Raw genomic sequence first — 72,089 nt, forward strand, 5'->3', positions numbered from 1 at the left:
GGTAATTAACAAAGTCTGCATACCAAGGCGCTTCCTGATGAGTGGTGGTGAACAGCTGCTCGTCTGGAAAAGTTTCCAATATTTCCTCAACCTCAACTACATTTTCAGCTCCCTCAAGTCGTGATAGATGATCAGCGACTTGATTCTCAGTGCCCTTACGGTCACGAATCTCAAGATCGAACTCTTGCAATAGCAACACCCAACGAATCAGGCATGGCTTAGATTCTTTCTTTTCTATTAAGTACCTGAGAGCTGCATGGTCAGTATATACAATTACCTTGGACCCTATCAGGTAGGATCAGAACTTGTCAAACGCGAACACTACAACCAACATCTCCTTTTCAGTCACAGTATAGTTCAACTGGGCCTCACTCAGCGTTCTACTAGCATAGTAGATTGGGTGCATCAGTTTGTCTTTCCGCTGGCCCAGCACTGCTCCCACTGCATAGTCACTGGCATCACACATTAGTTCGAACGGTTGCTCCCAGTTGGGGGCAACAATGATGGGTGCTGTGACTAGTCTCTTTTTCAACTCCTCAAATGCTACCCTGCAATCATTAGAAAACAAAAACGGGTGATCTTTTTCTAACAACTTACAGAGGGGGTTGGCGATTTTGGAGAAGTCTTTTATGAACCTCCGGTAAAAACCGACATGTCCAAGGAAGCTTCTAATGGTTTTGACTGAAGTTGGTGGAGGCAGCTTTGCTATTACATCAACTTTCGCGCGATCCACCTCTATTCCCTTGCTTGACACCCGGTTCCCCAAGACTATGCCTTCTTGTACCACGAAATGGCACTTCTCCCAGTTCAGAACCAAGTTAGTCTCGATGCACCGTTTCAGCACACGCGTTAGATTTATCAGGCACTCATCAAATGAATTCCCCACCACTGAGAAGTCATCCATGAACACCTCCATTATGTCCTCAACCATGTCAATGAATATGGCCATCATGCACTATTGGAATATGGCAAGTGCGTTGCATAGGCCAAAGGGCATCCGTCTAAAGGCATAAATGCCATACGGGCATGTGAAGGAGGTCTTCTCTCTGTCCTCCAGTGCAATGGAGATCTGATTGTACCCTGAGTACCCATCCAGAAAATAGAAGTGTGACCTCCCTGCCAATCTGTCCAACATCTGATCAATGAAGGGAAGTGGGAAGTGGTCTTTCCGAGTGGCTAGATTCAACTTTCGATAGTCTATACAAATTCTCCAGCCTGTGACAGTTCTTGTTGAGATCAATTCATTGTTTTCATTTGTCACAACCGTCATGCCACCCTTTTTAGGAACACATTGCACTGGGCTCACCCAGCTGCTGTCAGAGATTGGGAAAATAATTCCCGCATCCAACCACTTTATCACCTCCTTCTTCACCACTTCCTTCATGTTGGGGTTTGTGCCCCTCTTCTAATGTTCCCTGGAAGGTTTGTGCCCCTCTTCCAGCAGAATCTTGTGCATGCAGTAGGCGAGGCTGATCCCCCTGATGTCTGCCATGGTCCACCCTATGGCAGTTTTGCACTCCTTTAGTACCTGTAAAAGTTTTTGAACTTATACATCTAACAAACTAGATGAGATAATAACAGGTAATGTGGAGTCAGGTCCCAGAAATTCATACCTGAGGTGGGCTGGCAATGGCTTTAACTCCAGCTTTGGTGGTTTCTCAATGGATTGCTTAGCTGGAGGAGTTTCTCTCTTTTCTAAGTGCAAGGGCTCAAACTCTAGATTTCTCTCCCAGAACCCTCTACCTTCCAATGCTAACACCCATTCCGCCAAATCCTCACCATTCACTTCATCTAAGTTCATCAAACATGCAGCAAGGGGGTCCTCAATTGTCAACACCTCATCATCAAACTCTACAATTACATCCACGGCATCAATAAGAGAGCAATTGGCGAACTCGCTTGGTCGCCTCATAGACTTCTGTACATTGAACGTTATCTCCTCATCATTGAGTCTCATTTTGAGCTCCCCAGTCTCACAGTCAATCAGATCTCTCCACGTGGCCAAAAATGGTCTTCCTAAGATTATAGGAATCTCTTCATCCACTTTGCAATCCAAGATCACAAAATCTGTAGGGAACACAAATTTCCCCACCTGAATAAGCATATCATCAAGGATACCGAATGGACGCTTCACAGTCCTGTCGTCCAGCTGCAGCAACATGGAGGTGGGTCTAGCTCTCCCAATGCCCAACCTCTTATAGATAGCCAGGGGCATAAGATTAATGCTGGCCCCTAAATCACAGAGCGCCTTAGCAAAGGCGAAATTCCCAATAGTGCATGGAATTGTAAAGCTACCTGGATCAGACAGCTTTTCAGCAATAGGTCTCGTCACCACTGCACTACAGGTCTGAGTAAGTGTAACCGTAGCCAAGTCTTGAAAATCAAATTTCCGGGACATCAAGTCCTTCATCATTTTTGCGTACCCAGGCATCTCCTTTTAACGCTTCAATCAGTGGAATATTTACCTGGATTTATTTGAGCATTTCAAAGAACATTTTATACTGCTCCTCCTTTTGATGCTTGGCCAGCCTCTGTGGAAAGAGTGCAAGAGGTCTCTTCTTCCCAATCACTTGGGACTTCTCTTTATCAGATTCTATTTCAACTACTGGCTTTTCAACTGGCTCAGCTACTTTCTCGGTCTCCTGCTGAATGTTCTTTTCTTCCTGAGAAGGCTGGACTGTCATTTCTGTCAGTATCGTAGACTCATCCAACTCAATGGGCACTGTAATGAATGTCTCGGCCTGTATATTTTCTTGAGCTCTCTCTTGTTCTACATCTAGATCCCTGCCATTACAGAGACTCACCGCCATCAGCTGCTTTGGGCCCTGATCTTTTGGATTAATCTGGGTTTCTGCAGGTAATATCCCCTGAGGACGATTGTTCGGAGACATTGAAATTGGCCCAATTGCACTTCAATATTTTTGATTGTTGCGTCATGTGCATCTACTCTTTCATTTATTTTTGCATTGGACCCAATAACCTGCAACATCATTGCTTCAAGTCTCGTGAACCCATCTTTTTGCCTTCCATCATGCTGTTGTTGAGGTGGGGGATACCCTTGCTGCTGATTGTTGTACCCGTATGGCCTTGGATAAGGTGCCATATTGTTGGGAGGTCTCATACCTCCCATGTTTCCAGTGTTGTACTGTGGCTGAGGTGGTCTGTGTGGCTGCTGAGTTTGCTGACCCCAGTTCTGATTGCCCTGTCTCTGGCCTCCATAGTTTGACACATAGTTCATGTCTTCAGGGTGCTGCTGATGATGATCATGTTCTGCATTCCAAGGATTACCAACTGGATGACTAATGCACAATGTACACAAGCCCCCATTGGTAGTATCTATAATGTGCACTTGCTGTTTCTGCCCTGATTCCTCCACCTTTTTGGTGAGTATGCTCATCTGTGTCAAAAGGGTCGCCACATTTTCAGCCATGGAATTTGATGGGTCAAAAGATACTGAGTGTACCACTGGAGTGATAAGTGCATTCCTCGTCGTCCACCCCAAATTCTGAGCCATTTTGTCAAGCAGACTTTGACCTTCTCTCCAAGTTTTGCTAAAAAATGCCCCACCAGCTGAGGCATCTACAATGTTCTTCATGCTATTTGACAATCCCATGTAAAACCGTTGTCCCAACATCTGATCTGGAATACCATGGTGTGGACATATAACCAACATTCCTTTAAACCGGCTCCATGTCTCATGCAGTGTCTCCATTGGTTTCTGTTTAAAGCTCTCGATCTCATCAATTTGTTGAGCTGTTTTATTGGGCGGGTAGAACTTGATGTGAAATTGCTTGACTAACTCATCCCAAGTTTCTATAGAGTTTATGGGGAGTGAGTTTAGCCAGACCTGAGCAGCTCCTGTCACCGAGAATGGAAATAATAACAGCTTGATTGCTTCCGGAGTTACGTTAGGTTGCCTTTGAGTTTTGCAAATCGATAGGAAGTTCTTCAAGTGTTGCTGAGGATCTTCGGCTGGTGTCCCAGAAAATAGTCCCTTGTTTTGCAGCAAGTGCAACATGTTGTTCGTGATCTGGAACGATTCAGCTTGTATCGCGGGCACAACAATAGCAGTGGCCAGATTGTCAGCTGTGGGTTGTGCCCAGTCATATAGTGCAGCCTTAGGCATAAGAGTGCCATATCTCTGACATTTCCGTTGACGTTGTCTACATCACCCATGTCAATTTCGAGTTTGTGTGTTTGATGAGGTTGTTGAAGTCTTTTGTTGGCACGGTTCGATACCCGGAATATTTTCTCGGGGTCTGAGAGTCCTTTAAGTAGTTCTCCAGTCCTCGTAGAGTTTCTAGGCATACACTTGTGCAACCACATCAACAACCGTCAAAAAATTTCAATCAAAAATTTGGTGTAGAGAAAACTGACTACACTAAGAATTTTTGTATTTCTATCAATGGTAATTGATAATTCCGTTAGTTCCCCGGCAACGGCGCCAAAATTTGATCACGCCCAACTATGCCTTATAAAAAGGACAATGCGGACGTTGCAAATATAACCTGAGTATTCTGCCCAGAGTCGAATCCACAGAGAATTAACCTATCAATCACTATCTTTAGACCTACTAAACTCTTGAGAACCAATTTCCCCAAACGTTTGAATCACAGTAGATGGTGTCTTCAATAACTAAAATTGCAAGTAAATAAACAGTTGTAAACTAAGGATGCTAAGGTTGTAAACAATAATGAGAAAACGCTAAGGTAATGACTTCCCCTATTGATGGAATCCCTTCTGTTTATGCTTCATACAAATTGACCAACACCTCTCTATCAACCATGAACGCTCATCTTACCGTAAATCTCTCCCGAGTAATCACAGTAATATACTCAATGCACTCTCCCGAGATACACTAGCTAGCTCTAATTAACACGGTTCACTTTAGATTGCACTCAAGGCTTCGTTATCCCTAATCCCGCCTTTAAACCCGCAGTTAAGATCCCTCTTATACTTTGGGAGTGGTGTTGTTCAATAATAACCTAAATATGCATTCTCTCCCGAGTTATGCACACTAAATAGGCACAGCTAATTGAGGATCCTGTCAATTAACTACAACATACACAAAGTTGAACAAATAAAGATTGAGACTAGCAATTTGTATTCACATAAACAAGAAGTTCATCCCCAAATAGGTTCCATCAAAACCTTAGACAAAGGATTTAGCTACTCATAACTATGGGTAAATAAACTAAAACAATATTCATCATAAAACTTGCAAGAAAAATAAAGAGAAGAAGAAACCAAGATGTTTTGGGTGATCTCTCACACTTGTTATTCTTGCCAAAATACTCTCTAAAAACAATACATGCCTCTCTTGGGCGGAGCCTAGTGTTTAAAATAGGGTTTTGGGCTAAAACTCCCGTGTTTTGCACTTTAGTCCCTGAAGTTCTCCGCCTCCGTCGCGGTTCTGCCGCGGCCAAACATGCTCTCTGATTCTCACTTTGTCTGCAGCCATATTCTACTGCGGTTCTGCCGCGGTCGCGGTGGAACCGCGACAGTCCTCTTTCAGTTCTGACTTGAGTTGTTTCGTGTGGTTTACTGGACGGAATTTTACGATCGCCCTCTTTTTCTCCATATTTGATCCCAAAAGTACTTCATAGCCTTCTCTGGTCATATAAAACCTGCAAAGCATGAAAAACACTACTAAGAGCATTTTGTTATCACTTTTATCATCCAAACTATACAAGAAGGTGCTTATTTAGGGCCTAATTATAGTTAAATTCACCTATTATCAAATACAACAATAAAAAGTGCCTAAAATCAGGGCAGTCCAGCTGTACGCACATGTATTCACATGTATTCGCGTCATGTATTCATGAATACAACAGTAAAAAGCGCCTAAAATCAGGCAGTCCAGCTATACGTGCATGTATTCGCGCCATGTATTCATGAATACATCAGTAAAAAGCACCTAAAATCAGGGCAGTACAGCTATACGCGCATGTATTCACATGTATTCGCGTCATCTATTCATAAGTAACGACAATCACTTTAAAAATAGGTATGTCCAGCTGTCTATGAGAGAGGAAAAACATAAATAGCGTATTTCATGTCTCAATGGTAGTATATACCATAAATATTTATTTTGCTAAAAAATATAAAAGGTTGCTATAGAAAATAATATTTAAAATGATTTTGGTTTATAATAAATAGGGTGTATACCTTTGCTATATGAGGTAAAATTTCCAGTGTAATTTTATCTCAGTAAGCCCAGTCCCATTCTGTGTCTTTATGATGCCATTTATTAAGAAAACCCAAGAATATGGTGCAAAGTGTAAAGATAAACATAGGAGTATTGATGACAGCCCCAAGAGTAAAGAAGGTCATAGATAAATAGCTTACTTATAAATCCCAAATTGAAAGGCAACTAAAAAATCGCAGATGCCAAATACGTTTATAAATCTTATGCCAAATGCCCCTAATAAATAGTAAATATCAAATGACAGTTACAAAAATTGTCAAACGCAACTTATAATCGTAAAAGCTAATGCGAGCGACTTATGAATCGCAAATACGATTATAAATCCAAATACCATATATGACTTATAAATTGCAAATGTGACCTATATATTGCGTATGCTAAATGCGACTTATAAATTGTAAATGCTAAATGCGACTTATAAATTGTAAATGCTAAATGCCATTATAAATCGCGCATATGCTAGTTCTAAATCGCAAATGCCAATGCGACTCTTCCCGGTATCATTTTTGACTAACTAGTCTTACAATACGGGCATTACACGTGTACCCATTTCAAGGAATACAACAACAACAACAACAATAACAATCCAGTAAAATTCCACAAGTGGGGTCTGGGGAAGGTAGAGTGTACGCAGACCTTACCCCTACCCCAAGGAATACAAATTTTTAAAAATACATAAATTGTTATAAAATAATAAAAGAAGAAGAAGAGTATTGCAGAGAAAAGTAGAGAGAGAATTCTTGTTGATTTTGGGATATAGAATCTCTCTATTTATAGAGGTAAAGTGACTTAGCCACCAAGTAAGAAACCTTAAAATCTCTCTAAAATATAGATATTCACCTAAAATATAATTCTTTTTATAACACTCTCCCTTGAATGTCTATTCAACAGATAATGTGCCTCATTAAAACCTTAACTAGAATAAAACCTAATGGAAAAAAATTCTAGAGAAGGAAAAAGAGTACACATGTTTAGAAGTACGCCTTGTGGTTGCCTCATTAAAAACCTTGCAAGGAAAACCCAGTGGGACAAAATTTTGTAAGGAAAAAAGAGTACAACGCATATTAGCTCCCCCTGATGAGAGCATCAATTCACATCCTTAAGCCTTCACATTCCAATCATGTGCATCATTTTCAAAAGATCGTTGGTAGAGATTTGATAAATAAATAGCCATATTAACTTGAATGAATATGTTACACCTTGAAATCATCATTTTTGAGAGATATGCAATGTCTTCATAAAATGTCGTCGAATGGCCTTTTCAATATCCCCATAGAGATTCTCGCTATCATATTATCATGCTTATAGCTATAGCAAGATACATATGTGCACAAATTGCACTTAGGATGTGGTACTTCAAAATCAAGAATTGTATATGCTTTAAGCGATTTGAATCCTTCAGTGATTGTCATATAAGTTAAGCCATATAAGCCATTTAAATAGGCTTTAGATGCCTATCAAGTTTTCATGCCATGTTAGACAAATAAGATATCGGAAACTGATTGCACATACCATTGACTTTATACTTTCGAGTGTTTGAACTGCAGGCCCAAAACTATATGTCTTTCATAAGAAACCAATTCTACTTGAATTGTTTCTCTTCCGTTTGGCTAATATTTTTGTGTCTGTATTCGACTGACTTGAGGTCCTCATCTATACTTAGCGCTATGATAGATGTCGTCAATGAACATTTTATATCGGTTCTAATATTTTTTCATAAAGACACACATAGAAATCTCTTTATTTATATTTTCAGGTACCTGAACCTTTCCTGAGATTTTATGAAGTGTTATGTCATGTGATCTTCTAGATCACTTACCTCCTTATTATGATCATTTACTCATCTTCTTTATCAAAAATTTTATTTGAAACCGATTTGTCTATACGCTTTAAGCGTACCTTAGACTTTGTCCTTCTAGGACTTATTTTAATAGGAGCATTTGCAGTGAGAATATAGTTACTTTCTTTGGGTCAGCAAATGCGTCTGACATGCTTTGCTATATATTGCAGATGAATTATTTTTTTATGATCTTCAAGTTCATATTATCTTATTCGAGGATCTATATGTAGAAATGAGAATTCATTCCACGTAACTTTTTCTCAACTGTTTATCATCTCTCCCCCTCATGTTAGAAAAATTAACTTGCTTTCTCAACTTTGGGAACCCATCTTTGTGCATTATAGTGTTAATCAAAATATACACCGCACATCAATAATAATAAGATGAAATTATTTAGTTCTTGACCCTGAACCAGTTGTGAGGGGAGAATGTAATATACTTTCGTATATAATATATATCAAACTAATATAAATAACTTTGTTCTTATAAGCAATAATTTAGCTATTAAATGGTGGCACTAAATAAATCATTTTGCTAAATTAACTGTGATGTAAACCAACTTATCAAGATAAATTGTCTTGAATAGAAAGTCTGGAAATTATGCTCGAAATTATTGAGCAAGTTACCTCGCAAATACCATGTTGTGAGTTAATAATAATCGCACATATAACCATCTCATAGATGCATCTTATGCGGTATACATAGCAGGTAAATGGGCCCATATACACCTTTGATATTTTCCAGCATTCATTTGATTCAATCCCAATTTTAGTTGGTCTATCAATTACTGAGAACAAGTAACACAAGAGAATTCATAAAAAACTTTCTAGTTCTTTAATATTTACTCATGTGAATTCTCTTTTATTTTTGCACATTATACTTAAATTGATATGGCTAAACCAATTATGTCAACTGGATAAATTATTAATATTGATAAACTTCAATTTTACACCATGACATGTGCAATTATTAGTAAACTCCAAGTTTATTATGATATAGGTTTTTATATCAATAAACTTCTAGTTTACTGTGTCATGTAATTTTATCATTTTTTATTATTTGTGTAGTACAAATCAGACAATAAAGCGGGTAGTTTTCATATACATATTACCCCGCTACAGTTGTTGAAATAATGTGATATTAAATCTTCTAATTATTTATAGTCTCAATATAACCAACTGCTTTCGTGAATACTTTAAAAATTCAATAAGTTTCTTTGAGACTTACTACAACACAATGCCTTTATTGATAATCAATTTTATTCCTCAAAATTGGCTCTTCCAGAGCTCTCAATTAATTTTGTAGTAGCATATATTCATCAATGTCTATATGGTGAATATCTCTTTTAAAGAGAAAGTTATACCATTATGGTCATGGTCAAAATTATATGCAAGATTTGTTTGTTGCATTATTGTTGTCCTTTAATAATCACATTGCCAAAATATTTTGGCGTACAATATGTACCTGACCAATGACCATTCATGCCATAATAAAGATATTATTTTTTTATTTCATCTCAAACCCCCTTCTAGAGGTAGTATCGTATATTCATTACCACTAGCACGTTCATATTCTTCCAAGAATGAATATGTATTCAAAAATTACATGTTGTCACATTCACATTATGACTGGACCATAATCAACTAGGTGTGCTTTACAAAATCTCATGTCAAATCGATGACAAACATAATTTCACAAAGTGAAGGGTAATTTTGAGAATCCTTATTGTTCTCACTACTACAATGAAGATAATTATAATTTCATCTATTGTTACGTCCACGGTAATAATTTTGTGTTCTTTCAGATTTATTACATAGTGCTACCACATTCTCTTAAGGAAATGAGTTTGAAGCAAATTCAATGGGACGGATTTTTACTTTTTATGCTTACAATCATACATGATTTTGATCATGGCAAGACATAAAAATTTTACCACCTCGGATGGTTATAATCTCTTACAAATTCTATTAGAGTTATAATCAAAATTTATTGTCTTTGCTTGCATTTAAAATCAAATTATAGAATTTCAAGAATTTAAAAGAAAAAAATAGGTAAAAATACTTACCTCAATCCAGAATTTATTACTAAAGGAAGTTCAAGTATCAATTGATAATTATTATGCTCAATATCATGTAAAAGTTAAGCCTTGTGCACATACCCCAAAGCCTGGTGACCAAAGTAGATGCCTCCACTCAATTGGTTAGAGTCTCGTGCTGATAATATGTTATAAAACAATAAAAGAAGAAGAAGAGTATTGCAGAGAAAAGTAGAGAGAGAGAATTCTTATTGATTTTGGGATGAATTACAATGAAATAGAACCCCTCTATTTATAAAAGAAAAGTGGCTTAGCCATCAAGTAAGAAACATTAAAATCTCTCTAAAATATAAACATTCACCTTAAATACAATTCTATTTATAACATAAATATTATATTTAAAGTCACAAAAGGGTAAGTTTCTAAAAATTATTGATCCTAATACTTGACCCAATCATACTTGATACGTGTATAGAATGTATAGAATAACAAATAATATAATTATCCATATTTTCCATAGAGATAGTTGACTACCAGACAAAATAACTCAAATTTACTGTGTTATACATGTTTCATTAAAAACTCCATAAGCCTTATTAATATGGAAAAATTTCATATAAGAACAGCTGAGCTCCCTACTTTTCAATTTTATAGCTCATATTTCAGTTTACAACCAATTAGTTCAAAAATAATAGGCTAATACTCGCCATTCAACTCCAATAAGTTCTCGAAATTTCTATTTAATTTTTTAAAAAAATTGCTCAAGCTTTTAAGTTAACTTTCGAACCAGCAACCGTGACTGAAATATTAGTTCAACAAATCAAATCTACTTGGGTAGTGAAAATTAAATTTTTAACAAGCTTAAATATGTGGGTTTAAATTTCAAATTTGATTTCGTGAGAATTTTGGATCTGGTACTGTTTAAACTTGTTAGAAATAGTATAAGGAGGTTGTATATAAAATTTGAAGTCATTTAATGGAGATTTAGACTGGTTTTAAACAAGAATTGCAATTAAAAATTATGGAATAAGTTCGTCTACAGACGTTTGTATAAAGGTGTATAAGATGTGTTTATACACTCATATACACTATTATACAAGATTATACAAAAAACTGTCTTCGTCTTCTTCCTTGCGTCTTTTCTGAAATTTAACTCAATTCTTGCTCAAATCTATTCCAAATCACTTCAAATTTAAATCTTGAACTCCTTTTGATATTTGCAATCAATTGGAACAACACCCAATCCAAACAACTAACGAACTAAAAAAATTATATTTTCGAAAGCAAAGCTTTGAATGGCCTTCAATGGTGAACTTCTACTTTTCAATTTTCTTACATTGCAACCAGGTGACACAGGGAGAGAAGCAGAAAATACTCGACCTCTTGAAGCATATGTAGAAGATGTGAGAAGAAGAGAGAGTGAAAGCAATGGTTGTGAGAATACATATTTAACTCCATGACTTTTAGAAGCAATAGTTGTAAGAACACTTATTTTGAATTTGCCAGTGCTTTCAAAATATGTAAAATATGGGTTAGGTATAGTAAAACTTATAAATATGGGCCATTTTTTGTAATGATGTGAATTCATGTGTATTTTCTTGTAATTCTTTCTATTAGTATCGACACAATAAATATACTTAAAAAACGATCAATCAATTAAAAACTTTCGGACCCCGACCCCTACCACATCAACTCTACATAATAAATCTTTCCAAGATTTTTATAGAAGGAATTATATCAGTTTGAGTCTTTGCAAATGTAAAAGAAAAACTCATTGGTTATTCATTAAGATCCATTTTTTCAAGGGTCAAAATCATTTTTAGCCCGTGGCCGAAATTATTTGCATTCGGTAGTCGTAAAAGTATATAAAATTTATATGTGTTATGTATATAACAACAACAACAACAACAACAACAACAACAACAACAACAACAACAACAACAACAACAACAACAACAACAACAACAACAACAACAACAACAACAATAACAACAACAACAACAGCAACAACAACAATCTAGTGAGTTCTCACAAGTGGGGTTTGGGGATGGTAGAGTATGCAGATTTTACCCCTACCCCGAAGGGTAGAGAGGCTATTTCTGAAAGACCTTCGGATCAAGAAAACGAAAAGAGACAAGAGAGACAAAATGTTAGTACCATCCACAGAACCATATGAGCAATAACAACATCATAAGAACCAGAAAATAGATGAGAAATAATAACAAAAAGCAGTGAATAAAGCCCGATACTATGAACCAGAAATGTATATATAAACAAAACAAAAATTATTCGACTATTATTTTGAAAGCGGTTATATAGTGTCATTTTAATATTAATATTATTCATATTTGATCTATTTTTAAAAAGTTAATTGTCCAACCTATTTTTTAGTGGATAACATGGATAAATATTTAAATTTTTTAAAATCCATTTTGCCACGCCCACTTGTTCTCCGTTTATCATGAGTTCTTCAAACCTTTTCCCTTTAAAGAATTATTTTTTAGTAGGTGGTTTTTATTATGTAACCGTCTTTACCCCCCAAAAAATTTGAAGTATGTAATGTAAAAGTCTAGACAACAGAGGAGAATCAGTAGAGCACAGTAGATAAAAGCATGCAGAAATCTCAACTGAAAAACTGAACCCCACAATTCAACTGAGGAAAAAGAAAAAAATATGGCGCAAATTCAGTGCCAACCAAAATTTCACAGTATTTTCAAGAAAGATGTTTCTTTGAAATGCAGAATCCTACAACCATCTAATGTACTTTACATTAACAGAAGCAACAAGAAAATTGGCAGATTGATCGTACAATGCTGTTGCAGTAGTAGTTCATCATTTCCAGTGTCATTAACAACAAGGGAAGAAGAAGTGGGATTGAAGCTTGAGGTTGGAAATGTTGGAAAACGAAGAGGAGAATATGAGGTTGACTGTTTTGTGAATGAGAATGGTTGGAAAGTGAGAAGAATGAATGAAACTAAAGAAGAGATGAGGAAAGTTGCTGCAATTCAAGCTGAAGCTTTTCATAAACCTGCTTCCTTTGATTTCTTTAAGGTTCTTTTCAAAACCCCATTATATTTCTCTTCTTGATTTTTCTTTTTCTTGATTCTCTGCTTTGTGGTACTTTTCTGTATCATTTTCTAGTTATCGGTTCTGCATTATAATTCAATGATTGGTTGGTTGCAAGAGAAACAGAAGAATATGGTTGCATTATAATTCAGAACTAGAAGAAGGGAAAGATAATAGTCGTTAAATAGTAGAAAGAGGGGGAGCCTTGGAGCAACGGTAAAGTTGTCTCCGTGTGGCTTATAGGTCATGAGGTCGAGTCGTGGAAGTAGCTATTAATGCTTGCATTAGGTCTCTGTTATTTACATCGTATTCCTTGGAGTGCAGCCCTTCACCGGACCATGCGTGAACACGGTATGTCTCGTGCACCGGGCTGTCCTTTTTTTTAAAGAAATCGTTAAACATTATGTTATTGGTCTACTATGTGAGATTATACTGGATATGTTGTTGTTATTGTTGTTTTAGTATGTTATAGGTAGTTTTGGTAATCTGAAAAATATACTATCTTGGATTTGAGCTTCATAGATGTATCATGTTTTCATTCTTAGTTTGAAACATTGAATAAATTGGATTTCTGAAATAATGGTTTTAAAATTTATAGTAATATATTTGTTGAAATTTTACAAATATTATGGTTTATACATCAGTGACATACATTTTTATATCCACATAATAAAATGAGAATTATGATTATTATGCAGGCTAAACTACTTTCAGGACTTGTTAAAAGACTAAGGAATTCACCACCAGACAGGTAAACATCAACTTTTTCTTTTCTGTTTTAATTTTCCTTTCTTTCTTTTTTTGCCTTATTTTTACGAAAATCCAAATGTATCACTATGATTGTTTGTATTTTTAGAGAAAAATGACCTCATTCTCTATGATGTTCATGTTACACGAATTCTTCATTCGTCTTGATGTCTCTATTCTTATATGCTCAACTAGGGGCGGACGTACCTTGTTGTATGCGGTGTCACGGGACACCGCTTCGTCAAACTTTTTTACCGTTCAAAAAAGAAATGATGATTTTTGAATACTTTTTGAACACGGTTGAGGAAAACAACAAAGAACTGCAAATTGAAGATTTTACATGTTTGGAAAAGAAGGGACATGAACCAAATTGGTACTTCATTCTATTATACCACTTTATTAGTATTCTCATTTGTAATATCATCACAGAGTATGTTATAAACTCTGTGATGATCATTGAATATTTCGTACTCTCCAGTTCTTATTTTTTACATGTGTGCTAGTAGGTGAGGCCTTTTCATTGCCTCAATAGGATTAGTAAGGTAAGGTTTAGCCCGGTTTGAGTTGTCTTGGTCCTATGCCTTTGGAAAAATATCCACACGGCTATGAGATTATATGCCCTCGTGAGACATTGCCGGCAACTACACCATGAATCCTCTACATGAGGCTGCCATCATAACGCAATGTGAGGCGCAGAGGAGTGATTATATAGCCAAGGCATATAGGTAACAATACCGGTGCTATTGTCCCCCTTATTTGTACTGATCCTAATTGTTGTATTTTTTGTTTTTTTTTTTTTAATTAATAAAAAAAATAGCCCTAGGCGCTTGCCTAGCGGATTGCTGGAAAAAAAAATAGTGATTTGTTCATTAGTCCACTTCTTCAAATTGTGACACCATTTATAAAATATTATGTGTACGCCGTTGTGCTCAACATGGATGTATTATTCAAAACTACAGAAAAATCAGTAGGTTCTTTACCCTCCAATTCAAGAACTCGAGAATGGATATGTGACAGTTGTTTAGATCTTAATAGGAGAAGGTGGAACCTCCTTTGTGTTGAAAGAAATGAAATTATCGCGTCTGAGTTCCTTCATATCTGATGAGTTCCAACTAGATCAATGTGATTCCTGTTTATACTAAACTGAAAATATTCGTTATGAAATTCTTGATTAAACAGGTATGCATGTTTGGTTGCGGAGCCCTCAAGTGACAGTCCTCAAGATATTGTTGGGGTCGTTAACGCTACAGTTTTAAGAGATAAAGATGTTCTTCACTACTTTCCTGGAGCTGAGGAATACCTGTACATTTCTGGGATAGCTGTATTGAACCAATTCAGGTTCAAGATTCAATACTTTCTCCTCCAATTACCAAAATGAAAGTCTTTCATACAACATTATTTTGTCACATAAGAATGGTAGTTGATTTGAGACATTAAAATGTTGCATCAATTGCAGGAGGGAGAAAGTTGCAACTGCTTTGCTTAAGGCCTGTGATGTGCTTGCAAGATTTTGGGGTTTCGATTATCTCGTCCTAAGGGCATATGAGGGTGATTTTGGTGCTCGACAATTGTATACAAATGCAGGGTACAGTGTAGTTTCAAGTGATCCTCTATGGAATTCTACGTTGATTGGTCGAAGAAGACGAGTTCTTATGGTTAAACATGAATCAACTAACATTCATTGAAACAAAGACTTTGACAGTTCCATAGCAAATTGATCATTCAAAATACCTGATGTCGCTGAGCTGAAAATTAGAATTCTGTAAAAATTTGATAGTACAGAAGCTGTTCCAATTGATCTTCAGGAAGGAGTAAGTGTTTCCTGAATCTTGTGAATATTTCCTTTTTCTTCAGAGGATTCATATATTCCTGGTTGACTCCAGTTTTGTTTTGGATTGGAGTGTAGTTGATTGATCAATTAATATGGTTGCTTCTTAGCTATTTCTTTTCTTGCAAAACTGTTAAAAATATCAGATTTGGCCAATATATATAGGTAAATTTGACTAGTTCCTCCATATATCACAAAACTTCATCATCCCAAAATATCTATTTACTTGAAAAAATTTCATTTCCACTTTTCTTGCTGAAAAATCATCAGCAAAATGTCATTTCAAGAAACTTTAACATCTTTTGTATGGTGTCGAACTATCTAATCCTCGTTCTACCATCATTAGCTTCATTCTCTCTACATCCTCTAGTAGACCAGCATTCTTATAAATCTTCATCAAAAGCTCAAAATTATGCTCATTATCTGGCTCCAACTCGAACAGATGTTGCGCAGCTATCTCTCCAATTTTAACATTGCGATGCTTGTAGCAAGCATATAACAATGCACCCCAAATGGTTGGTCCAGCTTCAAATTCCATTCCCTTCATTACAAAATCAAAAGCTTTGTCTATCAATCCTATCCTTCCATATAGATTCACCATACAGCCATAATGTTCCATCCTTGGACTAATATCATACCTCTGTTTCATAGTTCTAAACAACCTCTCCCCATCCTCTAGTTTCCCTAAATGAGCGCATGTGGACAGCAATGACACAAATGTGACACCATCCGGCGTGGCACCAAATTTCTCCATCTTCTCAAAGTACGATAGAGCTTCAGGGTGCTTAGAGTGAGCTGAAATGACCGAATTCCATGATACCACATCTCGTTCGTGCATATGTTCAAACAACCATCTCACTTGCTTCAATTTTTTTTGGTCCGCATAGAAGTCAACCAAAGAGTTAACAACAGACAATTCTTGATTATTCCCTCGACGAAGAACCCATCCATGAATTTGTTTACCGATTGAGAAAGGTAATCTGGCCACAAGTAATGCTGATATAGAGACAGAGTCAGGTACTATTCCTTCACGTATCATAAGATGAAACAAGTTGAACGCCTCACTAATGAGCTCATGCCTAATGTATCCGATGAGCATTGAATTCCAAGAAACCAAATCCTTTGTCCCAATTTGATCAAAGAGTTTCCGAGCCTTAACAATATCACCACATTTGGCGTACATATCAACAAGCGCGTTTAAAATAAACCCATTACTTTCCAACCCACGACGAATCACATGCCGATGAACTTCCTCTCCTACATGAATCAATCCAACTCCTCCACATGCCTTCAACGCACGTGGGAAAGTGTAATAATCGGGCTCCACACCCTCCTCCACCATCTGAAAATAAATTGCCAGCGCATCTTCAAACAAGCCATTCTCAGCATAGCCAGATATAATCGAATTCCAAGGAAATGCTGAGGCATTTCTCTTTGGCATTTTATCAAACAGTTCATGTGCCTTCTTGGTTTGTCCACTGCAAGCGTAAAGCCTTATCAGTTTCGATGAAATGCCAACGTTTTTACGTAAAAGTTTCTCGGGGATGAGCCGATGAACACGGATACCGTGATCAATAGCCTGTAAATTAAAGCATGTTTCTAAAAGGGAAGCCAAGATTTGTGGGTCATTAACCTCAGTGCCATTGCTTACTGTAGACTCTAATTTACTGATGACAGTTTCAAGAGCTTCAATTTTGGTTTTGGGAGGGCTTCTTTGATTGAAAATCAGCTGGGTTTGTCGTGATTTTGGAAGACTGATGTGGGTTTTTGGGTTTCCCCGAGTCTGTTTCGGATTTTGTAGTTTCCTATTTTTTGTGTTTTCGTTTGTTAAAGAGAAACTTGGGTATGTGGATATTGTACAAAGATAGGGCAATCTGAAATTAATGCTAATGGAAATGTTTTGCTGCAATGGCAGAGCCATTATCTCCATCTACAATGTCTTTCTGTTCAAGTGTAGTAATGAAGAATCTTCACCTCTATATAGTTGCTTGTAAACATCCATCTAAAACCATTTCCAGGCCAAGAAAAAAGCCCATTGTAAAAGAGTCATATGCCCTAAATGTGGATGTGAGTGAATGTATCCTAGTTTTGTGCATGCTAGTTTCTCCACCCATACGTGCACCTGTATGCCGAGTCATGTAATATACGATTTATTGAATTTGGAGTTTAGACATGGTTCCTTCTTGCTAGCTAGTTGGTGTATTTGTGGTTGTTGGTTAGATAGTATACGATTTACTATTAAATTTGGAGTTTAGACATGGTTCCTTCTTGCTAGCTATATATGTATTGTGGCACTGCATGCGTATGTCGAGTCATGTAATATACTTTCTCTGTTCCAATTTATGTAAACATATTTGACTGGGCACGGAGTATAAGAAAAAATGAAGACTTTTAGAATTTGTGGTCCTAGACGTGTCAGAAAGGGGTCCAGTGTATTTGTGGGGTTATAAAATCTTTTCAGTAAGGGTAGAATTGGAAGTTTAAGCTAAATTGTTTTCATATTTAGAAAGGGGTCATTCTTTTTGGAATAGACCAAAAAGGAAATAAGTTCACATAAATTGGAACTGAGGGAGTATGGTTTATTGAATTTAGAGTTTAGGCATGGTTCCTTCTTGCTAGCTATGTGTTTGTGGAACTGCGTGTATATGTCGAGTTATATCGTATACGATTTATTGAACTTGGTGTTTAGACATGGTTCCTCCTTGCTAGCTATATATTTGTTGTACTGCATATGAATGTCAAGTCAGGTAGTAAATGATGTATCGAATTTGGTGTTTAGACACAGTTCCTTCTTGCTAGCTATGTATTTGTGATACTTTATGTCAGTCATGTAATATAGGGTTAATTGAATTTGGAGTTTAGATATGGTTCCTTTCTTGCTAGCTATGTAGTTGTGGTAGCTAAGCTTAAGGCATTTTTTTTTTTTTTGGTAATAAGGACATATATTAAAAACTCATACTAGGAGTCATTACATAATTCATTACATACGAGAATTGTTCTACCTACCTTGTCCCTCTCCAAAATAGAAATAACAAAAGTAGGAGGAATTATTGTAGAAGATAGTGCTAGTTGTACACATGGTACTTAGTTAGTTAGCTCACTCAACCATAGTTAGTTGATAACTTAACCCAGGTAGTTAATTGTTAGTTAAAGTAAACTATAGTTAGTCATTGTATAGAAATACTTGTATCTCATGTTGTAAATGTAAGAGAGATCATTTTTCCTTTTGCAACTCTGTTATAGCTCATTTCATATGTACTCAGTTCTCTCATTTACTCGCTCAATCAATCACACATACACACTGAATATGTGTTCATCACAGAATTCAACATGGTATCAGAGCTTCTAATTGAAAGAATTTTGGAATTTTCTTCGTCAATTTTGAAAGGAAATCGAGAAATTATTCATCTTCGAAGTTCGCTGAAAACCTAATTTTGCAATTATGGTGAATTCTAGCACTGAATCTAGTTCCAGCACAATTGACCACGACCATCCTCTTTATCTACAGCCGTAAGATTCGCCGGGAGTGGTACAAACTGGAGTATTGCTCATCAAAATGGAAAATTATAGCATTTGGAGTCGCGCGACGCTGCTGGCGTTGGAATGCAAAAACAAGCTCGGATTTATTGACGGCATCGTTCGTCGAGCTAATGTTGGCAAGGATTTGGAGAAACAGTGGGATCGCTGCAATGCTTTGGTGAAATCATGGATTATGAGCAATGTAAGCAAGGATCTCCTTGGCGGTATACTCTTTCGTCCTGATGCTTATTCTGTTTGGAATGATTTAAAGGAGAAATTTGATAGGGTTAATCTCACTAGAATCTATCATCTTTATAAGGAAGTTGCTACATTTACTCAAGGTATTTCACCTGTCTCTGTTTATTACTCAAAATTGAAAGATCTTTGGGATGAAACTGATTCCATTATGCATGTGCCTTCCTGTTGTGATAAGTCCAAAGACTTTGTTACTCACTTGACAAATCAAAGGTTATTGCAATTTCTAATGGGCTTAAATGATGGATATAGTCAAGCTCGCAGTCAAATTCTAATGATGTCACCAACACCATCAGTAAACCAAGCATATGCCATGATTGTTCAGGATGAGAGTTAAAAACTAGTATCTGGTGGTAGTTATGGGTTAGGTGAACACATTGATCCCACGTCACTCTTTACTACAAAAGGAACTCAGAAACCTAGAAGGAATTTTCCTATGTTTTGTGATTATTGCAACATGAAAGAACATAACAGAGAGAATTGTTACAAGCTCATGCACTGTGAGTTTTGTAAAATGAAAAACCATCTCAAAGAAAATTGTTATAAGATAATAGGTTATCCGGTTGATTTCAAGGGGAAGAATAAAGCAAATGCAATCATAGGAGGTAATCATGCAACTGATATTGTTCTCAATCAACAACAACAAAACACTGCACAAGCTCAACATATGATTAACACTAGACAACAACAAGGAAACAGACAAGTATTAGCTCCATTTTTATTCCAAAACAGTAAAACCAAATATTAATACTGCTAAACAAGTCTCAAGTATCTGAGGCTAGTGCTAACATGGAAGGTAAAATTTTATCTGATAATTTGAATGTACTAAAATGGATAGTAGATACAGGGCCAACAAATCACATGATTAATGATGAATCTGCACTGAAAAATGGTGTGTCAGTAGGAAATTCTGGGAAGGTTCAGTTGTCTAATGGAGAATCAACAAGTATTACTCAATTGAGAGATTGTCACTTGGCAAGAGGTGACTTGATTGATAATGTGCTTTGTGTACCAGACATTAAGTTTAATATTCTCTCTATGTCTAAGCTAACAAAGGCTTTGAACTGTTGTGCCATTTTTTCCAATTTCTTTGTCTTTCAGGATCTCTTCACTAGGAGGGTGAAGGAGACTAGTAAGGAAGAAGATGGCTTATATGTCCTAAATTCAAGGAAAAGGAAACCAATTACTGAAGAACCAAAAGCAATAGCAGTTTCTGGAGAGTTGAATGCAGTTATTTGACACAAGAGCTTAGGGCATGTGCCTATGACAGTGATCAAGAAAATTAGTATTTTTAGAGATAATTCTAGTTTTACAATAAGTCATTGTGACATTTTTCCTTTAGCTATACAAACAAGAGTTCCTTTTCCAGTCAGTTGTAGTAAGACAAATGATTCTTTTCATTTGGTTCATATGGATGTTTGGGGGCCATATAAGGTGCCCATTTATAATGGAATGAGATACTTTCTAACATTGATTGATGACTTTTCTAGATGGACTTGGATTTTTATGTTACAGCTTAAGTCTGATGTAATGACTATGTTGAAAGATTTTATAATAATGGTTATGAATCAGTTTAACAAGAGGATAAAGATCTTCAGATTAGACAATGACTCAGAGTTCATTAATAGCAACTACAACACATTGTTTAAACAATATGGTATCCTACATCAGAGTTCTTGTCCATATACCCCACAGCAAAATGGGGGGGATAGAAAGGAGGCATAGACATATCCTAGAAATGGCTAGGGCTATCAGATTTCAAGGGCATTAACCTCTTAGATTCTGGAGAGACTGTGTAGAATCAGCAGTCTATATGATCAATAGAGTGCCATCATTAGTACTAGGTAATAAATCTCCTTTGAGGTGTTATACAATAGACCACCTAATTTGTCACATATGAGGGTCATTGACAGTTTATGCTATGCCACCAACTTGGTTAGGAGAGACAAGTTTGGGTCTAGAGCAATCAAGTTAGTGTTTCTAGGCTATGCTTCTACTCAGAAAGGATATAAGTTGTATGAAATGGACAACAAGTCCATTTTTGTAAGGAGAGATGTGGTTTTCAATGAAGGAGTCTTTCCTTTCCAACAGCACATGACCACTGTGACTCCAGTTTTTCCTCAGCCTTCTTCTGGATTTCCCTCCTATTAAGAACTGAGACAACATGTCCCATCTGAGCCTATAACTCCTACAGTGTTTGCACCAGCTTCTCATGTTACATCAGATATTCATGTTGCTCCTACATTGTCTACATCAACTTCTCATATTGTCTCAGAAATTCCTGTTGCATCAGAAGTTCCCTCTTCTTCTCAACCTCAAATACTTCCTTCAGAACCATTAAGAAAGTTAGGCAGACCTAGTAAAACTCCAATTTGGCTTCAAGATTATGTTCAACTAGACAAAAAAAAGAGGACTGCCAATACTTGCCTATATCCTCTCACTTATGTATTAAACTACAGGGCTCTTGCACCTACTTATTAGAGTTTTGTTGCTAAGCTCTCCACAAAATTTGAACCAAGAACTTACTCTGAAGCTGCAAAGGACCCAAGATAGGTTGATGCTATGAAAGCAGAGATACAAGCACTGGAAAACAATCATACTTGGTCCATCATGCCTCTTCCTCCTGGGAAAAAAGCCATCGGATGTAAATGGGTGTAAAAGATAAAGTATAAAGATTCAGATGATATTGAAAGGTTCAAAGCAAGGCTTGTCGCAAAGGGTTATGGTCAAAAGGGGGGAATTAACTATCAAGAAACCTTTTCACCTGTGGTGAAAATAGTGATAGTTAGAGTAGTTCTATCCTTAGCAGCAGCTCACAAGTGACAAATTTATCAGATGGATGTGTTTAATGCATTCCTACAGGGTGATTTAACTGAGGAAGTCTATATGCAATTACCTTCTGACTTCACACAGTCACATGGGGAGCAACATGTTTGTAGGCTGCTTAAGTCTCTCTATGGACTTAAGCAGGCATCTCGTCAGTGGAACATCAAATTGACCACTACTTTAGTATTTTCTGGCTTTACTCAGAGTCATCTGGATTACTCCTTACTTACAAAAAAAGGTGTTAGACAAAATGGTCATAGTTTTGATCTATGTAGATGATCTCTTGATCACAGGCAATGACTTTGAACTCATCCAGGAAACTAAAGACATTCTGCAGCATAGTTTCAAAATTAAAAATCTTGGTGAGCTAAGATATTTTCTTGGGCTGGAATTTGCTAGAAGTAAGGAGGGCATATTGATGCATCAACGAAAGTATGCTCTAGAGCTCCTCTCTGATTTGGGATTGACTAGTTCTATGCCTTTAGCTATCCCATTGGAACCTAATTTGAAACTCACTTCAGTTGTTTTTGATCAGCATGTTGGGGCAATTGGTGATCAATTGCTTACTGACCCCAGTGTATATCAATGACTGATTGGTCGTTTACTATATTTTACCATCAGTTGGCATGGCATATATTTTGCAGTCCAAACTCTTAGCCAATTTATGCATTCCCCCCAAAGCATCTCACATGGAGGTTGCTAGTCGTGTGGTTAGATACATCAATCATGCTCCTGGCTTGGGTATCCTTTTTTCTACTTCTCGTGTAGCCCAGCTACATGCATTTTGTGACGCAGACTGGGCCTCATGCCTTAACATTAGACGATCCATCACAGGGTACCTTATCATGTATGGTGATTCTCTCATATCCTGGAAGTCGAAGAAGCAGTCCACCATCTCAAGAAGCTCTGCTGAAGTAGAGTACAGGAGTATGGCATCAATTGTCGCTGAGATTACTTGGCTCATGACTTGTTCAAAGAGCTCAATGTTAAGATTCATCTGCTTGTGCCTCTTCATTATGATAGCAAATCTGCTATCCAGATTGCTGCCAACTCTGCTTTCCACGAACAGACCAACCATATTAATATCGATTGCCACTTCATTTGCGAGAAGATTCAACAAGGTTTGCTCAAGACTATCTATCTAGCCTCTGCCGAACAACCTGCTGATGTTCTTACTAAGGGTCTTCCTCGTCTGCAACATCATCACTTGCTTTCCAAGCTAGGGATGAAGAACATATTCATATAACAAAAGTAGGAGGAATTATTGTAGAAGATAGTGCTAGTTGTACACATGGTACTTAGTTAGTTAGCTCACTCAACCATAGTTAGTTGATAACTTAACCCGGGTAGTTAATTGTTAGTTAAAGTAAACCATAGTTAGTCAATTGTATAAATACTTGTATCTCATATTATAAATGTAAGAAAGATCATTTTTCCTTCTGCAACTCTGTTACAGCTCATTTCCTCTGTACCCAATTCTCTCTTCTACTCGCTTAATCAATCACACACACACACACTTAATATGTGTTCATCACTGAATTTAACAATTAGATAAGTCATTAAGCTTCCAAGAACTGGTAAGCTGCTTCCATTCTTCGCCATTGAGTCAGCCGCCTGATTAGTCTCTATGTATACGTGTTGTAGTGACGGATCCCCTGCTCTACTCAATAGGCATCTACAATCATCAATTAGACTATAGGAACAGTTCTTATTATCAATTAAATTAATGAGTTCCGTACAATCTGTCTCTATGGTAAGGGGAAGATAGTTATTCTCTATGGTTAACTTCAAGCTTAAGGCGTTGAAGTTAAGAATATATCCATGTCTAGAGGGTAGAGTTCCTTTTTATATGTTCTTTAATTATTTTTTCCTATATTGTCCATGACAGTTGTTTGAATTATTATTTTATTCAAACAGGTACTCCTATTTTATTTCACTTCTTTTTGAAGTTTTACTTTCTTTTTTTTAGAGCTCCCAAGATTACTCAAAGTCGTATTTCAAGTGGATTAATTTTTATTTGTCAATTGACTATCAGCCAGCATAGTTGCAGAGCTGTATCTCCCTGGGCAAATAAAAAGTTCAATGATTTAGCATTTTGGGCTCCATCTATTTTACTTTAATGAAGATTTAAATTCGAATCATTCAGATCAATTTTCAAATATTTCTAAAGACTCTCTATAATAGAAAATTATGACTTGTTATATTATTAAATTAGTTTTTAAATCTAAAGTATAATTGTATTCCTTGTTGTACTCAAAATATAATTTTACTATTTCAAGCAGAGGTGGACCTACCCTTTGGGTAGAGAAGTCACCGGCTTTGGTAACTTCGGAAAAAATATATGCATATATGTGTATATATCTAAAATAGCAAATATATATTTTGATTGGTACCTTAAGATTCATAGGTTAGGGAGCTGAATTGATCGGTTTGGGAATCATAACTTGACTTCAACAGTGATAATCCCGTTACTTTTAAATTTTGGATCCACCTCTGATTTAAAGCATATCAAACCTTCTTTTAAAAATAATACAATCTTTATAATTTTTTTACCAACTTACTACTCTACAAAAAAAAAAAAAAAAATAATGTCTTGACTTACTAGCTACTTCCTCCCTACCATCTTATGTGAAGTGTTTGACTTAGTATGAAATTTAAGAAATTAAAGGAATTTTTAACATATAAGCTAATCAACATAAAATATCAAAATTATTTTTAAAACAAGGGATAGTGAGACTTCTATATGTCTTTTCTTTCTTTTTACAAAAGAATTACTCTCTTCGTTCTAGTTTGTGTGAATATATTTTTATTTTTGGTCCATTTAAAAAAGAATGATCTCCTTTCAAAATTAGAAAATAATTTAATTTAAACTTCCAATTTTACCCTCATTGAAAAGCTTTTATAGCCACAAAAATACTCGTGACATATTTAATACCACAAGTTTCAAAAAAATTATAACTAACAAAAATTTTATGATTTGTTTTCGACCATAAATTTTAAAAGTGTTCACGTCTTTCTTAAATTTCATATCCCGTCAAATAGGTTCACATCAATTGGAACGGCGGGAAGAACTTTTATACCAATTAGATTCCAACAAGTTATACCATTTTTACATGTAAAATTAAGATTAAATTATTTCAAAAAAAAAAAAAGCTTTTTTTTGACAGATTAAAAATTATTTCAAATTATTTCTTCTTTATAGACTTATCTCCTTGTTGTGCACAGCAAAACTGTGAGAAACAAAGGGCGCATTCGAATGATTCCACCACTCCTGCGCACGTTAGCAAAAGGCTCCATTATCCTTATTGGTGGATCTATATCTATCTCTGCCCTCACCACTTCAATCCTTCGCCGTAAATCCTTAATTAACAAGGTAAATTATTGGGTTTTTTTTTTTTTGATAATATATTTTCTGTATTTTAGAATCCCATTTTCAGAAAATCTAAGATTTTCACATTCTTTGATTATTTTTGTGTGGCATTATATATGCAGGAAAAGTTTGGGAAGTTTTGTGGGTGTTGTAGAGGAAAGGGATTTTATATATGTAAGCTGTGCAAGGGAAACGGTGCAATAAGATGGTCTCCATTGTATGATCCTGTGTTTATAAATCCATGTGTTTGCCCTACTTGCGATGGTCACAAGTGAGTTGCTTCCTTTTCAATTTCATATAGTTAGTTAGTGTAAGCACGTGATTTTTGTCCCGGGTTAACAAAATTCCTTATCCGGATTTCTGGTTCGCACACTGTAATACAGAGTCATTCTTTTCTCGATTCGGGATTAAATTGGTGACTTGGGACACCCTAAATCTCTCAAGTGGCGACTCTGAAATAAACAAACAAATCTCGTTTCGATTGTCATTTAATTGGAAAAAACTCTTTCACCCCACGCGGGGGCGGAAAAAGGAGGTGTGACAGTTAGTTACCTCTATGAAATAAATTAATTCAAAGTTAATCTGCAAATGAGAATGTGAGCTGCAAAAGTTATAATTTTTTTGTAAAATTTTGTAGGGTGCAACGATGTCTCAATTGTTTGGGAGATGGACGGGTAGTATAGTTAGAGTAAAAGGCATCCGTTGAAATGCACTCTACCTGTTCGATATAATGACTATGCCTACATTGGTTTCCAAAGGCAGAAGCAATTTTATGTTTGGGAGGTGTCATTCTTTTAACAAAAAGTTAGTATGTATTTTTTTCGTTGCCATCATTGGCTTATGCTGTCTACATCACACCCCTTAGGGGTGAGGCCCTTCTTCGGACCCTGCGTGAATACGGAATACTTTGTGTATCAGGTTGCCTCTCTTTTTTCATCGGCCTATGTAACAAAGCTAGGGGGAATCAGCAGCGGGTCATATTCCTGAACTTGAGTGGATAAAGTAGTGCCACTCATAAATGGAGCAAAAAAAGAAGCAAGGGGAGTTGTTCTCATTTGTCTGCTGCTTAGAGGCAAGGCTTTTTATAGATCCAAATTGGGGTGTAGGATTGATGATAATTCCCTTGGAAACAATATTTTCTTCCAACTATGTTGAATATAATGTCATTGATGTTTAAATTCTACCTTTTCCTAATAAAAAAATATAGTGTTCTTGGCATTTTTAATGTTTGTATGTCTGAGCAAGAGTTGAACGTTATTCTGATGGTAATACATCATTAACAGAGAAGCACCCAGTAAAGGGTTGTGACGAGAAGAATTCACATTTTAAAGCCACAAATGGCTCTGTATCCAAGATCATTGACTGGGATAAACTTTCTTCTCTGTCCCAATGGAGGCTTTGATGACAAGTTGCTAAGTGCTCTGTTTAAAAAGCTCCAAGAAATGAGAATATTGTGTACCTATATAGTCAAGAATTTGACGAGAGGGGTTGCTCTGATGGTAAGCAACCTCCACTTCCAACCAAGAGGTTGTGAGTTCGAGTCTCCCCAAGAGCAAAGTGGGAAGTTCTTGGAGGGAAGGATACCGAGGGTCTATTTGGAAACAGCCTTCCTACTTCAGGGTAGGGGTAAGGTCTGCGTACACACTACCCTTCCCAGACCCCACTAAGTGGGATTATACTGGGTTGTTGTTGTTGTTGTTGTTGTTGTATATAGTCAAGAATTTCAAGTCTGATAAGTTTCAAACAAGTACCTTTATAATCTATCAGCAAAAGAACTTCAGCCACGACTTAGAGCCCCCATTGCTCAAAATCCCATCAAATTGTTAAATCTTCCAAGTACCACCATAATCAACATAACCTTCCATTCTCTTCATCAACAAGAATTCCCTTCCTTAAACCATAATAACATCAGGAACAAAAATGGTTGGTCCCCATGCCATTCAAACCGTTCAATCAGTTGTTGGGAATTTTTCCAACTGCCAGCCTACATACTCTTCCTGAACAGTATGGCAAATTGATGGCAGTCCCAAACTTGCCCATTATTGATTTCTATCCTGCTGATTTTGAGGTGGACATGAATGGGAAGCGCTTTTCATGACAGGGTATTGCCAAACTACCTTTCATCGATGAAACCCGGCTCCTTGCAGACAGGGGCGTATGCAGGAATTTTTGTAAGTGGTGTCGAAATTTATAGAAGAACTAGAATGTTACTTTGATTATCATACTTTTAGACAAGAAATAACCTTAGTTTATTGGTTTTGTTGAGTCTTAAGTTAAAAATGATTTTGAATTCAATTCTACCTAATCACAATTTTTAACTACAAAGGCTCTCTCAAATATTTACAAAAGAAAAATGTGCTAGTTGAGATTTGAACCTTTGACCTCTTAGAGCAAAATCAAGCACAAAACCAACACACCAAGACACAATTTATGTCAAGTGGTGTCATTTTTTATTACTTATCCGTTTCCCTACAGTATTAATACATATATTTAGTAAAATTTTCCGACGAAGTGGTGTCGCATGACACCGCTTGAGGAAGCGTGCATCCGCCCCTGCTTACAGAGGTTGCAAAAGTTGAACATACCTTGACGGAGGAAGAAGCAAGAAGAAATAGCATGATGAATAATATGCTATTTGTATCATTATCTCCCTACATTTTTTCTCTTGATGATCATTGTAAGCAGCTTACAGACCATGAACGTGTTGAGGAACAATTCCATAGTAGCATTTGCTTTAAGAAAGTCTAATATACCTTTTAGTTAATATTATTGGCATTGTTAAGCAACTAATTATCGTACACTTAGGCTCATTTCAATTCTGCTCATTTGTTTTGGCTAGTGTATGTTAAAAAAAAAATCGTTCGAATATAGAGCTTGCCTTGAGTGATACAGGTTCATTTGAACCGATAACTTTCAATATAGAGTATAGAACATATATAAAAATCTGATAAAATCTCAACAAATATAAGATTTGAATCCATAATTTTAACAGTACAATGAGTTCACGCTAAATTTTAAAAGTCGAACCCATTAAATTGAAATCCTGGATTCGCCGTAAAATTGCACGGGGCGCCCTATTTGGTCGCCCTATTCTTCTTATACTTCTTCTTTTTCTTCTTCGGGAGATAGTGATTTTATATAGTGTTTCTGTACATATTTTAATGCAGTTTATGATGTTTTATAGTGGTGAGTTGTTGTGACGCTTTATTTTTTTTACTATTGCTTAGGGTTTCATCTTCTTCTTTTTTAATTGCAAAATGAGTTCGTTAGATTTATTGGTGATTGGGGTTTGTTCTTGATGCTATTTGTCGGTTATGTTTCAAATTTGAGCTCATTTGGAGTAGATTTGGGTATTAAATCATATATTGGATTGTTAAAATTCGAAGAACAAATTTCTGTTTCTGGGCAATTTGCACTTCAGACCTATTTGGCCTTAAGTGCATCTAAAGTGCAATTTTTTACTTCAGAATTATTGGTCTTAAGTGTAGGAAAACGTTTGTTACATTTCAGACCTTTTGGCCTTAAGTGCATATGAAGTGTAATTTTTCACTTCAGACTTATTGGCCTTAAGTGCATGAAACCATTGGTTGCACTGAAAACCTATTTGGCCTTAAGTGCATTTGAAGTGCAATTTTTCACTTCAGACTAATTGGCCTTAAGCGTAAGAAAATGTTTGTTGCACTTCAGACCTTTTGGCCTTAAGTGCATTTGAATTTTACTTCAAACCTATTTGGCCTTAAGTGCATTTGAAGTGTAATTTTTTCACTTCAGACTAAATTTTTTTAAAATTGTAAAGTGGGTAGGCTTGCAATTTATTTATTTTTTTGCAAAGTAGGTATAAGTTCAATTGTGGCCCAAAATAGGGTATAGATGCAAAAACCCTGGATTCACCTCTGGATAAAAGGCCATGGGGAGATATCGAATGGATCTCTGATCGGAAAATCGTATCCAAGTTGGGGTTTGGGATTCGCTCGCCCTAGTACACCAACCAAAGATTTACTGTTTTTCACCTTTCCGTCAAACCAAAACGAGAGCCAATTGGGTCACTATAGCCCTCTCCATGAGTATGAGGCCGGCTTGGTTGGGAGTATAGTGGAGATGCACCCAGTGGCGGATCCAGCTTATTACATGTGGGTTCCCGTGAACCAAGTAGCTTTTGCACATATTATGTATATGTATTAAAAAATTTACTAAACATCCATAAATATTTGATTGTGAACTCAATTATTTATTGTATATTTACTTAAGGTCGCTATAGGAACCCATAAACTTTATCCTGGATCAAAAAAATAGTTTACCATAAGACCATCTTCAACCCAACACCAATTTTGACACCAAACGCCATTTTAGTGTAAGATATGGGTATTTTTTTACTCCAACCCAACACTATTTCTTACACCATTTTGGTGTGTGAATAGTGTTACACCAAATTTGGTGTAACACTATTCATCAACACCGTTACTATTCACTATTATTTTAATATTATCTTTTATTATATAAGTCTTTTAATTTAACATATTATAATTTTGTAATTAATTATAGTTTTTATGTAATATCTTTATAATATTAATTTTATATTTTAATTTTGCTGTATAATTTTTGTAAATTAATTTTCGTATATTTTATTTTTATATAAAATTGTAAGTTAATTTTATTATAAGTTATAATTGTATAAAAATTATAACAACCGTTGTATAGATTTCATCTTAATCTCAACCGTCGGCTGGATTTGCAATCTCGTTTTGCAATTATTGTAGGGCCGTCACGTTTTTTGAGGTAAGAAGTGCTCCATGATATATTAACTACATGTATTATACTGCACAACATGATAATTGAGGACGAGCGTGATCTTAATGCATTAATTCAAGATGTTTGGGAAGGTTCAACTCCAACAGTAGAAATGGTAGTAGATGAAAATTATCGATTTGAACAACTTTTACCTCGCACAAAAAAATTAAGGACAAAAATGCTCATTTTGCTCTTCGTAATGCATTAATAGACCATTTGGGAGCAACATACTAATCTTATAAGATGAATATTTATGTAAAAATTAAACTAAATTTTATCATAATGTAATATTTATTTAATTATATCTTATCAATGATTTCATTTCTATTTGAATTATACATTAATATGTATAATGTATAATATTTGCTTATAATTTATATTATTTAAAAATTAAAGGTATAAAATAATTTTATATTAAATGGTTATATAAGAAAGAAATATGAATTATACAGGATAAATATGTAAAAAGGAAAAAAGAAAGGATTTGTTTTATAAAGAAAATAGTATAATATAAAAGGGAGAAAAGAATATAAAAGAAATATTCTTTTTTGGTGTAAAAAATAATGTAATGGGTTGGAGTTACTTTGCACCAGTTTGGTGTATAAAAATGGTGCAAGGGTAAAGTGTGTTTACTATTAAAAATAGTAAAGTTTGTTTACTATTACGAGGTCTAGTTCTATCATTTTAGTGTTCTTAATCCGTCTATTATTTCACACCCACATTCTTATTCGGCAACCTATTCCACATATATAATACATAGATTCTTGGATAACTTACGCTGGTATCATTTACAGCAAAAAGAAACATAGCAACCACTCACTACATAATAATAATAATAATAATGCCAGATTTTACAGTAAAAATAGCACGAGCTAATCAATTTTTGGACTGGTCATTCAAAAATAGTCAGCATTTGCAAAGTCATTGAAAAGTAGCCACTATTTTGCTGCTACACGGAAAGTTTCAATATAATATACCGGAGATTGGACCACTTGTGTATGAACTTCCAGCATATTATACTGGACCGGTATATTATATTGGAACTCTAGTATAATATACTGGAGTTCCAACATATTATACTGGAATTACAGTATATTATACTGGAGTATTTTCCGGATTTTGAACAGTATTTTCATTCAGATTTATCTTTACATAAAAAGTGACTAAATTTCGATTACTTTTGAAACTGTGGCTATTTTTAAATGTCCACTTGTAAATCTGGCTATTTTTGAATTTCACTCGATTTTACGCGGAGATTAAACCTCCTCGCTACACCAACCTAACGACCCCCGTGGTATTAGCTTTAGTCACCACTTGTCTCATGTCAAATATTGAGCCTACATAATGACTGCACTTTAGCTATATTTTGAAAATAACATTTTTGCCAATTGATTGACATTTCCAATCAAGCCTTGAGCTACGTAACTTTAATGCCTGGCTAGCTACTCCTTGAAAATTACTTCTTCGCCGTCTGAGCATTCAACACACCTAGCAAAAGACTGACTATACTAGTGACTAGTGAGAGTCCAACCTAACTGAGTTTTCATTAATGCATACTGCCTGAACGTGCAATATTCAGCTTGTGCAAATGGGCAAACAACATTTAAAGAGAATCATGGAGCAAGCTAAGGACTTCAAATGGCAAGTTTATCCACTCCATATGACAAGTTTATGGCAAGAAGATGAGCATCAGAATTGCATCTGCCCATGCACAAGTGACTGTTGCAAAGGATGGAAGCATAATGAATGAATTGACCAAAAAACTAAGCCACCAGAATACAGCAAAATTTAGTTTTCCAAGGAAAAACTTCAGGACACAAAAAGGCCAGTTTGGTAAAGTTTCACCTTAGCGGCAGAGACAAATCACAAATGCAGTTACTCCTAGTAAAACTAGTTGTTGACAAAACCTGTAACTTGTCCAGCAAGCTTAAGTTCTGATGTGCTTGAAGAAGATCCAAACTGCATTACTGTATCTATTTTACAGTCATCGCTTAGGCGGAGGGAACACGCCCCCATCCCTTCCCCTATCTACCTTCAAAAGTTATATGCTATATCAATAAGGAGTACAAGTAACAAAAAATAGGAAAATCTTGATAATGCCACTAAATGACAGCCTAGTCATGCTGCGAAACTTGAACCTCTTCCTCCTAGTAAACTGTTTTTCTTCTTCCACCGGATAAATATAGATAATTCTTCAGACATGACCAACTTCAACTCAGTTCTGTACTATTTAAAGGACTCCTATCTGACAAGTCTTTTAGCATCACTATACAATCATTAGAAGCTATACAAATGCATAGGCAGTGCCTGGTAATTGGTAACTACTTTTCCTCTCCCTCATCCTCTTCAGCTATTCTACGATATAAAAAGGGGTTAGAGGTAAACTGGTGCAAGTCAATAATGAAACAGCAGACAACAATGTGGGGAATGAGGAAAATCTTGATTCTGAACTGCTATCAACTACCGGATGCACACTGCGCAGATACAACTACTCAGTTCTTGCACGTTTTGACTGTGTTTGCTTCATCCAATCAAGACATTCTTCAGCAGTACCAGAAGGATGTGCGAGCTGCCACTCCAGCAATTTTTGTTGCTGCAGAGGAAAATTAAACGATGAGTAAATACTTCAAACCAATTAACTACTGGCTAAGAAGAAAATTGTTATTGGCATACCCATTCTCTAACAACTGGCCCTCCACTTTTAATCTGCAAAATGTTCATAATTTCCTTTCCATTAACCAAAGGTTTCAATTCCCAAACCTTCTCCAGACCTGGAAATTAAGGTAAGATCATAGCTTACAAATATATATGGGATCTGAATACAAAAGAATTTGCAACCGGCAGGATTGGGTACTTGGGTTATTTTTTATTTTTAGTGGCTGTGCAGCAGCCAGGTTCTGGGGCTAAACAGAGCAAGGAGGCAGGAGCAATTATAGTGAAAAATAATAAAATATAAAAGGGAGACAATCATTTTGCAGGGACATCCTCCCTCTACCTAGCGTTGCTACTGTAACCTCACATATCTTAAATTAAGTGCTCAATATCTATGTGACATGATTGATTCATCCCATTCCACATAGCAAGGGGAACACAAAAATAGAAGCACAGAGGACAAATGATGATACCTAGCGCTCCCACTGCATTCTCTACTGACTTGAATAATCCACTTCTCTTCTCCAGTTCAAAGTTCTCATTTGAGAAGCTTGTAGAGGACACAATGTCAACGGGATGTAATTGCATAGATAGAAGAAGAGCAACGCGCCAGAATTCTTTAATTTCTCTAAGTAGCAGTCCTGTTTGTGAAGAAAAGTTAACCATCAATTTGCAAGATAACACTAAGAAGTAGAGAACTTGTCTTGCAGAAGATTATTACCAGCCAATATTCTAAGCCTCGAAGCAATTGGAACCTCAATGGTATCTTTTTTCCATTCAACTTCTAAAACTTTGATATCTTCTTTAGAAACAAGTGATGGAATTAAGGTGACAAACTTCTTGGTTGCAGTATGCAAGCTTATGACCTGCAAATGAATATTCAAGGCTCAATAACAAATAGTGATAAGAAAAAATAGGATTAAGATTCAAGGCTCAATAACAAATGCATGAAACATATAGTAGTCACAAAAAGAATCACTCACTGTTTCCGCATCACTGGCCTTCAACTTGAGAGAATTGCGAAAAATATAGTTGACAACTGGAATCTGATAAGTGTCAGCCAAAGTAAGTCTTTATACACAATAAACCCCAAATCCTCACGGAGCTCATGTGCAGATAATATCATATTAACAGTAACTACATAAAAATGAGCCTCTTTAGGCAGTTCTTTTCTTCTGCTTAGAAACCAAATGTCGACCAACTCCAATCATAAGCAAGACACATCCATGGAATCATAAGCAAATTTGTTCAATCCACATAAGAGATGCAGAATGGAATCGACCAATGCAAACATAACAGATCGCATGGACTCTTTGATGGTCCAGAGCTCTACCTTTTTGGCTTTGTTATCTCTATAAATGGTCTCTCTGAATGGCAGAAATAAAGCAGCATACAGGCAAAGTCTCCTTTGATCATCCTAAGATAAAAATGGATATGAAAGGGTTAGTTTTAAATTAGCGTATACACAGAAGCATTTGACATCTAACACAGCAAGTTTATGGCAAGTCTTCTTTTTTTTTTTTGGATAATTTGGATCATCACTCCACACAATGAGGATTGTTATCAATAATATGTGATCGCCAATCATCATAGAAAAATCAGAAATGAGAAGAACCGATAACTGTCAAAAACATGAGATGAGAAGTTTAAGAAAGACCCCTATACTCCATATATTATGTATAAAACATTGAGCACCTGTTTTATGCATTAGAACCTTGATTCGGATAAACTCAAAAGGATTTTCATATTCATCCCTCTGTTGAAATCTCAAATACAGAGAAGATAAGGTAAATCACGATGAAGAAACAACACTCACAGAAAATGAGGACCATCCAATTAAGTTTAAAAGCCCACAAGCTAAATCCAAGCAAGCAACACACAGCCTGTAAGTCATAAATGATTAACATGTTAGGGATAAAAACCCTTAAAGAGCAAATAATTAGAAAAATTACGTTATCAAAAACCTAGTAAACAGAGTAAACAATAAAATGAACCTAAATATACCTAATGAAACCCCTAAACAACCCAACTCTAAGGTATATGCAAGCTAGTTTTCACTTGGGCTTTTCTCTTTCGTTGGTCTTTTGCGGAGGGTGTCAGAGAGCCCAATAAAACTTGAAAAAAACATAGCCCTTGATAATGTGCGCAAGAGAATAGGAGGAACACCACATCAGGGACATATATGCGCAAATTGCAGAAAGTGGAAAGAAATAAGAAAAGAAGCCACTAAGAGAAGAAAACTTCAGAAGTATATGGAAGATCCAGAATCCATTATTGATGTCCTAGGATCTTAGTAGTACAGTAGGGATTTAAGATCTTCCTATACCATCTTCTGTAAATTTGAAAGACTGCACCTCCTTGGTGCAGTTGATATATATACAAAATTGTTACCTTCTCAAAAAAAAAAAAAAAAAAAAAAAAAAAGAAGAAGAAAACTTCAGTTCTAGGATTTTGGTAAAGCCTCTCTGACCACGATGCCTCGATAAATTTTCGGAATCGGAGTTCTTGCATTCACTAAATGTATGACCGGTTGAAAATAGCACTCAGGCTATTATCAGGGTAAATGAAGGAATCTGACTAAGATGCGAGGTCTGTTTCGAAAAAGTAAGATGTTACCAGTATCAGTTGTAATGGAAGATGAATAGCCTGTTCAACTAGGAACTATGGTCAAGGGATCCGCCAGCTCCTTGATTGGAGCAACAAGTAGGGAGAAAAGAGGAGAACTACAGTAAGTTAGAGTGCATAAAGATAATAAATTCAACAGACAAAAAGATGCAGGAACAGCATACTGTCTGACTCAAATCTTTAACGAAGGAGGAGAGATAAGCGGGAAACAGAAAGATCCTCAAGGAAATGAAAAATATCCTACCAGAGGTCATGGACAACAGGGGCAGCGGGCTGTTCATATGAAATATGAACTGAAAAGGTGATAAAAAACATCTAGAAAAAGAATATGGCTGACAACAATGTCGACTACACTTTAATTCCAAAGAACAATATACAGGATTGACTCGTTAGCAAGTGTAAAATCAGCAAAGTTTTATAACTGTGAGAAGGCACGGGAGAAAATATGATATATATTGATATATTGTGTGTGATGCAATACAAGAGGTGCTATTTATAGCTACTCTATACAAAGGGGATACTACTCCTATTCCAATGTGGGACAATTACATAGCTATCTCTAACAATAACAAAATAGACCACAAGATGACAATGACACTCATTTAATTCTCCACAAGAGCTAATCATATGCCAATGGAATTCATTTACAGTATCCCCCTAGCTAAATTCTGAGCATGACCACATTTATCATCAAGCTGTTTACTTCTAAGATACTTCAATATAGGTTTGGAAGATGAAACAACTAATATATAGATTTCACTGAAAAAACAGAGATCCAACCAAAGTGACAGCTGGCTTGGTTCAAGCTAAGTTGCTCGGACATGGGTACGGGTGTCCAGCACGGGTACGGATCTAGAGGCCGGATCCTTCGAGATGTAAATTCTAAGATTCGGGGATACGGATCCTAGTACGGATACGGGTGCGGGAATCCGGCTAAAAATAATTCAAAAAAATTAAAATATAAAACATGTCTCTGAATTATGAGAAATTATGTGAAATACTCAAGTATAGATGGTAAAGTGTGGATTTCCATTTTATTCTCAAGTTGTAGATAAGTAAATGATTGATTTCTTAGATAACATATGCTATTTTCTTCAACTTTACCCTAATTATTAGGATTCTGATTTGGGAACCAAATTGTATCTCGTCTCGAATTTTCCGTCCGGCGTGGTCAAAGTACCCGAAATTGTTTATCCCATACCCACACCCATACTAGTGTTGTGTCGACACGGGAACAGCACTTAAACTGCCATGTCGGAGCAACTTAGGGTTCAAGAACGGTCATTCGGTTCTTCTACATGAACATGAATAATAAGCTGTCTCCAACAAAACAAAAATGAAAATGTCACAGAGATGACACTGCTAAAAGCAAATTGGAAATGATCTAGCTCACCATCTACTGGATTTAGACCAGAGAAACCATCACGCAGGGGAATGTTCAGAACATCTTTCTGTTGGTTCTCCTCAAACATCTAGTTCCAAGCAATTGAAATTCATATTTCCATCACCAAAAGCATACAAGATCATGTCTTACTTCTAATATCACCCTTCTCCCTGGACAATAACATCCAGTTTAGGGAATGTTCATTTACCCTATCCCTAGTACCAGACAGTCGGGTTCTATATGTCTGTCGCTAAAGCAAACAAGATCATCCCCTTACATGTGTTACCGACCTTGTCCCTAGCAGTACGTCCAGTATAGGGAGCAGTGAATGAATTAGGCTGTTGACATCACTTTCTGAGCTTGTTGGGTAATCATTATCCTATGTAAGTATGCTTTAAATAGGTCTGGATGAAGTATACAGAAATGTTGTTCACTAGCTGCGTTTTGTCCACAAGAATTTTGGAATACAATAGAATCTACCAAACACATTTTTTTCTATAAGGAGCATCTAACAAGCACACAGCCTATGGATTCTCGAAAATAAAGAATATTTGGAAGACGGTAAACACTACCTATCATATTCCTCAGGAATTGAAGGTTCAAAATCAGTAGGAATACTAAATACAGCCCAAAATAATTTCAAGTCAGCAATATAAGTCATTGCTTTGACTGGTTGTTTGCCAGATATCATAAGATCAATCTGCAAAATAAAACAAAGTGAAATGAAAATTAGAAAAGGACAGCAACCTTTTGCAATGTGCATTAAAGAATTCCTTCTAATAGAGGACCATCTAGGGGTCAAAATTAATTCCAATCATGTAAACCTTCACTCAGAAATAAGATACACATACTTCATGTCCTATCCGTTCTCTGCTAATTTTATCAGCAATAGCAGCCCTCACATCCTCATCAGCAGCTGCCTTCTTTAGTTCTTCATCTAACATAAACCCAAACCTTGCACCTAAAATCACCAAATCATATCGAGACATGATGACATCCGACGAACAGCACAACAAAGTTCAACCAACAAGGAAAAATGCCACTTTGAGAGAGGATTGCGAAAATAGATGTCCAACCAGCTTTATTGAAACCTAAAGTGATAAAAGGAGATACTGGAAGAAAGAGGAAGAATTTCACACTACATATGACTTTAGCATGCTCAAAAGACATGCAGACCCATAGAATATGCAGCAAATAGAGCGGAGAAACTCCCCCCAATCACTAAGAATTGGAATCCTCCATTTCATTAACCAAACTTATCCATGTCAACATGGCTCTAACATATGATCATGATTTCAGTTTTGATAGCAAAGTTCTGGAATGGTTCAAAGAGGTTTTAACACCCACTCACCCCCTCCCCACCCGGGGGGCAGGGGGTTGGGGGTTAATTATATAATATTAAGTAGATGTGCTGTAAGATCTAGTTCAAGCATCTGCTTTAAGAATATTTGAGGCATTTTGTGAGGCAAATCAGCGCAATTGGGCAGATTTAGTGCATAGTTTTCCTACAACTTGCGCAAGTCCTTGGCTACGGAGATGAGTCCATTCGAGCTAATTTAGGCGAACAACCTTCGCAACCACTTAAAATAGCATAATAGAAGACAATGAGCAAATGCCCAGCTGCATGCCATTATGCCATGGACAGACAAGCAATGATTCAAGAGGCAAAAGATAGCTTGGAAAAGGCCCAAAAGAGGATGAAGAAGTATGTTGATCAAAACGAACGCCCATTGGAATTCAAAGTGGGCGACATGGTGCTATTGAAACTTATTCCGCAGATATGGAAGAAAATTGACAGAAGGGTAAGACATAGGACACTAGTTTCAAAATATGATGGTCCCTTCGAAGTTGTTGAGAAGGTTGATGAGGTCGCCTACCGACTAAAATTGCCGGAAATAATGAAAATCCATTTGACTTTCCATATGAGCTTCTTGAAGCCTTACATTAATGATGCCAAAGATCCGGGTCAACATAAAATTAAGAGAGCTCCTCATGTGGTGTGCACACAGTTTGAGGACGAGATTAAGAAGATCTTTGATCACCGGGTTCTTGGGGTACATTAGAAAAGCAGGTGGACAGACTTCTTGATTCAATGGAAAGGGAAGCCCCGAGACAGATGCAATGTGGTAGAAAGGTGCTTCTTTGTGGCAGTATGAAAAACAAGTGGAGGACTACTTGAAGACAGCCTCGACGAGAATGTCAAATTCAACTAGCGGGGGTGGTCTATTAGCCCCTATAGTTGGTACATGACAAATGCCGAATAGAACCAATGTCAAGGGTTTGTATATTTCCCCTTGACGTGGGTTTGTGAGGATGTGGGAAGCAATGTACGGAGCTGGTAGTGTGTCTAAGTGAGTGCATGAGACTTAGGCAAGTCAGCTTGTCAAGGTGGCAGTCTTAACTTTGGGCATCGACTACGGCAAAGACAAAGCAGGCAGGCAAATGACACTTTTGTTGTTTTATGATGCTGACAAAGCACGTCTTACTTGAGACAAATGTTAACATTGGTTCCAAGTGGTGTCAGGTCATCCAATTGGTGAGGTGAAGAATATTGAGGTCCTAGCACAAGTGTTGAATTGAAAGGTTGGGTCTCTTCCTACCACTTATATGGGTTTAACGATAGGAGCGCCTAATAAGAATCCGATGATAGGGAGGATAGAAAAGAGGTTCGCAAGTTGGAGGTATTTATCTAAAGGGGGAAAGAAAGTGTGAATTAAGAATATCCTATTGAGCATTCCCACTTATCTCATGTCCTTGTTAAGCGCTCCAACCAGCGTTAAAGGATTTTCTATAGGAAGGATTTTCTATAGGATGTATCAAGTGGAGAGAGGAAGTTCACATAGTAAAATGGGGGACGCTCACCACACCAAAGTGTTGGGGTGAAATTGAAATTAAAGATCTAAGAGCTTTTAACAAGGCATTACTGAGAAAATGGTAATGGAGATTTGTGCTAAATGAGAAGTATAGGGTTCTGGAAGGGGATCGAGGACTAAGAATATTTCACTTCCACATATGGGTACGACTATGGAGGAATTTTGTAAAAGGGTGGTAAGAGTTCTTTTTTTAAAAGGTAAAGGGATGGTAAGAGACTAAAAGTTTAATGGGAATACTTCATTTGAGGTAGGTGATGGGAACAGGGTGAGTTTTTGGGGACATAGGTTGTGAGGGAACATTTTGAGAATCACATTTCCAAAAAAATACAGAATTTCCTGCAAAAATGAGATACCAGTCCAACGGTTGTGGAATCTACAAGGGGGAAAAGTGGTTTGTTATTTGAGGTTTAGGAGGAACTTGAAAGACAGGGAGGTTGAAGAATTTCAAAATTTGATCGACAGCCAAGATGTATGAAGATGGAGGTTAGGGGAAACAAGCATCTTTTCTGCCAAGTCATATCATGAGAAGCTCCTAATTAGGGAGGAGCCAGCTTTTCCCCACATCTCAGTATGAACTCTTAAGGTTCCCAAAACTGTGTATTTTTCCACTTGGCTAGCTGCGCGGAAGGGATCTTGACTGTAGAAAACTTGAGGAAGGGGAATATTGGTTGTGTCTGTTGGTACTTCATGTGTAAAGGCTTAGGAGAAGATTTAAATCACCTCCTTTTACACTATCGGGTGGTTTGGACTTGAGTAGGTAATGTCAGGCAGTGAACAAAATAATGCTTAGCTAGACGTTTAGAAGACAAAAGCGAATACGCATGGCATGGAATATTGCTCCTCTAGTACTTAATGTGGACTTTATGGATAGAGGAATAAGAGAGCCTTTGATGGAGTAGAGAAAGATTTTTCATACTTAAAGAATAGCGCAGTTCCTATATGTATAGATAATTTGGTGTCTTTCATAGAAAATCATATTTTTTTTAAGGTTTTTCTATCTTGTGGTATACTTTTTGTATATGGTCATGTCTTTGCCCTTCTTTTAATAAAATTTATTTCTCTATCGAAAAAAGATATATTGGTGTAGGCTCTGTGCTTATTGTACACTTGTATAACATGTCGTAAATATACCCCTGTCCTATAGTCCTAGCCTGCCTCAACACAATGCAATTTTCTCACTTCGAGAAATTATATATCTTATGCTTTACTTCTATAAGTAATCTTCTAGGGAACGGATATAATTGCCTAGAAAAAAAACTAATCCTGCTTTAAATTTGAAAAATATTCAGTTTGCTTAAGACTTCGAAGAAACATTCACATGCTGCCAATCATCCAATATCATAATGTCAATAGTAATAGTCGACATCTAATGCATTACCAAAACGAACAGCTCGAAGGACTCTTAGGGGATCATCCAAAAAGGTCTGCTTTGGAGGTAGTGGGGTGACAATTTTTCCCGACTTCAGATCTGCAATGCCTGAAAAACACGAAATTAATTAATTAGTTAGACACATGCAATAACCTATCTTTAAAGCTACACGTAACTGAATCTGGTCAAGAGAAACAGAGCTCGTGCATACCTCTTTCTGTAAAATCTTCGACTGACTTGGTGTTTATGTTGTAAAACAAGCTGCAAAAACATAACTTTTGAGAATCAGAAATTTGAGACAACATAACAAGAGTTTACTTATGAAGTGGCTATGGAGATTTTCTCTAGAGGATCAAGCTTTATGGAGGAAGGTTATCAGTGAAAAATATGGGGCAGATGGGAGGTGGGTTACAGCAGGAGCTTCTGGATCCTATGGTGTAAGTGTATGGAAGTCAATTAGAAATTTATGGCTAAGATATATCAACAATGTCAGTATCAAAGCCGGCAATGGTAATAAAACTTCTTTCTGGAATGATGATTGGATTGGAAATGAACCTCTTAAAAGAGGTTTTTCCAGATTTCTCCATACCCCACTTGTGGGATTATACTGGTATGTTGTTCACTTTAGTGCAGCAACCCCAAGCTACCGTGGCTGAGGTATGGAATATGCAGAGGTGGAATGTTACTTTCAGAAGGTTCCTCAATGACTGGGAGGTTACCAGAGTGATTGAATTCTACAAATTGTTGGATGGTTTTAAGGGCATCACAGAAGAGGGCAGACTTATATGGGAAAGAAACAACGGAGGAGTACATACTGTAAAGTAAGCATATGAAATCTTCAATAGCTCTGGTCACATGAACAATGGGACATGGCACTGGAAGGTGACAATCCCTTTTAAAGTGGCTTGCTTTTGTTGGCTTGTCGTCAAAGAGGTTGTCCTAACTCATGACTGTTTAATGAGCAGAGGAATGCCTATGTTTTCCAAATGTTTCTTATGTGGAAAAAAGATTGAAACAGTCACCTCTTTTTACATTGCAAAGTAACTAGCAGGCTGTGGTAACTATTCATGAGTAGGAAAGGTGTGAAATGGGCAAAACCTAGGACAACTGCAGAAATGTTAGCTTGCTGGAATGACCCAAGTATTCTACTGAGGCAAAAGCAATGGTGGAGGTTGATCCCAGCATGTATTTGGTGGTCAATATAGTTGGAGAGAAATTCAAGGTGCTTTGAAGATAGAGCTAACATTGAACAGAAGATTAAGACGAATTGTATATTTTTGTTTCACTTTTGGTGTAAAGAAGCTTAGTAGAGGATGTAGAGTGTATAGTGGTTATTATTGGGTCCTTGTAACTACCGCAAGTCTGGGTTTTTGTTTTGCACTTTTTTGGGGGTCTTGTAACTATCTTTTACCCTTGGCATAATCTTTATACTAAGGGTTTAGTCTACTTAATTTATAAAAATTGTTACCTTCTCAAAAAAAACATAATTTCTAGTGAATAATTAGCTGATTAAACAAGGCAACTCATTTTTATTATGTGGAAACAAAAAGCTAACTTAAAACATAGTTGGACACATACATTAATGCATACAAAGGCAAGATTCTCAGAAAACAAAATGAAATGATATGAAAACATCCTCCTGTCCCAAGAGAAAATAAACAAATCAAAAAGATGCAAAGAAACCAAATAAATATACAAACTTAGAAGAAGATGAAAAAGAAACTGAGAAGCTTTCCCTGGAGTTTGTGAGCCCAAGATGCTTTTTTTTTCCTCATTTACTCTTTTGGGTTGTTTGGGCTGGGGGTGAAGGGAAAATAGATCAACTAAACCAAGTTGCTGCCTACAAGTGTAAAGGTGTGGCAAATATTTAAAAAGGGTACTGAAAGGTAAAGATATAAGAAAGTACCTATTAATGGTCAAATCCCTGCGATCTGCATCCTCTTTTGCAGTGCCAAATTTCTAAGAAACAGCAGATGAGAAAGACAATCTTTTAATGAGGAAACTAGCATCCATGGCACCCGAACATCCGTACATGACAGCTAAAATTTTGACATTTAATTATTTGACGTAACTGCATTGTTATCAAAGGCGAAAAGCGCAAAAAAAACTCTAAGGTCTGTTGGGGCTTTATGCGCAAAGCGCAAATAAAGCATGGGCTTTAATGAAGAAAGACGCAAATGGAGAAAAACTACATATATGTATGTATAGTCCAAGATTAATATCTGTAAGCATAAATACCAAATATACAGACAAAAAAATTAAAGATTACGATAAAGTGAAATATCAATTATTTGGTGTTGCCTCTTCAGGATTACACTCATTGGCAAGAAAAAGTATGTCTTAGAGCCTTGATGACAACACTAAAGCGCCCGCTAAGTGAGGCGAAGCGCTCAACATATTTTGAGTCTCGCTTTAGGGCTTAAGCGCGCTTTAAGCCTTTGATAACACTGCGTAACTGTTAGGATGTCAGCATTAAATAATGGAAAGGAGATTAATCACAACAGACATCAATGGTTAAATATAATGAAGGCTTCCTATTATTGCAACGATGGTTGGTTAGGTTCATAAAAGAAGGTCATACAAAAGAATAAGTTAAAAGAAACATAAATAAGTTCAGATATTAAACTGAACAATTCTAACGTATTATATAGGAAAATTTCATTAATCTTGAGCAAGCAGCGGACAGGAACTGGTAACATGTTGATTCAGCATTCTCATTCACTAAATGACCATCCCATTGATCCCGCTTAGCAACCTCATTTTCTTTAAACACTAGGTCATTATTAATTTAAAGGATGACACTAAGCCTTGTACTCTCTTATTTGAGGCCCTTGATACTGGATGCATTAAAGTACACTCATGCAAAGGCCTTCGCTTTACTTACTCCTTCACTTACTCCCTTTTGTTATCTTTCATATCTAGGTTAGGTAGAATCTACTAAGCCTTTCACCCCTCGCATTTACAATAAAATAAAAAAGAAAACTAATTTAAACACCAAAGAGAAGATACACATTTTATTACCAATCCAACAATTACATACCATTGTTGGAATACGACTGTTCTCACTGTAGTCTTCTGCTCTTAAGTTGACAAAATCAATCCATACGTCATAAAGGCGCATCCTTGCTGTTTCCAAGTGCTTTGACTGTTCGGGATTGCTATAAAGATTATAAAATAGTATTTAATTAGTGAAAAATTGCTCTACAAGCCAACAACACTGAGAAAGTTACGTGCCACATCAAGATAAGTTAATAGTAGTAAGAACAAATCATAGATTACTCTTAGTAGGATAAAAGATCCTAGAACACTTATAGCACAGAAGATTAGAATCATCTTCCTTTTTGGCACAAAAACTAAAAACTTGCTTCTTTTTTAAAATATGTAGGAAAAACAAAAATTATTACCCCTCCCAAACTTCACTCAGAGGGCGCAGACCTGCAAAAAGAGCTTTACTTTAATCTATTTCCCAGATAATTTTTAGCTGGATCTTTTTTTTTTGGTAACTATAAACTTTATTTACCAAAAGCATATTTACAGCTCAAGGAAAAAAACAAAATACCACTTGTCGACTGGGCTAGACATAGTCCCAACCTTCAGTGACTTGCCAACTAGCTACCTAACTTCCATACATTTCTGTACTAGCTATTCTATGTAGCCTCATGGGTAGAAATTTAGACTGTGCAGCTTCTTCATCAGTCGCGGCTTCGTGTTTCCTCTATAGATTATCTCTTGTATAATCAATCTAACTATCTCCCCGCTGATCTTTGTCTGTGTTGAAATACTCTGAGATTCCTTTCATGCCATAGTTGATATACACTGCCAGCAATAGCCATCTTGTAAATTTCAGCAGATGCACTCTTTCCATTATGCTGTGATATAGCCCATTGTACTTCTGCAGCCCATTCCATAGGCTGCCTATATAGACCTTGCCACTATAACAGTTTTTGCCACACTTCAGTAGATAGCGTACATACATAGAACAAATGGGATATACTTTCCTCAGCCGCTCCACACATAGGACATGTTGCATCGTGTATCACTCCCCATCTCTTTAGTTTGTCCCTTGTATATAATCTACCATGAGCCATGAGCCATGAGCCATGAGCCATGAGCCATGAGCCATGAGCCATGAGCCATGAGCCATGAGCAGAAGTATGAAGTTCCATTTAGGGGCACTCTGATTGTTGCAAGTCAGTCTTCTCCAAGCCACCTTTGGCACATTACCCCTCAGCTTGCAGTAGATGCTGTTGATTGAGAATTGATCCATGCTAATCATCTCATCCATACTCATTCCATCCTGTGTGACATATTTGCGTGCTTTCAAGATTTTCTGCATTATCCAAGATGCTTGATTGCATTTGGCCTCCCAGATATTTTAGCCGGATCTTTATTACAAGACTCTTTCACTGAACATAAAGGAGGACTACAAAAAGCAACCAGCTGCACTAGAGTAATATCTATCAACTTATTTTCAAGTCAAGGTTTAATTAATTGATACCTTATCAAGTTCAACCACTTTTTCCTCCCTGACAAAACTTGGCAACCATTCTCAATAACACAATGCATGTCCAACACTTTTTCTTGGGAGAACGGTAAGAAGAATGCATGACCTCACTACAACACTATTTTTTAATATCAGTGGTGCTCGGGCCACTTTGTGTGTACCTCGACTAGTCCACCGGGTATCTACATCTCCACCGGTGCAGGTACCAAATAACTCTGCCCACCAAGGGTTAGGCAATATGGGAAGAAATCGCCTAGTGTTTTGTATCTCTAATAGTGTTTGAACCCTCACTATAATACTATTCTTCCAAACTTAAAAATCGTATAGTGCATATTAAATAATTAGGCCTACATTAAATGAGGGACAACACAACTTCACTCCCTATTTCAAAGAAACAAATATTTAACTAGTACTCCCTCCGTTTCAATTTATGTAAACCTATTTAATGGGCACAGAGTTTAAGAAAAAAAAAAGACTTTTGAACTGTGATGTAAAATAAAACACATATATTTTATGTTCCTATAAATCATTGCATAAAGGTAAATTGCTTCCAAATATGTAAAGAGGCCATTTTTTAGCATGGACTAAACAGGAAATAGTTTCACATAAATTGAAACAGAGGGAGTATGCTAGTTCATGGTCCTGCCATCTGCATGGACGTACGCAGGATTTTACACAAATGATGTCGATATTGAAATAGTAAACATACATAAATTGAAACAGAGGGAGTATGCTAGTTCATGGTCCTGTCATCTGCGTACGTCTGCATGGACGTACGCAGGATTTTACACAAATGATGTCGATATTGAAATAGTAAACATGTGAACAAATTATTTTAATAATATTGTATATTTAAAAATAATCCATATCATATTAATAAAACATAATACAAATATATTACTACAACTCGCCTCAACAAATTTACATTTTTTGAAATTTATAATAGCCTACTTTAGGTAACTTCGGTCGATGGAAGGCACAAAAAGCAGTACATGCTCAGTGGTTTCGTTCTTACTCGCTTTAAAATAGGTCTGGGGTTCGGTCCCTTCCGAGCATAACTTTTTAAAAAATAACTGAAATCCGAAAAAAATATTAAATTACATGTCGAAATTGAGACTCGAACTCCCCACCTAAACTAGGGAGAAGAAGCGCTCAACCAATGAACTAAGACGTTCTATTTGTTCAGTATTTGCATTTTTTTTTATATAATAGCATTTGCATATTATTTATATGTGTATTTAGTAAAAATTATCCGACGCCGCTTGAGCTAAGGTAAATCCGCCCTAGTCATCTGTGCCAATAACTATTTTTTCTGACTCAGAGATCTTAAAGAGCATAGAATTAAAAATGTTACCTACATTAAATGAGAGACAACATAGCTTGACTCCCCATTTTAGCGAGACAATTTAACTAATATGCTTGTTCATGGTTTTGTCATCCGTGTCAATTACTATTCACCAGATTTATCCATCCTCTTTTAAAATTAAAAATAAACTAACTTTTACCCCTATTTTGGTTGCGTAACATCTGCCAAAACCATCCCTTCAGTGATCTGGTGCACTGTTTGGAAGGAAAGGATTGCAAAGTTTTTGAAAGCAAATTGGAACATGTAACTAGCATTAAATACAGATATATTTCTTTACTCTTTTTTTGTTGTAACATGGCTATTGCAAATGACATTGAGGTCATGGTTGACTTTTGAGCTCGTGACATAACATGTAATGTAGCTACCACTTGTAATTACTTCAAAGCACTTACTTGATGCTGATATCAATATACTACCTTTAACAATAAATAACGAACATCTGCCAAAATCAAGACTTTAACGGTACACGGTGGGAGTTTTCCACACAACAGATGTGGATTCAATTCTCATTGTCCCCATTCCCCTCCTCTTCCCCTTCTCTAATGTAATAGGGGGGAAAACTGCCCAAAAAATTGGGAAAAAACATCTCCTGAGGAAAGAATGCAGGAACATACCACTGGATTACACCAACTCCTTGGGTTTCCTGACCTGATGCTGATAAGTACTCATTCACTTTCTCACAGAATTCTCGTCCATACATGTTGTCTAGAGCAATATCAATATCATAGCATTCATCACCTAGCAGCTACAGTAATAGAACTCCGTATTAGCCAAAGAATAAAAAGGTACAGAAAGAAAATAACTTAGATTAAACAGCAAAACCTAATTTCTTGACTAATAAATACTTTGGCCGCTTTAATAATCACAAAAATACATGTAGCTAGAGGTGCGCGTTCGGGCAGTTCGGATTGGATATGAAAATTTTGGTTTGGATTTTCGGTTTTCGAATTGAAGAAATGACAATCCAAATCCAATCCAAATAAGCTCGGATCGGATCAGATTTTTTAAGTTCGGTTTTGGATTAATCGGTTTGGATATTTTGGATTTTCAGTTTTGAGCTTATAAGTTGAGATGTTTGATGTTTCTTCTTTTTACAAAAACGAATAACCAAATGAAGTACTCATCCTAAATTGCCTGAAAAGTTCTTCATTCTCACCACAATCATCCAAAAAAAGTATTTAAGTAATGGAATTATTACCAAGAAAATACAACAGAGGCATTAATACGGCCGATAAGAAGTAGCAATAGTAAAACCATGTCCAAATAGAAAATATTCTGATAGTTACTTAGTAATTTTTATTGAATATATGAGATAATATCTAATGAGTAGGGTATTGAACTTGTTATTATTGACATATGGATAATTGACTAAATATAAAGTATAAAAATTTTGGATTTTCGGATATCCAGAAATCCGAAGTAACAAATCCAATATCCAATTCGAAATCTAAAAAATTTAAAAATTAAATCCAAAATCCAATCTGTAATCCAAAAATCCCAACATAAAATCAAAAAATTCGGATTTCGGTTTGGATTTCGGGTTTGCCCAAACTATACCCACCCCTACATGTAGAAACTAGAAAGCAATTCAAAAAAAATTCCGAAGGAAAGAAAGATACTAGTAATTAATTGAAGCAAAAAATGAAGTAGTTTAGGTTGATAAGCTCAGGTGACATAGTTTCGAATGTTGCAAATAACAAGAAAGAAGAGAAAAAGAATCTAGAGATGCTTGTAACACACCCAATGACATGTATTTTTTCTATTTACTTGTGTAAAGCTTATATAATACTCGTCCGTTTCAATTTATGCGTAAGGAAGACGTTCAAGAGGGTTTGTTCTGATGGTTAGCAACCTCCACTTCCAACCAAGAGGTTGTGAGTTCGAGTCTACCCAAGAGCAAGGTGGGAAGTTCTTGGAGGGAAGGATGCTGAGGGTCTATTTGGAAACAGCCTCTCTACCTCAGGGTAGGGGTAAGGTCTGCGTACACACTACCCTCCCCAGACCCCACTAAGTGGGATTATACTGGGTTGTTGTTGTTGTTGAAGACGTTTAAATCTTGTGGTCTCAAAAGAGATGTGTATAATGTACCAAAAATCCTTGAATCTTGTGGTCTTAAATATGTCATTTGGATTGTTGGAGTTAAAGAGTTACTAAATATAAAAGGAAGCATTATTTTTTAAATAGATTAAAAAGGAAAGTAAGACATATAAATTGAAACGGAGGGAGTATATCAAGCTTCAAGATATTAGAAAAGGATACAAGGCTTATATAGTTGGGTAGAGAACAAAAGATGATGTCTTTAGCCGTAGCGTGCGAGACACATGCATACCTACATCTATAGAATATGTCCCTGGTGTGGACTGTGGGGAAAAAATTAAAATATTTAGATTGCATTCCATCAGAAAATGATAAGAATATATATGTGTTTTTCTTCTTTGGGTCAATAGTTTTGTTGGGGGGGGGATAATAATGTTAAATCAAACACTCCATTATGAGCAAGTGTACAGAATAAATATGCATAAATCAACATTTAGGTTTAGTCTACCCTATTTACTCCAATTTAGTTACCATTTCTGTACTCTTCAATTAATGTTTTATAGGGATTCTCTTAAGTCCAGAAATCAAGTTTTTGTGCACAAGAATTATTTCCATGCTGGTTAACCTACTGCAAGCTTCCTCCTTCATTCTTGCCTGATACCAGCTATTTTTTTGCTCACATACACAGCATTCCATAGTTTAAATTGAAACTAAAAAAATTCAATTGATAAAAAGCTCATTTGGCTAAGAGTATACACTGTCACATCTGGATAAACAACATTATCCCCCCACCATTAAAATAAAGTCAGGAAAGATGATCTTGAATTTCGCGTAAATTAAACACCAGCTATACTTTACTAGTGGAAAATGCTCTCAGGCACATTCCCCAAAGCTGCTCTCTTTCCTACCTCCTAGGTCGGTAGAGCTGATCTTTCCGGTGTACTCTCTCACCGGAATCTTCCATTTCTTTCGCAAAACCCAGTGTTCACCCACTGTGAGCATTGTTTAAAATTCTTCTTGTTTTATTAAGTTCAACTTCTACTTGTTAATCCTACTATGAGGGAGAACAACATCATCTACTTTGCAGTGGGTTTCAAGTCATATGACATTGAGAGATGTTCATCAAATGCTGAAGAATGGTACGAGTGGATAGAACGAGGAAGGAATCTAATTAGAAGAACGACTTTCAGCAGGTAACTTAAAGGAAGCATCAAAGATGAAAGGAAATTATGTGAAAAGATGGAAAACCAAGGATCATTTTTCAGAAATATTCTTCGCGAGGAACTACAACAAGCACGGGCGTTATACAACCATCATTAGGGTCCAAGGCAGGGGGAGGTCTGTTATTATAGTGCCAAAAGTATCATTTAATGCAGGATGGTTAGACATTGCAACAAAAATCGAAAGGTTCATTAATAGCGGGGTATGGAGGAATGTTATTAATGCTCCCAAAATCATTGAAAAAGGTCTTCTTTACTCAAATACTGTCCGGAACCATAAGTGGGCAAGCAGAGAAATGAATGAAGCAGTGGCCCAACAAGAAGACGACACTATATGCATCTCTGGTGATTCAAACAATGAATTACTCGGCAGATGCTTGGTGGGGTTCATCCCAGAAAAAAGTTCTGAAATTGCAACTATGTCGGATGTTCGTATATGGGCATCAAACTCCTGGAAACAAGCACATGGAACCAGTATCTATGAGATGGACCAGAATCGATTTCTCTTCGAATTCCACTCGAAACAAATAGCTGACCATGTATTGGAAAGTGACTGGTATTGGAAGAAACTCAAAGTTAAGCTTCAATGGTGGAATCCGATGGTGGGGTCAATCTCAAGAAATAAGAAGATAAATCACGTATGGATTAGGCTACTAGGGCTTCCATTACATTTATGGTCCCAAAAACTGTTCAAAGAGGTGGGGGAGATTTGTGGTGGCTGGATTCAAACGGAAGAGGAGACGGAATCGAAAAATCACTTGAGATGGGCAAGAATTAAAGTTAGAGGAGATGGCTCTGCAGTCCCAAAAACAGTGAAGATAAAATTTGAAGGGGTAGTGTTCGAAATCACAATGTGGTGCGAAGCTCCGGTGAGATCGTATGATGAGGAGAACGGAGAAGAAGACTGTATGAACAAGCGGTTAAAAGAGGCATGCAGATGGCTGGGGGAGGGGCTCAAGGTTATAAAAGTATGATGGGGCATGTGGGTTGTTCAAATCAGGTACAATTAATATCTAAAAAGCCATGTGACTTGTCACGTGACTTTTTATTGGTTAATAACAAAGCTGCCCAGAAACTTAATAGAAAGGAATTGGGCCCAGATTTTTGGCCCAATTAATATCGGAGGAGAAGGCTTCAAAATGGCCCAATGTAAAGCCCAGACCAGATCCACTTAATGAAGAAATAAAAGCGATACACTCCAAACAGTCTGTGGGAAACTCAACTAATAACACACACAGCTGAACACAGAATCCTCGACAAGCCAGAAGCAGAGAAAAAAAAGAGAGGCCGATGGAGATAAAGAAAGTCTCCACGAAGATACTGTGGGGGATAATGCCATGTCGATTATTGAGGAACATGAAGAGAAGGGAGTAGACACGGAAGATTACAACAACATGCACATGCAACCAAAGGAATCAGACATGTTTGTGGATTGTGCAATTGAGGAAGTTGTGCCTCTGAATCATCAAAGCTTAGAGGACCTGAAATTTGAGGCATCCATCTGGGTGCACCAGAACATTATAAGATTAAGCAAAGAATTTGGGGTGGATTTTAATGGGTGTGAGCAAGAAGCACTGGAATTTTTCATGAAAATTGATAACAGAAGGCAAGCTAATAAAGGGAAAGAGGTTGCGCAGATGGTTCAGACTCCAAAGAAGAAGGAAATCAAAGAATTGAAAAGTTTAGAAATTGGGAGTAGTTTCAAGAGTAATGGAACTAAAAGCAGAGGGGCTACATTACCAATCATAGCCAATGTTAGTGAACATCATATCTTGGAATGTCAGGGGACTTATAAGAATTAGAAAGACGAGAGTGATTAAAAGTCTAATTCTCAGGTGGAAGACAAAGATTATTTGCTTCCAAGAATCAAAATTAGAAGAGGATATTAGGGAAAAAGCAAAAGAACTATGGGGTAATAGATGGATGAAATTTGCACAATTAAAGGCTAGTGGGACTAGAGGGTATTGTAGTAATGTGGGATAGGAAAATATGAAAGGGGGAAGTATGATGTGAGGGAGCACATACTATCACTTGCAAATTTTCAGGCAAGACTCAGGACTACTCATGGCACCTCTCAGCAGTGTATGCTCCTAATGACAGAAGAAAGAGGGAGGAAGTGTGGTGGGAGCTGGCACGTGCAAGAGGTTTTTTTGATGGACTATGGGTGGTATGTGAGGATTTCAACACTGTAAGGTTCCCATTAGAGAAGAAGAATTGCTCCAGATTCACAAGAGCTATGACTAAGTTTTCAAATATTACTGAAGACATGGAGCTGGTAGACATCCAATTATCAGGGCGTGAGTACACGTGGAGAAAAGGTGACAGACATGTAATAACAGCAAGACTGGATAGATTCTTGATCTCTACTGAATGGAATGAAGACTTTAGAAACATAAAACAATATGTGCTTCATAGAGTGACTTCATACCATTCCCCACTGATGCTTCAATATGGCAGTTGGGATCCAATCAAATCATATTTTAAGTTTGAGAACTAGTGGCTGCAGACAGAAAGATTCAAAGGCAAAGCGCAAGAATGGTGAAACTCTTTCACATGTGAAGGAAGGCCTGATTTCATTCTAGTGTCTAAACTTAAGGCACTGAAGGCAAAGCTTAAAGAATGGAGCAAAACTTTACAAGGCAATTTGGCATTGCAGAAAACAAATATTCTCGGCCAACTTGCAGAGCTGGAAGAGATACATGACCAAAGGAGCTTGACAAAGGAGGAAATATTCACAAAAACTTCATTGACCATGGAGTTTGAAGAGATTGCAAGCCATGAAGAAGTAGCATGGAGGTAGAGAACCACGGCCCTCTGGTTAAAAGAGGGAGACAGGAACACAAAATTCTTCCACAGAACAGCTAATGCTCACAGGAGATATAACAACATTGACCAGTTGATTGTGGAAAGGGAATCTATTCAGAATCCTGAAGATATCAAGAGGGAGGTGATCAGTTTCTACCAAAAGCTATACAAAGAAGAAGAAGAATGGAGGCCACTAGGTTCCATCAGAAACAACCATATGATTACACCAGAAGATAACTTAATGTTACAGAGTCCATTTGAAGAGCAGGAGATATGGGATAGTGTGAAGGCATGTGCTGGAGACAAAGCACCTAGCCCAGATGGATTTTCAATGGCCTTTTTCGTCAACTACTGGGATGTGGTTAAAAAGAAAGTGGTAGCTGTTGTTCAAAACTTTCATGAACAAGGAATGTTTGAAAGGTGCCTCAATGCTACTTTTGTGGCTTTGATTCCTAAGAAGGTGGGAGCAAAAGAAGGGAGAGATTTCAGGCCTATCAGTTTGATAGGCAGTATATACAAGATCATCTCCAAATTATTGACTGAGAGGCTCAAGAAAGTGGTCAACAAATTGATAGATACTCAATAGATGGCATTCATTAGGGGAAGACAGATTATGGATGCAGTTCTAATTGCAAATGAATGCATTGATACTAGGAAAACAAGCAAGGAACCTGGGTTACTTTGCAAGCTGGACATAGAGAAAGCCTATGATCACCTGAACTGGAACTTTCTTCTGGAAACTCTAAGGAAAATAGGCTTTAGAGGAAGATGGATAAACTGGATAAAATACTGCATATTTACTGTGAGATTTTCAGTACTCATCAATGGAGCATCAGTTGGTTTCTTCCCTTCTCAGAGATGTTTGAGGCAAGGGGATCCCCTTTCCCCTTTCCTATTCATCATTGCTATGGAACGACTGAATGATATGCTGAAAAAAGCTCAAACAAACAATTGGATCAGGGGCTTCAAGGTGAACTCTAGGGCTGATAGCAACATGATGATCTCCTTGCAAGTATGCTGATGACACTGGCATTTTGCGAAGCTGATAGAGAACAATTGAAAATACTAAGGGTGATCTTCATTCTCTTTGAAGCCACCTCTAGACTACAATTAAGTGGCATAAAAGCTTCATTTATCCAGTTAATGAGGTCTTGGAGATTCAAAGACTTGCTGAGATTCTTGGAGGGAAGGTAGATGAATTACCTACTGTTTATTTTGGGATGCCACTAGGAGCCAAGAGCAAGTCAAAAGGAATTTGGAATGGTGTGCCGGAGAAGTATGAAAAGAAGCTAGCAAACTGGAAGAACCAATATCTATCTATGGGGGGAGGCTAATCTTGATTAAGTCTGTTCTTGATGCCATGCCTACCTATACGACGTCTCTATTTCCAGTGCCAATTAATGTAGCGAAGAGAATAGATGCATTAAGAAGAAATTTCCTATCGGAAGGCAACAATGACAAGAAGAAGTTCCACCTGGTCAAATAGAACTCTCTTACCACTAGCAAGAAGAGAGGGGGATTAGGAATCAAAGATCTGAGAATTCATAATCGGAGTCTGTTGATGAAGTGGCTATGGAGATTTGCGGCTGAGGAGCAAACACTGTGGAGAGAGGTAGTTAGGGAGAAATATGGAATGGAAGGAAAATGGACAACCAAACCAGTGAGAAGTCCATATGGTGTTAGTGTATGGAAGTCAATTAGGAACTTGTGGCCAAAAGTGAGTGACAGGGTAAAGTTCAAAGTTGGGAATGGTAGGAAGATTTCCTTGCGGGAAGACAACTGGCTAGGCCAAGGCCCTTTGAAGCTACTCTTTCCTGACATATATACCTTGAACCAACAACAACAATCAACTTTAGATGAAGTATGGAATAATCAAGGTTGGAACCTTTCTTTCAGAAGACTTCTAAATGATTGGGAAATTGACAGAGTAATTGTGTTTTACAAGACCTTGGAGCTATTCACTGGAACCAACTCTAATCAAGATCTCATCATATGGCAAGGGAACAGGCAGGGGAAATTTTCTGTTAAGTCGGCATTTAAGGAATTCAACCTGTCAAACAACCAAGTTGGTTGTTGGCCATGTAGATGATATGGAAAGCGAAAATCCCCTATAAGGTTGCTTGCTTTTCATGGCTACTAGCAAAGGAAGCGGTTCTAACTCAAGATAATCTAAGTAAAAGAGGATTTCACTTGTGTTCTAGATGTTACTTGTGTGGAGGGGAGGCAGAGACAATTAGTCATCTCTTTTTGCATTGCAAATTCACTGTACAAATATGGAGAAGCTTTATTAGCTTAAAAGGAATGGCAATGCTAGGAAGAATTCTTGATGTTCTAGCATGCTAGAATAAAGAGGGCAATCTTTCTAGCTATAAAGAGAGATGGAGCATTGTCTCAGCCTACATTTGGTGGACAATCTGGGAAGAGAGAAATCAGAGATGTTTTGAAGACAAGTCCAGTAACATCTAGAAGACAAAGATGAAGTGTCTAGCTCTTTTCTATTTTTGGTGTAAAGGAAAGTCTTTAGAGGATCGTGAATCCATTTTTGATGTTCTAGATTCCTTGTGAGAAGACCAAGGATCAAAGGCGCTTTTCTTTCTTTTTTGGGCTCTCCTATGTAATTATAGGTGTCTACACAAATTCAGTGAAGACTATATATCAATATACAAATATGTTACCTTCTAAAAAAAAAAGATGATCTTGAAAATAAAGGTGCGTCAAATGTTGATTACTTCTCCTTGTATTGAGCAATGAACACTGCATTTGTACTTATATCTGTTCTGGGCAATTTAAAAACCAAAATGAATCGAACCTGATTCTGTTTTCAATCTATTGAAGACCTCGAAAAATACTAGATGATTTCTTCCCATCTATTCGAGCCTTGGTTATCAAAAGAAATTATATCATCTAAATTCGTATTGCAACAGTTTCTTTTAGACCCTTGTAAGTTAGCTAGGCTTTTTCTTATATTCATCGGTTGTTAACATTTGGAAGGCTATCAATGAGATTATCCCTAGTTTCCTTAGCTTAGCTTAGCAGTAGTAGCTTTCTTCCTCGGTTTAGCTAGTGTTCTTAGCTCGAATTTCAAAATGCAACAGGTTGAAAAGTTAGATTGATAGAAGGAAAAAACATGTAATAACCTGAATAGATTAATAATTATGAACTTAAGTTGTATGAAAATAGGTCAAACGTACATCAAAAAAGAATGGCATCAAACATGCGGGGACGTCCAAAACAGGGAGTCTCATATAAATTGAGATAGACTCAATGCTGGGAGTATCAATCAGTTTTAGTAATAGCTCCTTAAGACTAAGTGCACTAACATAATTTGATAGTAAAATTTCATAATTCTGACTGTTAAATTAGGACAGTTTAATAACAGGAGACAAACAAAGAATGATTAGGATTAGAACCAAAACCTTATCGCGAACCCAACCACCAGCAACACGAAGCTGTGTTTTGAGATTAAATTGCTCGACAACTTGAAGAAGACAGTTGAATATCTTCTCCTCATGTTCCGTCAAATCAATATGGTCCTTCACTTGGACTGACGACGGCGGAGATGCTGGCTTCTCCACCATTGTTGCTACTCCGGCGTAAAACCCTAGCGCCGGCGGCGGTTTGTGAGCGGAGAAGATTGAGAATCTCTTGAGTTTGAAGGCTGGAAGAAGGAGGAGGGATGAACGAAGGGGAGAAGAAGTAGGAGGGTTTCGGAAAGTGAAGAGACGAGGAGGGCGAGTGGCGTTAAATGTTGAAAGGGCTACGGCTATACTCAAAGCCTTCATTTTTTCTCCTTTCTAACGGCCTAGTGATGACCCGCTTTTAAGCATGCTAAACGGGTCGGGTCAGCTCGATGAAGAATCTGCTTGTGCTAGTCACGTGACCAGCCCAATGTACGTTCAAAAAAATATTTATAAAATTAATTAATTAGAAAACTTAATATTGAAAATGGCAGATTTGTCGAATTGTATTTTATATATACTAGCTTTAAAGTCCATATCAATGAATATAAAATTTGGAAATTATACAAAGATTATCAAGCTATGTGATAAATTATAAAATAAGAAAAAAAATTAAAATATACAAGCTTAATAAAGACTATTGATCCTTTTTAGCCAACTTAATAAAGAAAAAATTATATCACGCAAAAGTATTCTAATGCCTTTACATAACTTCGATACATGAGTTGTGCATTTGCTTTAATAGCTCAAATAGAGAATAATATTTTGACTTGTATTCAAGTATCATGTAAAATATACTATGTTCTCATAGCCTTAAAGAAATAAATTCTATTTGCTCAAAGTACCTAATATAAATTTCATGTTAATCTTATTGAATTCAAATTGAAAAATGCCAAAAATAATAAGATACTCCATATATTGTTAGATATAATTAATATATAAAGAATTTTATTAGATTAGTAATTCTAAAATCCAACAAAATTTATTTCTAGAAAGAAATAAATGATATAAATTTAATCATTATATCATTATGATATAAGTTAAATTTGCTTAAACATTATTTATATTGTTAGAGTATCTACGTTGTTAGAGTATTATTTAGCTGCAAAATTCTAACGTAGGATATAGTGTTGGAGTACAAACCCATAATCAAACATTAGTAAACAACTATCAAATAGAAAATTATAATTTGAGATTTTAACCAATATAAAAAATATGCATGTAGACTTATAAATTTATTTCGGTTATATAAACTAAATTTATTAAACGTGTATGTTTTTGCATGTCACACTTATAAAAGTTCCCAAATGTTTTTTAGATATTTCAATATAGTTAGTAATCTTCCTTAAATATGTAGTATACGACTAGCAAATTTTATTTTTTAAAATCCTAAATATTAGGAACTTTTACATTGTATATAAAGAAATATATAATAACAATAATATTAGTTGATTTAAAATCCTAAATTTTAGGAAAAATTATCAAATGACAATTTTGTCTAGTATGAACTTTATTTTTTAAGGGTGTAAAAGGCGAACGACATTTCGCTAAGGGCCTTCGTGCTTTTAATATAATATAGATTAATTAAAAACAAGTAAAAATAATTGTTAAAAAAAATAAAAAATAAAAAGTAGGTAAGCGTAATATCTTATACAATGAGGGAGACTAGTATGATGGAGCAATGTGAGAGAAGATCTTTAAAATTATCTTAAAATAATTTGAGGGAAAAACAGTTTGTTATGTATAGGAGAAAATGATAAAAAGTAATTCTTTATATGTGAGGATAGCACTGTAGCGGATTCATAATTTTCAAATCGTGGGTGCTCAACTATTTTTTATCTAAAAATTACTATTGAAACTGAGTGCTCTATTAATATATTTATATGAATTTACTAGTTTTTTATGCAAGTAATAGTATTTTGCTCTAAAAGTAATAGGTGCTCAAACGATCATAACCCATAGAGTGGTCAGTGGATCCGCCCGTATAGGTTAAAATCATTCTTTGTATTTATCCTTTAGCATATTTCATCCTTTAAGTTTACTAAAAATAGGCACACTTTTGATCTTCATTAAATATTAAACTAATATTGTAAGTCCTTTTAAAAGATTCAAACGGAACTATTCCAACTATTAAACCGTATAGGTTAAAATCATTCTTTGTATTTATCCTTTAGCATATTTCATCCTTTAAGTTTACTAAAAATAGGCACACTTTTGATCTTCATTAAATATTAAACTAACATTGTAAGTCCTTTTAAAAGATCCAAACGGAACTACTCCAACTATTAAACCGTATAGGTTAAAATCATTCTTTGTATTTATCCTTTAGCATATTTCATCCTTTAAGTTTACTAAAAATAGGCACACTTTTGATCTTCATTAAATATTAAACTAACATTGTAAGTCCTTTTAAAAGATCCAAACGGAACTATTCCAACTATTAAACCGTATAGGTTAAAATCATTCTTTGTATTTATCCTTTAGCATATTTCATCCTTTAAGTTTACTAAAAATAGGCACACTTTTGATCTTCATTAAATATTAAACTAACATTGTAAGTCCTTTTAAAAGATCCAAACGGAACTATTCCAACTATTAAACCGTATAGGTTAAAATCATTCTTTGTATTTATCCTTTAGCATATTTCATCCTTTAAGTTTACTAAAAATAGGCACACTTTTGATCTTCATTAAATATTAAACTAACATTGTAAGTCCTTTTAAAAGATCCAAACGGAACTACTCCAACTATTAAACCGTATAGGTTAAAATCATTCTTTGTATTTATCCTTTAGCATATTTCATCCTTTAAGTTTACTAAAAATAGGCACACTTTTGATCTTCATTAAATATTAAACTAACATTGTAAGTCCTTTTAAAAGATCCAAACGGAACTATTCCAACTATTAAACCGTATAGGTTAAAATCATTCTTTGTATTTATCCTTTAGCATATTTCATCCTTTAAGTTTACTAAAAATAGGCACACTTTTGATCTTCATTAAATATTAAACTAACATTGTAAGTCCTTTTAAAAGATCCAAACGGAACTATTCCAACTATTAAACCGTATAGGTTAAAATCATTCTTTGTATTTATCCTTTAGCATATTTCATCCTTTAAGTTTACTAAAAATAGGCACACTTTTGATCTTCATTAAATATTAAACTAACATTGTAAGTTCTTTTAAAAGATCCAAACGGAACTATTCCAACTATTAAACCGTATAGGTTAAAATCATTCTTTGTATTTATCCTTTAGCATATTTCATCCTTTAAGTTTACTAAAAATAGGCACACTTTTGATCTTCATTAAATATTAAACTAACATTGTAAGTCCTTTTAAAAGATTCAAACGGAACTATTCCAACTATTAAACCGTATAGGTTAAAATCATTCTTTGTATTTATCCTTTAGCATATTTCATCCTTTAAGTTTACTAAAAATAGGCACACTTTTGATCTTCATTAAATATTAAACTAACATTGTAAGTCCTTTTAAAAGATCCAAACGGAACTACTCCAACTATTAAACCGTATAGGTTAAAATCATTCTTTGTATTTATCCTTTAGCATATTTCATCCTTTAAGTTTACTAAAAATAGGCACACTTTTGATCTTCATTAAATATTAAACTAACATTGTAAGTCCTTTTAAAAGATCCAAACGGAACTATTCCAACTATTAAACCGTATAGGTTAAAATCATTATTTGTATTTATCCTTTAGCATATTTCATCCTTTAAGTTTACTAAAAATAGGCACACTTTTGATCTTCATTAAATATTAAACTAACATTGTAAGTCCTTTTAAAAGATCCAAACGGAACTATTCCAACTATTAAACCGTATAGGTTAAAATCATTATTTGTATTTATCCTTTAGCATATTTCATCCTTTAAGTTTACTAAAAATAGGCACACTTTTGATCTTCATTAAATATTAAACTAACATTGTAAGTCCTTTTAAAAGATCCAAACGGAACTATTCCAACTATTAAACCGTATAGGTTAAAATCATTCTTTGTATTTATCCTTTAGCATATTTCATCCTTTAAGTTTACTAAAAATAGGCACACTTTTGATCTTCATTAAATATTAAACTAACATTGTAAGTCCTTTTAAAAGATCCAAACGGAACTATTCCAACTATTAAACCGTATAGGTTAAAATCATTCTTTGTATTTATCCTTTAGCATATTTCATCCTTTAAGTTTACTAAAAATAGGCACACTTTTGATCTTCATTAAATATTAAACTAACATTGTAAGTCCTTTTAAAAGATCCAAACGGAACTATTCCAACTATTAAACCGTATAGGTTAAAATCATTCTTTGTATTTATCCTTTAGCATATTTCATCCTTTAAGTTTACTAAAAATAGGCACACTTTTGATCTTCATTAAATATTAAACTAACATTGTAAGTCCTTTTAAAAGATCCAAACGGAACTATTCCAACTATTAAACCGTATAGGTTAAAATCATTCTTTCTATTTATCCTTTAGCATATTTCATCCTTTAAGTTTACTAAAAATAGGCACACTTTTGATCTTCATTAAATATTAAACTAACATTGTAAGTCCTTTTAAAAGATCCAAACGGAACTATTCCAACTATTAAACCGTATAGGTTAAAATCATTCTTTCTATTTATCCTTTAGCATATTTCATCCTTTAAGTTTACTAAAAATAGGCACACTTTTGATCTTCATTAAATATTAAACTAACATTGTAAGTCCTTTTAAAAGATCCAAACGGAACTATTCCAACTATTAAACCGTATAGGTTAAAATCATTCTTTGTATTTATCCTTTAGCATATTTCATCCTTTAAGTTTACTAAAAATAGGCACACTTTTGATCTTCATTAAATATTAAACTAACATTGTAAGTCCTTTTAAAAGATCCAAACGGAACTATTCCAACTATTAAACCGTATAGGTTAAAATCATTCTTTGTATTTATCCTTTAGCATATTTCATCCTTTAAGTTTACTAAAAATAGGCACACTTTTGATCTTCATTAAATATTAAACTAACATTGTAAGTCCTTTTAAAAGATCCAAACGGAACTATTCCAACTATTAAACCGTATAGGTTAAAATCATTCTTTGTATTTATCCTTTAGCATATTTCATCCTTTAAGTTTACTAAAAATAGGCACACTTTTGATCTTCATTAAATATTAAACTAACATTGTACAATCACGCAAAACTTCAGCATTCTAGTAGCCGGGCCTGAAGTTTATCTCTAGAGCTATAGTTTTTGTTTTGTAACTGTCGAACTTCAGCTCTAGAGCTGAAGTTTTTGTTTTGTAACTAGCGAACTTCAGCTCTAGAGGTGAAGTTTTTTTTTGTAACTTGCGAAAGTTTTTGTTTTTGTAATTGGCTAGAGCTGAAGTTTTTGTTTTGTAACTGGCAAACTTTAGCTCTAGAGCTGAAGTTTTTGTTTTGTAACTGGCGAACTTCAGCTCTAGAGCTGAAGTTTTTGTTTTGGAACTATCGAACTTCAGCTCTAGAGCTGAAGTTTTTGTTTTTGTAACTGACGAACTTCAACATTAGAGCTGAAGTTTTCTTTTGTAACTGGCGAACTTCAGCTTTAGAGCTGAAGTTATTTAGTTCATCACTAGTCTACATTTGCTTACAAAAACACTACATTGGATACAATACACGCATAGGCACCAAGTACACACCTTGCAAACAGCGAAACAATACATTTGAATGTTTCTCTTATTTCTTATTTCAAAGATAACAATATGAAATAAGAGAGCTTAAAACGTCCAGAAAACAGTGATGAGGAAGGAACTTCCATAGTTGAAAGAGAGTTGAAGTTCAGGTTCAGCTAATTTCTTTTTCTCTCACAGAACTAATTAAAGGTTGTTCAGTTAATCATATAGGTGCCGCTTTAAATAATTTATTTATAAATAATCTGATAAACATATTTATGACAGTCATGCCATAAACTGAAGTTCTATAGCAGCACCAACAGCAGCAGCAGCACCAACAGCAGCAGCAGAAGAAGAAGAAGAAGAAGAAGAAGAAGAAGAAGAAGAACACGAAGGAGGAGAAGAAGGAGGAGAAGAAGGAGGAGAAAGGGGGCTGAAGTTATTTAAAAAGTGGGTACAAGTTAAAAGTTTAAAAAAAAATGTGTATAGGTTAAATGGGGTCGACCAAATAGGGCGCCCCCGTGCAATTTTTACAAATTCACCCCCGGGCCCATGTGCCCGGATTTCAGAAATTTTTGAAGAAAGTTGTCACACATAACCTCATGAACTCAAATATATGATTTTCATTAAATTCCATAACCATTTTCGTGGTTAAATCTCATTTTTCTTAATGAAAACCTAGATTTTTCATCTAAACCCATGATTTTTACAAATTTACATGTTAAAATCTACCCATAATCTATGTATTAAACTCATATTATGTAGGAATTACTTACCCTCAATAGCTAGGTTAAAATCCCCCTTTTTGAAGCTCCAAAATCGCCCTAGAGTACTGTTTGCAACAAATTTATTTGTGATACAAAAATAAATTGCAACCATAATATAAATATGAAGAAACATAATTTTATTGATAAAATGATGCGGGTACAATTCTGTTGTTCCCCTGATTCTTCTCTTTAGATCGTTCTCTGTGATTTGAAGGCTGAAACAGCGTATTTCTCGAACGTAGGATAATGCGAACTTCTTTAGGGTGTATTTGATCTCCATGAAAAGGAAGAACATTCGTTGATCACTTCAGCGACTTTGAGAAAGTTAATATTTGATGTCTTTGATCTCTTTGTGAATATTCCATAAATTTTTATGGAATTTCGAGATGCTCTCAAAGGGAATATGTGGCCTCCTTTTATAGGTGTAGCTAGGGTTTTGGATAGAGTACCCTCCAAGCTAGGGTTTCAGGTAGAGTAGCCTCCAAGTTAGAGTTTCAGATAGAGTAGCCTCCAAGAAACCTCGTTGGACTCTACTTGTAGTATCTTAAATTTGAATTTGATGCGATAAAATTTTGATTTCTACAAATGCCCCCTACTTCAAGGCTTGTCGGGGCGTAAATTTACAAGATCGTCGTAGACGAGGCTTGAAGTACCAGCAAAGAAGACACTGCATTCTTTTCAATGTGAGAGAAGAGATGAAGGGCAGATTTGGTCCCACTGGGCGTGCCAATTTGTTTGGCAACAAATTTATGCAGAGAAAAATATAACTGCAATCACAAACATCTATAAAGAAAAAAGAATTTTATTGATAAACATTGCATGTTACAACTCTGTTTATCCCTTGATTCTTCCCTCCGATTTATTCTATATGATTCGAGGGCCTTAGCGGCGTATTTCTCGAACGTAGGATGATGTTGACCTTCCTCAGATGTATTTGATCTCCATGAAAAGGAAGAACATCCGTTGATCACTTCGGTGGCTTTGAGAAAGACAATATTTGATGTTTTTGATCTCTCTATGAATATTCCATGAATTTTTATGGAATTTCGAGATGTTCGTAAAGGGAATATGTGGCCCCCTTTTATAGGTGTAGCTAGGATTTTGGGTAGAGTACCCTCCAAGCTAGGGTTTCAGGTAGAGTAGTCTCCAAGTTAGGGTTTAAAATAAAGTAGCCTCTTAGAAACCTTGATGGACTCTGCTTGTAGTATCTTAAATTTAGGATCAAACCCAAATTTCATATAGATTTGATGCGATAAAAATTTTGATGTCTACAAATGCCCCCTACTTCAAGGCTTGTCAGGGCGTAGATTTACAAGATCGTCGTAGACGAGGCTTGAAGTACCGGCAAAGAAGACACCACATTTTTTTCACTGTGAGAGAAGAGATGTAGGGCAGATTTAATCCCACTGGGCATGCTAGAATTTGTAAACAATAAAATTGCTTCGAGAAAATAAAATCAAGACCGAAAAATATTGCAAATATCGTAATATTTTATTTCAAACAATATAAGTATTACAGTTTCTATGAATCCTCTGATTCTTCTTTCTAACAGTAAATAAAAGAGCTTTTGAGCTTAATCTTGAATTTTATTTTATTTTAATCCAAATGCTTGAAGCCTGATCTTGATCTTGACGTATTTTAATCCAAGGGCTTGCAGCTTGTTCTTGAATCTTCATCTTGATCTTTTAATCTTTAGAACACTTGAATGCTTGTAGCTTTTAGAGAAATCTGCAACGTTTGATCCGCGAGCTCCCTCTTGCTTCTTTTTATAACTTCTGGTGTCTTTCTGAGTTATGAAAACCCTATTTATAGTTATGGAAGGGAAGAGTTATAATAAGAACAAACTCTTTCCGACCAATCAAATTGAAGTGTGACAAGATCACATTTGATTGACCAGAACATGTCGCCTGCACACATGGCACGGTTTCATTGGTCTTTTATTTTGACTTGGCATGCCTTGTCATTTTGACATGTGGCATGATCCTATTGGCTCTTCCATTTGACTTGGCGTGCCACGTCATTTGACACGTGGCACCAAACTGAGCCTCTAGGAAAATGACATCTTGGGCTTAATGAAGTGGGCTCATCACTTGTAGCCCACTTAATTAGGCTAGCCCAATGGATTAAGGCTTATTTATTTAACCCATATATATTGGACTTATATAATTAATTCAATTATATTAGCCCATAATATTTTAGTTGGACTAGAATATCTTGATTTTAAAATACAGTCCAAATTATTTTATGACTACATGTTCCTACACTCCTGACCCGCATGAGTCTAAATTGTGTATGGCCCACCAAAAAAAAAGAGTCTGATAGGTTGAAAATTTCGAAAGAGACGACCTAGGCAAAAGTTATCACATTAAAAAGAAAGTCCGCTAGATTGAAAACCTCGAAAGAGGCGGCCTAGGCAAAAGTTAGGATATAAAAAAAATAAAAAAATCATCCATTATAACTACGGTATAACTTGATCCTCTTTATCGAGGTACGTAGTCAGCTCAAAGTTAGTCGCATGAGTTCAAATAGCTAGCACACGTTTTTCTATTCACGTAAGCAAGAATAAATTCATGGATGAATCTTTTTGTAAGTTATTTACTTTTATCTAAAAGAATCTCATTCCTTTAAGGCAAATAATCTCAACGTTGGAGCCACATGTGAAGTTGCTGTACAAGGATTTGAAAGAATGCAGGGCTATCATAATAATAATAGTAATAATAATAATAATAAAAGTATTATTATGTCCATTTAACACTTGGGATTATTTATTTTTGCACCAAGTATTTCAATGTACATGGAGTTAATATATGTCATGCAGCATTCTTAATTGATGTTGCTTAAGGCATTGACATATGCTTTATTTCTAACATTAAAATACATCGCATGTAATCTCGAGAACGTCAGATTTATACTTCAAGCTTTGTCTTCAAAGGATACAATCAATACATACCCGTACAAGTCTTGAAGTAGGGGACATTTGTAAGCATACAAAATTTATTAGTTTAAATCCATAAAATGATTTGGATTATATTTTAAATTCAAGATATTCTAGTCCAACTAAAATATTATGGGCTAATAACTTAGAAAGATACCAGAAGTTATAACAAGAAGCAAGAGGGAGCTCTTGGATCAAATGCTGTAGATTTCTCTAAAAGTTACAAGCATTCAAGTGTTCTAAAGATTAAAGATCAAAACGAAAATTCAAGAACAAGCTGCAAACCCTTGGATTAAAATATGTTAAGATCAAGATCAGGTATCAAGCACTTGGATTAAAATAAAATTCAAGATTAAGCTCAAAAGCACTTTATTTACTGTTGGAAAGAAGAATCAGAGGATTTATAAATATTGTAACACTCATATTGTTTGAAATAAAATACTACGATTGTTGCAATATTTTTCGGTCTTGATTTTATTTTCTCGACGCAATTTTATTATCTACAAGTACAATAAATGAAGCCAAAAATGGCTAAGTCCCGATTTTTAAAACTCTCTGCCCAACTGCCCTCCTCTTCGCGAACGCGGAAAAGGTCTAGTGTTCGCGAAGGCAAACGGCCCAGGCCAGGTAATCTTGGCCTAAGCGCACGCGACCAGGGCCTCGTGTACATGAAGGCTTACCAGCCCTGCCCTATGCGAACGCGAAGAGCAATGGCATTAACCCTCCCTCCCCCAAGTTCCTTCCTTCTATGCGAACGTGAAGGGTTAATTGCCCCATTTTCCAAATCCTTCTTTGCAAACGCGAGAGTGCTTGCACGAACGCGAAGAAGGAAACCAGAACTGAAAAATCTAGTTTCTTTAACTTGGCTCCGGGTGGTCCAAAACACACCAGAGCCCCTCGAGACCCCGTCCAACTACACCAACAAGTATATAAACATAACACGGACCTTCTCGAACTCTAGGAACGCATAAAACAACAACAAAACCAAGAATCACACCCCAAAATCAAATTGAATCAAGTTATGAACTTCAAGTTTCCAAATCGCTCCAAACGCACCGAATCATACTTAGACTACTCAGAATGACACCAAATTTTGCGTGCAAGTCTTAAATCACCATCCGGAACTATTCCCAATCTCGAAATCCCAATTGGACCTCGATAATAGCAAAACCTACTCCAAACCACATTTAAAGAACTTTAGAATTTTCAAAGAGTCAACTTTCACTATTAGGCGCCGAAACGCTCCCGGGTTATCCAAAACCCGATCTGAACATACGCTCAAGTCCGAAATTATCATACGAACCTATTAGAACTGTCAAATCCCGATTTCGAGATCGTTTACTCAAAATGTTTACCGCAGTCAAACTTAGCCCTTTTGGCCAACCTTAAGGAGCCAAGCGTTCCGATTTCAACCCGAACCCTTTCAAATCCCGAACTAACCATCTCCGCGAGTCATAAAATAGTAAAAGCACATACGAGGAGTCTTATTTAGGGGAACAGGGTTCTAAAAAGCAAAACGACCGGTCAGATCGTTACAACAACCAATATAACAGAGTTGTAATTATTTTCAGAAATTCACAATATTTCTGAAATGCTACCTTTATGTTGTTTAAGTAAATAGAATAACTATTATAGTATATATATTTTTATTTCTTTGACAAGTCCAAACGTTTTGTTTCCCATTCAAAAAAAAAAAAAAACTCAAAACTTGAATAACGACTTCTAAAGTCATCTAATTACCATTGATTTAGAAGATATCGAAAAACTCAACTAATAATTCTTTTTAAAAAATTAATTTAAATAAGGAAGGAATATTATATATAATTCCTACTAAGTATTAGGAGTTTTTACCTAACTCAAATAAGGAAAGATTTAATAGTTAAACTTCAAATAAATTTGAAAAATCTAAATATTAGGAAAATAATTAATGATTATTTTGCTCAGTGTGAACTCTATGTTAAAAGAGTAAAAAAGCACATTTCACTAAGGACTTTTAATATAATATAGATATAGATGTTGTACGTCTCCTCCCCGGTGAAAGCTTACAAAGAACATAGGTTGTAAACATCTTGTTTTAGTGAATTTGAAATCAGTAGGAATCCATGAAGCCTATAATTTATAGGAAATAACAATAAAGAAATATAAAAATAACAGTGCAATATTTTTTATAAGCAAAAACATAAATTGGTTTGAATCGTGCTAGGTACTATCCTAAAAAATTATTTCAGCGATATGCAATGCTTCCCTAAAATTAAATAAGCCTATATATATATAAAGAATAGCAGAATTTAATTACAATAATCCAGCCTTAAAAGACAATAAAAAATTATAAAGAAAAAATAGAGACAAAGAGAAGTTAAGCGAGAGTGAGAAGGCTTATAACGGAGAAGTTCCTTTTTTCTTTTTTGGATTTCCCTTGCCTTTAACCCTTTTTGTTGGAGCTATTGCTTTTTTGGTGACTCGAACCCACGATCCAAGATGGTAGATGGGAGATGCTAACCATGTGAGCAAGCCCCCCCTTATCAGATTTTGTGTTGTTGATGATTTCTAGCCATAAGTGCATTGTTCTATTCATCTGAACGGCAGCAATGTGGCTAATTGAATTTGTCACTTTTCCGAAGCATTTTGCCATTTATCTAAAGGTTTCAAGAATGACTACCACATTTGCTAGTAAGGATATTTGTCATTTCAACCTTTTCATGGGGGGACAATTGTTAAATGCCAGTTAACATTTCTTTTTGAAATATTAATACAATTTAGCTAACATAATTAACACTTGTCAACAAAATGTTCAGCCTTTTTGCAATATTTGCATGCCACATTTGATTTTTTCTCAAAATTGTGGTAGTATTTTCAAAATAAATGAGTCCAAGTATCAATATGCATGTAAAGAGTTTTTACATGTGGCAACCCTTCTAGAAGCTATGGACAAATGGCTTATTTTGTCCAAGTGTCATCTTGCATGAAGGAAATTTGACAAGTAAGTAAAACACTTGTCTTGTATAGAAGCTAGGGGTGGGCATCGGTCGGTTCAGTTATGAATATTATCGGTTTAACATATCAGTTATCGGTTTACAAATCTGATAAACCGATAACCGAACCAATAAGATATCAGTTATCGGTTATTGGTTAATCAGTTATCGATCATTATCGGTTCGGTTATCGGTTTACCCGATAAGATAACTCAATCTAGAGTTAAGCAAAAAAGAGAAGACAATTCACTGGAATTAAGCAAAAAGGAGAAGAATTCACATATAGTATACTACCCATTTCTGCATTCTGTCCAGTAAAAATTAAAAGCCTAATATATAAGACTAAAGACTTACACTAGGAGTAACTAGTAAGGTCTATGAAGAATGAAGATGAAGCAACTGAAGAGTGCGGCTGAGAAAGAATAGGAGAGAATGAACTGAAGCCCTATCATATGTATATGTTTAAGGATAAAGTCGTAATTTTATTAATTCTTATTGGGTTATCGGTTAATCCATTAACAAAATTGGCAAACCGAAGGCCGAACCGATAACCCAATAGTGAAAAAATTCTAAACCGTTATCGAACCGTTAACCCAATAACCCGATACCAATAACCTAATAAATAATTAATGGTTCGGGTTATCGATTTTACCCGATATATGCCCAGCCCTAGTAGAAGCTTCCCTTAAGCCTATATATAGCCATGATTAGGCCATTATTCTTCAATCATCAAACACCAAGAAAAGCTAATCATTAGCAAAGAAGAAATTTTTATATCTTCTTTCCCTCATATACATCCCTCTCCAACTAACTTCTTCTTCTATAATATTTTAATTGGCATAAGATATTAGTTGCTCTTTCTCTTCCAACTTTCTGAATTAATTATTTAATTTTGCTGATTCCTGTATCCTCTAAATAAATATAGATGAGTTTGTTTAATCCTAAGGAAACAGTTCACATTGCTGAAATAGTTTCTTAGGACAGTGCCTAGCACGATTCAAGTCAGTTGGTGTATTTTCGCTCACAAATAATTTTATTACAATATTATTATTATTATTGTTATTTTCCGGTGTCATTTCCCTACAAAAATTAGCTCTTTAATTGTTAACCTTATTATCCATGTTGGGTAACAAAGAAGAGGAGTGAATTTGTCCGCAAGGGAAGTTGCTTTTGAAAGAAAAGGAGACCTAATGACTGTATTGCTGTATTTACAAATATTTGTAAGTAATATTTAATAATAATATTTTTTTTTTAATATTTAATTAGGAAGAACTCTAACGTGATTTGAAGTGTCTGCTCCTAAAGGTTGGGTTCCTTGGGTCAGTAACTAATCCCTTGAAATGTCGTTTTAACCGTTGCGTCTTTTAATCAAAAGCCAGATTAATTTTTATACTATGTAAAAGAGTCTTCAGTATCTGGTTTTAACTTTTAATGTAATATTTCCAGTAGTCTATTCTTCTTCATCAGAGATGACAAGGCAACGAGTCAATCCTCTTAACGATATTCTGCCATTTTCTTTTTCATGCCCTTTTCTAAAACTTCATTTTTTCCTATTGGGTTGCGTTCTTGTAATAGAAAAAATTAAAGCGTACAACTTTGATTTTCAGAGTAGGCACTATTGTATAGGCCAAAATTTGCCGTAAGAGAATTTAGCGTAATGTGACATTAAGGAAAAAGAGGCGGTCGAGGTCGACCGGGAAGCAGTGGGATTCATGGTCGGGCTGTCAACAATGGTCGAGGTCGAACACCAAGGGCAGAATAACAACGGCTAGTTATTGTAATAAGATATTAAAGAGAATATTTTCTGCACTTGTACTATTAGAGTTGGTTTGGGATATGTCTCATATAAATAGAAAGAAAAACAGTAGTGTAGGGCATGTAACATTGACTTGATAAGAACACTTTTCGGAAGAAGATTCTTTCTCTCTAACAAAAATACAAACTTTACATTGTATAATATTCTAGCGCACATTATCCCATATATTTCCATCAAATCCGAGAATACTTCGAATATTCGAGGATTTGTTTGTCATTTATCATTGTCAGAAGGAACAATCATCCATCTCATTCATTATTGAGTGAATCGTTCTCCCTATTTATATTAATGTCATTTATTGCTACTTATTGCTTGATATCACTCCGTTATTCCTCACACCGTTTGGAATATTAAATATACATTACTTTTTGATTTCTTAGCGACTTTATCTTACGTTATCCATGTTGTCAAGTTCTAAATCTAGAGATATTATCATTAATTAAGTTTAACCCTTCATTACATAAAATTAAATAGTGTAATCGAAAGTTTATATTTTTTGGTCAAACAATTTGGCACCGTCTGTGTGGATTTCCTAGTTAAATTTTTAGTTTCTTCTAGATCTATAACTAGCACGGATTGCTAAAAAAAATAACAAGAACAAAATTCATTTTCCTTGTATGCACAGATCCAGATAACGGAGAAAGAACGAGGATAATGGGCGACCTTACAACCAATCTCTTGAACACCATCAATGAGGTTTCTGAGACAGAAGGCGAGGATATAATGACTAATGTCGTTCCCAGGCGAAGCGGGTCACCTCTCCCTCACAGCAGTATCGCAACATCCCGCAGTAAAAGAGCTTCCACGTCTATGATGGAAGAGATGCCACCAGTAGTAAAAAAGCTCCTCGAGGCTTGGCTAACTAACACGTTAACTAGAATCCTCCTCAAGCCCGCTCAGGATACAAATATAGAAAATGCAAGGACTTGCATTACACCAACAACAATCGAGCAGCAGGGCCCTTTCCCTCCAATAACATGTATTACTCACAACACTGTTAATAGTGTAGGTGACGACACCTTCACAACCATTTTCAAAAAGATGGAGGGAATGGAGAATGAGAACAGAATACTTCGAGACCAAATGAGAGAACACCAAGAAAGGGTCGACAAAATATCGGAGCCCCAAAGCTCTTGCCAAAGAGAGATGTTGGTTGGTTTGTCGAGCA

General features: G+C 35.8%; 4 protein-coding genes and 1 long non-coding RNA gene across 6 annotated transcripts; 3 read left to right on the forward strand and 2 right to left on the reverse strand.

Annotated features, from left to right (window-relative positions):
* Nucleotides 1-12,756: 12,756 nt before the first annotated feature.
* On the forward strand, nt 12,757-15,757 carry LOC107803790 (GCN5-related N-acetyltransferase 10, chloroplastic-like). The gene is made up of 4 exons (XM_016627565.2): nt 12,757-13,134; nt 13,848-13,900; nt 15,076-15,234; nt 15,353-15,757. The coding sequence occupies exons 1-4, from the start codon at nt 12,757-12,759 to the stop codon at nt 15,579-15,581; spliced, it is 819 nt and encodes a 272-aa protein (XP_016483051.1). The 3' UTR covers nt 15,582-15,757.
* A 134-nt stretch (nt 15,758-15,891) lies between these two features.
* On the reverse strand, nt 15,892-17,847 carry LOC107803788 (pentatricopeptide repeat-containing protein At4g25270, chloroplastic-like). The gene has a single exon (XM_016627563.2). The coding sequence runs from the start codon at nt 17,652-17,654 to the stop codon at nt 16,017-16,019; it is 1,638 nt and encodes a 545-aa protein (XP_016483049.1). The 5' UTR covers nt 17,655-17,847; the 3' UTR covers nt 15,892-16,016.
* Nucleotides 17,848-18,838: 991 nt separating this feature from the next.
* LOC107803787 (uncharacterized) lies at nt 18,839-20,989 on the forward strand. Of its 2 annotated transcripts, none has more exons than XR_012710205.1 (2): nt 18,839-19,584; nt 20,600-20,989. XR_012710205.1 is itself a non-coding variant. In XM_016627561.2 (2 exons), exons 1-2 carry the CDS (start codon nt 19,281-19,283, stop codon nt 20,735-20,737), a joined length of 303 nt encoding a protein of 100 aa, XP_016483047.1. In that variant the 5' UTR covers nt 18,920-19,280; the 3' UTR covers nt 20,738-20,989. The 2 variants fall into 2 exon arrangements, 1 of the variants encoding a protein (XP_016483047.1); XM_016627561.2 differs by having other exon boundaries at nt 18,920-19,445.
* A 4,561-nt stretch (nt 20,990-25,550) lies between these two features.
* On the forward strand, nt 25,551-26,919 carry LOC142181566 (uncharacterized). The gene is made up of 3 exons (XR_012710204.1): nt 25,551-25,697; nt 25,817-25,965; nt 26,613-26,919. It is a non-coding gene; the product is annotated as an uncharacterized LOC142181566 (long non-coding RNA).
* A 5,344-nt stretch (nt 26,920-32,263) lies between these two features.
* LOC107803792 (tRNA nucleotidyltransferase cca2) lies at nt 32,264-57,110 on the reverse strand. Its single transcript, XM_016627566.2, has 15 exons — nt 56,734-57,110; nt 47,870-48,000; nt 44,426-44,543; nt 43,292-43,344; nt 41,597-41,646; nt 41,395-41,493; nt 37,995-38,104; nt 37,716-37,843; nt 34,951-35,017; nt 34,468-34,551; nt 34,118-34,180; nt 33,856-34,000; nt 33,608-33,775; nt 33,156-33,253; nt 32,264-33,075 (listed from the first exon to the last, which is right to left on the reverse strand). Exons 1-15 carry the CDS (start codon nt 57,097-57,099, stop codon nt 32,971-32,973), a joined length of 1,785 nt encoding a protein of 594 aa, XP_016483052.2. The 5' UTR covers nt 57,100-57,110; the 3' UTR covers nt 32,264-32,970.
* Nucleotides 57,111-72,089: the final 14,979 nt, after the last annotated feature.

The sequence above is a fragment of the Nicotiana tabacum genome, chromosome 6 (genome assembly GCF_000715075.1).
Source record: "Nicotiana tabacum cultivar K326 chromosome 6, ASM71507v2, whole genome shotgun sequence".
Taxonomy (NCBI): domain Eukaryota; kingdom Viridiplantae; phylum Streptophyta; class Magnoliopsida; order Solanales; family Solanaceae; genus Nicotiana; species Nicotiana tabacum.

Excerpts from the sequence above, each read along its gene's own strand:
- LOC107803790 (XM_016627565.2), top strand. The coding sequence starts at position 12,757 with ATGGCGCAAATTCAGTGCCAACCAAAATTTCACAGTATTTTCAAGAAA. Across the intron at positions 13,135-13,847 it reads CTTCCTTTGATTTCTTTAAG|GCTAAACTACTTTCAGGACT; the intron begins GTTCTTTTCAAA and ends ATTATTATGCAG. Across the intron at positions 15,235-15,352 it reads GCTGTATTGAACCAATTCAG|GAGGGAGAAAGTTGCAACTG; the intron begins GTTCAAGATTCA and ends CATCAATTGCAG.
- LOC107803788 (XM_016627563.2), bottom strand. The coding sequence starts at position 17,654 with ATGGAGATAATGGCTCTGCCATTGCAGCAAAACATTTCCATTAGCATT.
- LOC107803787 (XM_016627561.2), top strand. The coding sequence starts at position 19,281 with ATGGAAAATTATAGCATTTGGAGTCGCGCGACGCTGCTGGCGTTGGAA. Across the intron at positions 19,446-20,599 it reads AATCATGGATTATGAGCAAT|GATCTCTTCACTAGGAGGGT; the intron begins GTAAGCAAGGAT and ends TTTGTCTTTCAG.
- LOC107803792 (XM_016627566.2), bottom strand. The coding sequence starts at position 57,099 with ATGAAGGCTTTGAGTATAGCCGTAGCCCTTTCAACATTTAACGCCACT. Across the intron at positions 37,844-37,994 it reads GAGAACGGATAGGACATGAA|ATTGATCTTATGATATCTGG; the intron begins GTATGTGTATCT and ends TTTATTTTGCAG. Across the intron at positions 33,076-33,155 it reads GGCCAGTTGTTAGAGAATGG|CAACAAAAATTGCTGGAGTG; the intron begins GTATGCCAATAA and ends TTTCCTCTGCAG.